The sequence below is a fragment of the Electrophorus electricus genome, chromosome 15 (assembly GCF_041902795.1).
Source record: "Electrophorus electricus isolate QZ-2024a chromosome 15, ASM4190279v1, whole genome shotgun sequence".
In the NCBI taxonomy this organism is placed as follows: Eukaryota; Metazoa; Chordata; class Actinopteri; order Gymnotiformes; family Gymnotidae; genus Electrophorus; species Electrophorus electricus.
Window position 1 is genome coordinate 16620992 of NC_137511.1, and position 65721 is coordinate 16686712.

At 39.5% G+C, this 65721-nt stretch overlaps 1 protein-coding gene, 1 long non-coding RNA gene and 1 pseudogene across 3 annotated transcripts; 2 read left to right on the plus strand and 1 right to left on the minus strand.

Moving 5' to 3' along the window:
• Positions 1-8899: 8899 nt before the first annotated feature.
• LOC145651355 (histone-lysine N-methyltransferase PRDM9-like) lies at positions 8900-11125 on the plus strand (annotated as a pseudogene).
• On the minus strand, positions 9687-32330 carry LOC113568826 (integrin alpha-X-like). Of its 2 annotated transcripts, XM_081698271.1 has the most exons (30): positions 31356-32329; positions 30513-30621; positions 30129-30229; positions 29922-29992; positions 29107-29221; positions 28868-29001; positions 25702-25835; positions 25344-25497; positions 22392-22542; positions 22193-22266; positions 21658-21775; positions 20941-21074; positions 20685-20831; positions 20320-20526; positions 20040-20173; positions 19778-19920; positions 19329-19477; positions 18484-18615; positions 18175-18248; positions 17237-17378; positions 16753-16851; positions 14334-14413; positions 13774-13860; positions 13411-13489; positions 13145-13240; positions 12918-12998; positions 12645-12755; positions 12364-12477; positions 11495-11605; positions 9687-11364 (listed from the first exon to the last, which is right to left on the minus strand). In XM_081698271.1, exons 1-30 carry the CDS (start codon positions 31393-31395, stop codon positions 11293-11295), a joined length of 3393 nt encoding a protein of 1130 aa, XP_081554397.1. In that variant the 5' UTR covers positions 31396-32329; the 3' UTR covers positions 9687-11292. The 2 variants fall into 2 exon arrangements, with proteins under 2 accessions (XP_081554397.1, XP_081554398.1); XM_081698272.1 differs by lacking the exons at positions 14334-14413; positions 17237-17378 and having other exon boundaries at positions 31356-32330.
• A 25221-nt stretch (positions 32331-57551) lies between these two features.
• On the plus strand, positions 57552-59840 carry LOC145651268 (uncharacterized). Its single transcript, XR_014117111.1, has 4 exons — positions 57552-57607; positions 57987-58073; positions 59347-59457; positions 59590-59840. It is a non-coding gene; the product is annotated as an uncharacterized LOC145651268 (long non-coding RNA).
• Positions 59841-65721: the final 5881 nt, after the last annotated feature.

Below are 65721 nucleotides of genomic sequence, written 5' to 3' on the forward strand. Positions count from 1 at the left end.
ATTTGGTCTGAATGCAGTCATGAGAAAATATCCTATCCACTGCCGTTGGTTCCAGTAGCACTAGAACAATAACATGGAGAATCCTGCATAGGCTATATTATGCAGTAGATGGAAGCAGTCACTCAGTGGCCAATCCCTACATCTGTTGTATCACATCTACGTATCTACATCTGAGTCATGGTGGATTTAGTCACTGATCTCCCTTCTTCCCAGCAGTTTATGACAATACTTACAGTGGTGCACAGATTCTCCCAGAGGGTCAGGTTTATTCTAGTCAAAGGAATGCCAGCCTCCTTCCAAACTTATGTTTTCTGTTTCTTTGGAATACTCCAGGATATTGTATCAGATCACAGACCCCAGTTTACCTCACAATCCTGGTGAGCCTTCCTGGAATCTATTGGCCACTGCAAGTGCAACCAGGATTTGGGGGAATTTTTGAGAATATTCTGTCAAAATAATCAGTCTGATTAGAGCCATTTCCTTCTTTGGACTGAATTGGCTCAAAACTCATTGCCTCAGTCTCTGGCTTAACTCCATTTGAGTCCTGTTGTGGTTACCAATCTTCTCTTATGCTGTGGACTGCCAGCAGTTGATGCATGGATGCAAAGAAGCTGGGATAGCTGAGAGAAAACTCACCAACATATCAACAGGGCTATTTGGCCTCAAAAGAGATATGCAGACTGACATCGACAAGAGACTCCCACATATAAAACAAGGGACTGGGTTTGGTTATCTACAAAAGACTTCAGATTTGCCAAAGACAGTAAGAATTTAACCCAACTACATTGGATCTTTTTAAATCAAAAAGCAAATCAACCAAGTAACGCATCAATTAGACCTACCCATAAATTTCCACATGTCTAATTATTCCATGTCTCCTTCTCAAACCCCCTCTGGACGAGGTCGATGGTGCCCCGGTTTATGCCGTCCATTGGACAATGGACTCGAGGTGAAGGGCTGGTCAACTAAAATTCCTTATGGACTAATTCCTTGTGGGATATGGCCCTGAAAAAAGATACTGGATGAGACATAATGGACCTGGGATTGGTGGCAGATTATCATCAGATCCATCCAGACAGAACCACACCTCTCTCCAGAAGTCACCCTATAAGGCAGTCTGAAAACTCTCGTGCAGTACATGTAAGGAATTGTTCTTGTTCAAGTTCATCCATCCAGCACCGTGGCTGTGTGAGCATCTTCAGGGAGCATCTGTGGTGATCATTGTTCCGCAGCCATCCCTGACCCGTTGGGGGGAGAGTACTGTCATACTGACGCTTTCATCGATTTTACGGCATTTAACTCATGCAATTACTGAAAAAAACTTGCTATTAAAATTAAATAAAACTTGAGGATTAGGGCCTTGCTCAAGGGCCCAAAAGTTAAAAGTTCAATGTTTGTCACATGCATAGTCGTACACAGTACTACTTGCAGTGAAATGCTTTTGATGACTGCTCTGCACAAAAACAAAGGGGGGGATAAAAATCTATAAATAAAAGAAATATAAAATTGAATCAAAATAAAATTCTAAAAATGTATTATTTAAAAGGAAGAAGAGAAAAAGTACAAGATTAAAAAAATGAATATGGATGAATAAATGTCCAGATAAATGAATATAAAATAACTGAATAAATGCAAATGATATACAAATACCCAGCAAGGGTGTAAATATGCAAAATGGCATAATACAGCTAACAGAAATATGGATGTGTAAAAATGTATAATGGTATAGTAAGCAATGGTGCAGTCCAGGTTGGGGGGGGGGGGGGGGGGTCCAGTGAATGGAAAGTAGTCCTATTAGTTGTCCTGGCTCAGAGTCCAATTGACCTGCGGAAAGAAACTCTTCCTCAACATTTCTGTGTTCATTCTTAGGGAGTGAAAATGCTTCCCTGACCTCAGAGAGAAGAGCCTATTGTTGGGATGGGAGGGGTCCTTCACCATCATCCTGGTCTTGGTCTGGCACTAGTTGTTGTAGATGGGCTGCAGGTCAGGAAGCTCTGTCTGAGTGATGCACACTGCTGAACGCATCACCCTTTGGAGTGCTTGTCTGTCCTGCTTGGTGTTGTTCCCAAACCAGACTGTGATGTTCCCCATGAGGATGGTCTCAATAGTGCAGGTGTAGAAGTTCTGTATCACCTTGGAGGGCAGTCTGAGGTCTCTTAGGTGCTTGAGGTGTTAAAGATGCTGATGAGCCATCTTGAGTTGGTGAGGCAGGACCAAGATAGGTCTACTATCTACTCTTTCCACCATGGTTCCGTTGATCTGAACAGGTACACGACACCGCTCCTGCTTTTTTCTGCAATCCACAATCAGCTCCTTTGTCTTGCTGTCGTTGTGGACGTTGTGTCATCTTTGTCCGAGATCAGGCCTATAACTATGGTATCGTCAGCAAACGTGACGATGGTGGTAGAGGTAGAAGTGGTCATGCAGCCATAAGTGTACAATGAGTAAAGCAGGGGCTCAGGACATAACCCTGGGGGGGGGGGGGGGGGGGGGACTCTAGTACTGAGGAGGAAGGTGGGTGAAACAAAATTGCCCACCTGTACAAGGAGGGATGCAGTCCCAGATCCTCCATCTTGATAGTAAGTCTGGAGGGGATAATGGTGTTAAATGCTGAACTGTAATCACCGAACAGGATTTTAATACAATTACCCCTCCCTTTGTCCAGGTGGGTCAGTGTGGTGTGGAGCAGATGTGCAATTGCATCTTCAGTGGTGTGATTGTGATGGTATGCAAACTGCAATGGGTCAGTGGAGGCTGACATTGTAGAGGGGATAAAGTCTCATCAGCTTTTCAAAGCACTTCATCGCGAACAATGTAAGGGCAACAGGTCAGTAGTCAATGAGGCAGTTAGGCCGTGTTTTCGTTGGGACAGGGACGATGACAGTTTGTTTGAAGCATGATGGGATGATACTGTGCATCAGGGAGAGGTTAAAGATGTCAGTAAATGATATATAAATACCATAGTGCTATTAGTGTTGTTGCAGCTTTAAAGCAAACCTAGAATGTATTTAGCTCATTCACCAGAGACCCATCCACACTCAAACTGTGGGGTGGGCTTTTGTAGTCTGTGATTGTCAGTGGTCCTTGCCACAGGATTCTAGAACCACTCTGCTGTAACTGAGTCTGTAACTGCTGCAACCACTTCACCTCTCACCGGCCTGCGCACTCTCATGCCACAAACTTGTACTCATCCATCTTCCCACTGATGATCCGCATGTTGTAGGCAGCGGTGCAAGATTTCAGAGCTTTGTAGATGGTTCTGTCCAACCATGACTTCTGGTTGAGAAACATCTTGATGGTGGCTCTTGGGATTGTATCATCCACCAGTTTCCCAATAAACCCTACTACTGCTTCTGTAAACTTGACATCACCAGTGCTGTTCCAGAACATGTTCCAGTCTGCATCATCCAGGGCATCCTGCAGAGAGGCCACCGATTGGAATTTGCCAACCGAAATTTCCCCATTTCATCCTTTGTTTATATTTTGGTATTAGGACAATGGCAGCGTGGGCCGACTTACCCAGCAGTGATGAACTTGTGCCTTATAGCTGTCTTTGTAATGGGTGTAACAGTGGTCTAGTATTCTATTTCACCTGGTGGGGCAGGTTATGTGCTGATAAAAGTTGGGCACTGCATGCTTGAGGTTAGTGCTGTTAAAATCCCCAACCACAACAAGTGAAGTGTCCCGGTGATGTACCTGAAACTGTGTGAGAGCCTCATGGAGTTCGCACAGTGCAAAGCCCGTGTTAGCTTGAGGTGGAATTTACACAGTATTTATGATGATTGAAGTGATCTCACAAGGAAGGTAAAAAGGATGAAACTTGAGGGTGAGCAGCTCCAGTTTGGGTGAACAAGTGGGCAAGAGTAACTTTGTGTGCCTGAGCCCTCAGCCTGTTACTGATGTCTGCTTGTTTTCCTCGAGGTCGTTTCCTCACGTCGCATGTGGTGGAAGATCAGGTTGGCTGTCTCCAAAGTGGTGAGTAGAGCCATCAAGGGTATGAATCTGACCATCTTCAAAAAGTGGTCTGCGGTCACAATGATGGTGCTTCTTTTGGAGACAGGCAGGTCAGTAATGAAGTCAACTGATGTTGGACCAGGGGCATAGAGGAGTAGGTAAGAGTAGCAGCTTACCTGTAGGCGGGGTACATGGTGTCATGCTGCACGCAGATTTTGCACAGGAGGCTACATGTTTAACCATGTTCTTATGCATGGCTGGCCACCAGTAGCATGCACTCAACAGTTGTGATGTGCACGTTGATCCCGGATGCCCCGTCTCCACCGAGGTGTGTACCCACATAAGGGCTTTACGGTGTCTGGGTGGAACTTGGAGCCGATTCAGTGAGCAGTGAGGATGGGGTTGTCTGCCTCGATGCTGCGGTCTAATTCCCATCTTACCAAGAAGTTTGAGGGTGAGACTTGGCTTTTGGTTTGTGGATTGCGCTGCACCGTTGTACTGCCTGGAGAGCATGTCTGCCCGCACATTCTTCTCTCCTGGTCTGCAGGTGATGTGAAAAAGCATAACCCCCAAGCCTGTCTGGTATTCAACCTCTTGGTGGTTTGGAGGTACTCTAGGTTCTTAATGATCAGTTATAACGGTAAAGGGGTGCCACGCTCCTTCCAGCCAGTGCCTCAAATCCTCAAATTCGAGTTACATAGCAAGGAGCTCTCAATCTCCAACCCCATAGTAGAGGGATTTAGCTTCTGAGAAAAGGCTATGGGCCTTAACTTTCCCTCCTTCCTCGTGTTGGGACAGAACTGCTCTGACTCCCATGTACAAGGCATCCACCTCAACCATGAAGGGCTTCTCTGAGTCAAGTTGCTGCAACACTGGAGCAGTAGAGAAGGTAGCTTTTAGGTCCCCGAACGCCCTCTCTGCCTCAGAACTCCATTTTAGCCATTTGGCTTGTCCCTGAAGCAGGTCCGTGAGGGGCCTGGCCAGGGTGCTGAAGGACTTGATAAACTTCTGGTAGAAGTTTGCAAACCCAGCATGCAGCTCGCAGTGTGTCTGAGTACTCAGCTAGACTGTCACTGCCCCTACTTTACAGGGTTGCATGTGTACATTGCCTTCCCAAATAATGTACAGAAAACTGCACGTACATCACGCACATGTTGCTCAAAGGAAGATGACTAGATCAGGATGTTGTTGATATAAGCCACAACAGATCTACCCAGAAACTCGCTTAAGACCTCATCAGTGTATGCTTGGAATATGGAGGGGTCTGAGGCTAGACCATACAGCAGAACCAAGTACTCATAGCACCCCGAGGATGTGTTGAAGGCTGTCTTCCATTTGTCGCCCCCATTTATTTGTATAAGGTTGTATGCACTGCATAGGTCTAGCTTTGTAAAATACTGAGCTCCCCTCAGCTGCTCAAGCATGGCTGGAACAAGGGGGAGAGGATATGAATATTTTACCAGTAGATCATTCAACCTTTGGTAATCCATGCAAGGTCCTCAGCCCCCCCCCCCCATCCTCCCTCTTTTAAAAAACAAAACAAAACAAAACAAACATGTTGGCCAAGGCAGGAGAGGTGGAGGGGGGAATGCCACTCTGAGCCAGTCCCTCCTTGATGTATTGTTCCATTGTCCAATCCTCCTCTTGGGAGAGTGGACAGTTCTTGCACCAAAGAAGAACAGCCCCATCCCTTAGCAAAATGGTGCAGTTCCATTCGTGATGGGGCAGAGGACCATGGCCTTAACAGGGCTAAATACTTCAGCTATACCTCTGGTGTTAGTATTTCCTGGTATTTCCCGTCAGCCTTGGGACTTTCTACCGACACTGACTGGAGACAAACAGCTTGGTTGGGGAAGCACTGCCTGTTGCAGGAGGGTGCCCACTTGAGGATGCAATTCCCAGGGTTGTGCAAACGTAACCAGGGGAGACCTAATGTGAGGGGATGACAGAGGGAAGAAAGCAAGTAAAATGACAAGTGCTCTATGTACTCACCATTTACTAGGACATGAGGAGTGATGTGTGAAACCCTGAACCCACAGGTCCTCCATCAAGTGCGTGCACATGTAGGATAGAGGGCAGGGAAATGGGCTTTATCCCATGCTTCTTCAAAGTGCTCCAATCCATTAAATTCCCCGTCACCCCAGAGTCCATCCACGCTCTGGCAAAGGAAGAGCAACCCTTGTGCTATACTTTTATGAGGATTTGGAACATTTAGAGAGCTGGGGAATAACTCACCGATCACCCTCTTTCCACTGCTACATTAACTTCCGTCGTACCCTGACTACGCCCAGCTGCACGGGTTCTTTGGAAGTCTCGGCTTGTCGAGCTGGTGATGTGATCTCTCTGTACGGAGACCGTCGGTGGAAGTAGCGATGTTGCGGTCATACATGATGGCCAGATGCAACACCTCATTTAACATTGCTGCCTCCCGTTTACAGGCTAGTTCAGCCTGCAACTCTCCCTGCAAACCTCTGAGAAATGTATCCATTAGCACTGGTTTATTCCAGTGGGTTCTGGCTGCCAGTGCCCTGGCATAATCCACTGCTGATCGCACACCCTAAATAAAATGCAGCAGGCCTTGACCACAGATTCTACCCTGGTGGGGCTGGTGGAAAAAACCTTGAGTTCTTTGATGAATCCATGGTACTCGTTGAGCTGCGGGGACGAGTTAGTCACCAGTGCAGCTTGCCAGGCACAAGCTTTCCCCGTGAGTCAGGAGAGCACAAAGGAATGCGGTCAGGCAGAAGGAGCTGGTTACCAAAAAACAACCCACATTAAACTACAAATGCCTTACAGCTATCAGGATCTCCTCCATAAACCTTGGGGGTGGCGATTAAACACTTTACCACTTGATATGGTTGTAGGTGCTTAGGTATAAGATACATGCATAAACACAAGGTCCAATAAATTTATTAGGTAACTGCTAGGTTTACTTTGGTGAGAAAAATAATTAAATTATATATATATATATATATATATATATATATATATATATATATATATATATATATATTTTAGTTACAACCCCGTCTAGGAGGTGAGGTTGCAACAGAACTGTGAAAAGACTGGTAGGTGGAATCACTGGACTGAATTGATAGATGAGGTGATTTTTTTTTGTATTTAAATGGTGTGTACACACACACACACACACACACACACACACACACACACACACTTCAGGAGTGGCTAATTGCCAACATAAAATCCACACTACCAAAAGAAACACCACAACAAACTACACTTTACCAAACAAAAATAAGATATAATCCTACATTCACTCCCTGACAATAAACAGACAATAACCCCAACCCCAACCCCAACCCCAACCCCAAACAAGCAGGCACCACTCCCTACAGTCAGTACTTATACATATAATCATCTCTCCCAGGGATCACAATCAGAAACAAAACCAGCAAATGCTCACATACAGATTTAAACATACACAAGCTAAATAGGGATATAGGTAAGCACAGCAAAGATTACAAATTCACAAATCATACCACAAAACACCAACTCCAAAATGAACTTGGACAAGCCACTCTCTTCTTCCAGCAGGGTCCTTGTATAAGCCACAGCAATCACTCAACTAGGGGTGGGGCCAGCAACATGGTGACAGCCCCAAATCCCGAACTGGACCAGGAGCACACTGCAGCACACCAGGAGTGTATATATATATATATATAGTGAATCCGGAAATCTGCGCTTCAGCTTTTTTTCACTTTTACAGCCTTATTCCAAAATGGATTAAATTAATTTTTCCCTCAAAATTCTACACATAATACCCCATAATGACAAAGTGATAAAAGTTTGTTTTTAATTTTTGCAAATGTATTAAAAATAAAAAACCCAAAAAATCACATGTACATAACTATTAGCAGCCTTTGCCATGACACTCAAAATTAAGCTCGGGTACATCCTGTTTCCACTGATCATACTTCAGTTGTTTCGACAAATTGACTGGAGTCCAGCTGTGATAAATCCAGTTGATTGGACAAGAGTTGGAAAGGCACACACCTATCTATATAAGCTCCCATAGTTGACAGTACATGTCAGAGCACAAACCAAGCCATGATGTTCAAGGAATTGTCCGTAGACCTCCAAAAGAGGATTGTAATGAGGCACAGATTTAGGGGCGGGTACAGAAAAATTTCAGCAGCATTAAAGGTCCCAATGAGCACAGTGAAAAATAAGAGACCAATACAAAATGATCAATTTCTCTAGTTTTACAATTGATGGGCATCTGTTTGACCAGGCTGAGCAGTTTTATTTTTTCCTAAAACTACTGTCAACATTTTTTCCAAATTCCAGATAAAAATATTGTATTTTAGAGCATGTTTTTTTAATGAAAATGACTAATGGTTAAAACAGTTACAGAAATTTCAGACCACAAATAATGCAAAAAAAACAAGCTCATATTCATTTATAAACAACACAGTACTAATATTTCAATTTAGGATGAGTCAAGAAATCAATATTTGGTGGAGTAACCCTGATTTTTAATCACAGCTTTCAAAAGTTTTTGTAGTACCTTTTAAAACTGGTGAGCAAGGAGAGTGTAAAGAAAATACAGTAATGGTCTGAGAGTCCTAAATCAGGTGAGTTTTACACCTTGGTCTCTACACCTAAATATGGCCCCATTTTTGTGTGCGACTGATTACATATTGCATGATGAATTTAACAGCATGATAAAACAAGTAGTAAAATCTGTAGACTTGCCCCTATTTTAATAACAAGATATTCAAATGTGCTTTTGTTGTGAAGGCTTTGTTAGCTGAAGACTTCACATTACAAACCACAGCATTTAACACACAATGCCTGTTTGATTGCTCACAGGACCATAAATAGTGCTCTTTTGGATCTTTGTGTCACCAATTGTTGCACAGTACCAGAATGGGAAACTGTGGTGTAGCATGGTTTCTAACACATCCGTCCTCTCACTCCTTAGATGGTAGTGTATCGCAGTACTGTGGACTTCCTGGTGAAGAGGAGTAGGTGTGAATGTAGCGGTCCCAAACAGACTGAAGTGTATTCATCCAGTTTAAAAAGCTCACCATGCTCCCAAAAGATGTTAAAACAAGTCATTTATGATGCTGAATTTGATCATGAGAGCTTCACATCTGCAGCTCTTCTGCTCATTTAATGCAGCCTAGATTGACATGTGCTATGTAGCCTTTGAATTACAGCCAAAATAGGTTATCTTAGAAGTGTCTCATGTTATGATTTGCCTTATGGTATATATGTTAGTTTGTAACCTCTCCTCCAACTGAGATATTTTTGTTATCTCAGTGGTGTGTCTATTTTGCCCAGTAGTGTTGCTTAACTAGTCAGCTGCATCCTGAATGAAATTTATTTATTGTACATGAGTTGAGTTGGTTTGATTTATGAAGTTATATTTTTTGCATGTTGCATTCTGCAAAATTGCAATGTCTAGCTATAACTTTTACTCATGATTTCACTTTAGACTCTAAGGACCGGCTAACGGCACATACACTTTAGTGCATACATAGTGTGTATAGGATGGGAAATGGCTATGTTGTGTTCACACATGTGTAGTTTGCTGGAATGCCACCAAGTTTTGCTTTTCACTCTGAGAGCAGAGTGAGCATTCTGTTCCACTGCTGCCGTCCCATCCATCCTGGGCAGGATCTCAGAATGTGGTATGCAGAGGAATATGCCCAGGGCATCAGCACCACCTGGGATAAGATCTGAGACAGGAAGTGCACACCAATAGGTACCCAGAATGTATTTTCCATTTATTCTGTGATCTGTCAAATACATTCTCACGTTGGCACTTTAGATGTACCTATTATACATAAAAGTATTTTAATTTGAAGTGAATTAAGTACAGAAAAGCTAAGAACACTTTTTATTTTTTGCCAGGAAGAAGCAAAGAGGATTAAAAATTTGTCCTCAATGCTAGTACTCTTTCCTAGCTGCTTTTTACCTGCATGGTCATGTCAGACGCTCACACCCAGATGAGCATCCACATCTCCTGGAAGCCCAGGCTACTGAACCCCGTGACCAGATGCCAGTAACGAACTCAGACCAGTGCCTACTTGCATCTGACGCACTGCCTCCCTTTAAAATGCAGCTGATCTCACAGTCTTTTCAGAGCCAGTTTCCAAATCTCAGTGGCCAGACAGAAAAATCAGGTCAAGCAGAATTGTTACACTGACACAGCAATAGTTTGGACAACACCATGGAACAAATTGACAGCAGTGTAACGGAGGTGTCAGGGAACAAATGCGATGAGTTTGGAAGAGCATTCTTGTGGTTCTGCAACTTAAAAAGAAAACCACGCACAATCCATTGAAAGGAGAAGCCTTATTGCTGAATCCACTGCAGGAAGTGCTTTAGTCAGGCAACAGGACTGAAGAGACACCAGCAGACCCACCAGGGTAAAAAGGAACCAACAACAGACACACAGCAGTCAGAACTCCATCCAATGTTTACCCTTGTACTTCTCCTTTGTAGCAAAACTCTCAAACATCTTCACAAATGGCACCACCATGGGGAGTACCTCAAAGTATTAGAAAATGTCTTTCACCGCTGAGGAAACATGGCAAACCGAGAACCTCTCAGGCAAACATGACCCTCCATATGAACCCCTGACAAGGCTAAGGAGATCTGCGCAGCATGCTAACCAGGCCAGGGACCACCCTAGGAAAGCAGCTGCTGGACAACCTCGATGCCAAACACCTAAAACCAAAAGAAAAGCCACTCAGAAGGCAGCCAAGGACAGAGCTGAGGAAGAGAGTTTGAATGATTGTGCTGAGCCTTGCTCGATCACGGCTGACTTTGAGAATTAAGCAGACCTCCAGCCCCAACAACCGCCCACCTCCTCACACGTGTGCGGCAAGTGCCTTAGAACTTTGAGCCACCTGCATTTCCTGAAAAGCCATGAGTGCATTCAGCAGGGTGAGAGTCCCCACTGCTGCTCCCACTGCGGCCTGTACTTCAACCTCCTGTGCAACCTGCACCATCATGAGCGTACCATCTATGCCAAAGAAAGTCCATACTGCTGGACACTGTGTCATCTGGTCTGAAACGCCACCAGGAGTGCCACATGCATCGCACAATAAAACATAAAATTGCCATTTCAACTCTGAATAACTGTTTTCTTTATAAATACCAAAAAGCCCATTACAAAGCAAATTTATCAGAGACATGAATCTGATATGATGTACAGATGAATTTGACATGCATTTTAAACAGCACAGTAGCATATGTGAACTTTACAGCTGTCACTGTAATCTCACAAACATAGACTGACAAGTCCATGTTGGAATTTAAGCAGAGCAGTGCAGCACATGAGTCTTCTCTAGCTGCCGCCACCTCCTAATCAGTCCCATCAGCCCCAGAGCCTGCATCCTCCAACATCTGCTTATAGCGACTTTTGAAGAACCCAGCCTGGAATTATATACAGGAATAAAGCAGTCAAATACAGAGTCAAATAAATCACCCATTAAATGTTTATACAGCATTGGACACAGGAATTCTGGAAGTGACAATAGCAAATGGTAACAAGAGCAGAAATGACCTTGTAGAGGCCAGCAGTGATGAGAGCCAAAATCAGCAGCCCTGCTACTGTTCCTCCAATTATCTCCTTAACGATGTTTTTCTCCTCATACACCTCCACCTGGGTATTAATCTACACACACACACACGCAATTTACCATTAAACAAATCAATTTATGGCAAAGGATTCAGGATCTTGGAGAACTGTTAACATCAGATTGATTCTACTGTATCGACACTGTCAATGTCAGGGGATCTTGTAACTAAAACTGAGGTGTAATTTATTGATACATCAACATGCAGCACTATATTGTCTAAAGCAATGTTTCACATCCTCGACCTGGAGAAAATATTTCTGTCATTATATGTCTGATATTTGAAAATCTTCAGATTTTCAGATGCTAAATTTTATTTTGTAATCATATGGGTGTTACAATAGTGCCTGTCTGATTGCAAATACAATATTTCAATTAACATTAATGTTTAGTGAAGTAATTAAAAGAAACCTATGTGCTTACATAAACATGCATGCCACATTATGACATGAGACCTTTATGTTTGTATAAGTGATTACATATAGGTGAATAATGGATAATCATGAGAAACAATGATTACAAGCTGGTAGACTCTTCACTGGTACTGTAACAGTGTACTGATCGTAGTAAAATTAGATATATTTTAGCTTTGTATACACAAACAAATTTAAGTCTTTTTTAACAGGTAAATTAAATAACATTGACTCTGCATTCATATGATTCTGACTACAGATGTTTATATTATGAATACACTGAAAATGTTTTGGATGTTCTGTAATGTACTTCAATGCTTAGGTGGACACACAATAGACAGAAGGAAGTTGTGACATCTTCAGATAAAAAGTAATTTATTTACCAGGCCTGTGGGTGCAGTATGTAGAGAATCAGAGGAAAAGTAGACATATTTATTTTTGTCATATTCCAGAGTTGCTGTACTGACCAGCTCAAAAACTGCTGATCGGAGTCCAGTCTGAGAGAGAGGCAATACATGAACAATAAAGAGTAAAAAAAAAACTGTAAAACTAATAACACTCTGTACTGGTAAAAGTATCAATGTTGCCATATAATATGTTAACAGTTAACTTGTAAAAAATATGATGTAATATAAATATACCTTTAATATAAATATACGTTTACCTGTTCAATCCACCCAGAACTAACATGACCAGAGATGTTGTAGAATTTTGACTCCCTTCTCATCAGATTTGCATTACACCTAAAAAGTCTGCACACAGCCACAGAACAGTTCTAAAACACAAAGAGAGTTTCCATTGGTTATGTTTACACTGAGTACACGCAATCATGAAATGATTTATTATATTACATAGAGAAAGCTTTACTAAGACAATTTGTGTAATTCTCTGTTAAAGAAATGCTGTGTTGGGAAACAAAGCCATAACAGTTACTCACCACTTTGTGGTGATTTTTTAGTGCTGCCACAAAATCAGGGACTGTGGGTTGCTCATCTCTGTCTACAATACAATCTTGAATCTAAAGAAAAAAACAATTACCATAAGATTCTCTTCTTGTAAACTCTATAGGCCATTTTGCAGGATATGAATTGCATCTACTCTAGGATTTAATTGTCGTGCTGATTCATCAATGCTTAAAATGTTTGCATTGATATATTAGCATACCTGCAAATCCTTAGTGGTCCAAATGTCCTTATCTCCTAATGTTATTGGGACTTTGATTAAAATAGTGAGTGTTAAGTCCCTTAGGTCATTCTGGACCTGATAGATAAAGAGATAGAGGGTGAGAGAGACAGACAGAGACAGATAAATGGATAGATGGATATATAGAGAGAGGGAGAGAGAGAGAGAACATGATTAAATGATTCTCTGCTGCATTATAACTATTCTGTTATATAGTCCAATGACAAAGGTGTAATTTATCTTCATACTTTGAGGATTTGGCTGACTGGTTTCTCAAGGTTGTTCTTTCCTGCAGTGAAGTTAATGTGGATGCTGGACTTCTCATATCTTCAAATAAAAGCAGTAACAGGATATTACTAAAAGATCACTGAAACAGATATCAAGACGGCTGAATGGTGCAGGTAGAAACCACACAGTGTTCTCATCTGAGCACACAGAGCCAACCTACAATGCTAGTAGTGTGGGTTTCATATGAATCAGAGAAGGTGTGTATCACCTTCTTTATTAGAGTTCTAAACATACTGGGAACTGACACTGAATAAATAAATATAAAACAAAACCACATTTAAGGAAAAGCATCAAGATATGTAAAGAGGAAGGGGATAACTAACCTGATCAGTGAGATGTAGATGCCATATTTGACACCAATGGTTCTGTTTTTGAACAGTTCGCTGTAATCTGAGTGTTTGTCATTGCCGCTGTAAGGACACTTGGGTCAGTGTAGTACAACACAACTTTTACAATACAGAACTAAACATTTGGTTGCAGTTTGTTCGATTCATGCTCTGAATGCAATGGACCAATATTTTGGGATAGATTAACAATAAGCAAACATTTTTTAAGCCTTTTATGTCTATAGCTTTGTGATATTGTACTTGTGACTACTATTAACATTTGTGTAAAAGATGTCTTGTTGGGTAACAAAGCGCTTTGTAAGTTCCTCTGGATAAGAGCATCTGCTAAATGCCGTAAATGTAAATGTGTTGGATACCCCTTTGAAACAAAAGGCATGAATGTTATCCACAGAATGTTATCCTTCTACAAGAAGGATTTTAAATGCTGTTGGTCTTTGAAAAATGTCAGAATCTCAAAAGATGTCATTAAATTACCCACAGATGCAGACATTAGAATATGAATTGTGTTTGTCAGGGAAAAAAAAATCAGGACATACCTGGAAGCAGTAGCAGTGAACATCATCGTTTTATCAAAGTTAACGTCTTTGTTTATGTTATATGTAATGTCAAAAATGGCCTAATGGGAAGATGGAAATCAGGCTATGAACAGCTTTTCATTTACAGGATGTCACGGAATGCTCCCCTTCCCACTGATCATGTGGTATGGCCCGCCAAGTGCAGTGGGAGTTCCTCGTTGACTGAGATTTGTGCTATTTGTAACTGTAGAGAGAATCTGTATGTCCTGCTCCTTGATCTGTGGCACTCTGGCTGTTACAAAGGACTATTCCTGAACTAAAGAACATGCTTTTTCAGCATTCACTATCTGACTTCTCTTTTGTTTGATTAAAAATTGTTTTTCCCTTAAAGTTAATGTCTCTTTTCACCCTCTGGGGGGACTGTCAGGATACAATCAACAAGATAACACTGTTGCAATCCTGTTTGCAATTTACGCCATTAACAGGATGAACTCTGAGATTTGAAATTTATTAGTTTCCAGTTTTAGTTTATTTATTTATTTTCAGCTAGGTGTAGATCATTTAAGGGCCTGTAAATAATTTTAATTTTGGTAAACCGCTGTATATTTTAGTTTTTATTCATTCTTGTTTTTGTTTAGTTTTAAATATTTATTATGCAAGCTGTAATGACAAGCAGTATCAGATAAGGTTATAATGAATTTAAAATGTATTTTATATAAACCTTGAAAGGATTTAATTTCACCAACAGTTCTTGACTTGTATGACCAAGCGGCAAGGCTTTTGTAGGCTTTGCTTAGTGCATTTCTCTGCATAGCTATCTAATGCTACATATAAATGTCAGGCAAACTGATTCATGGCAGACATGTTGATGTCCATGAACTACCGGTTCTTCAGTAAATTAATCAGGAGTTCGCCTACATAATCGTCAAAAGGGTCAAGCTCGGAGACAACCAAAAGTCCATTCCTTCCTTTGACTGCAGGTCGTGGCAGTATAATTCCAGGCTCGAAGCTAAAAAGATGGCTAAGTCAGCCAACGCAATCCAACTGTGGCCCAGTCCAAATATGGACGAATGGCATGTTTGATCTAATGGATCAACTGAAATAAGGTAAGACAACTCCTTTTATGTGTGCAGTGGTTGACACCAATCAAGTAACTGTTGCTTGTGTTTTGTTGTTGCAAGGAAAGCTTGAACCCAGGTCAGCTAGGTGATAACTCTGACAGCCTACTGGGTGAGCAACCATGTGCAAACAATGGGTCCATGTGCAGAACAGTTAGACTGTGAAACAAGTAAACAAGAAACGTAAATAACCAAAAGGTGAATTGAACCCCAACCATTTTGTTACAAGGCAGACAAAGACCCACTAGACCACAGCAGCTATAAAGCTACCTGTGCGTATAACGCCCTTCAGAGGAATGGAGGATGACAAAACTAGAAGGAAAAAATACTAAATACCAGGAAGAAACTGTAATGGCTAAGGGGAGCCTTGGAGAGAGACAGATTTGAGAGTGAAAACTGGAGAGGGGAGGGAATGTGTAAAAACACAGAGACCCTGGCAGCACAGAAGTGAGGTGTAAGCACAAGGGCTCATAGAGCTCCATACCTGAAGCTGCCAGCTAGGAGCATGGCTCAGAACTTTGGCAAAAACCCAGCAATGGGTCACTGGGCTTATATAGGCCTAGCCCAGCTGTTGGGCATTAAACCTGATTAGTGGTGTGCCTGACTCGAGGCCCCCCTCTTGTGGCCGGGCCTTGGCCTGGCATGGACCCTTACAGTTCTAGCACTATATAAGTGAATTAAATTCCTGGGGTTATTAGCATCTCCCTTACTTTTTTTATGCATTCATACTCTATTACTGCTATTACTCAATAAACAACCTATTAGTTGTAAAGCCTGTAGTTCATGGGTGGTGTTTCTAATTTCTTTGTGGGTATATCAATCACTGTATTAAATAAATGATATGAGTTGAGATTGAATTAACAAATTAATTGTAATTAAAGACTGATTCATTAATCACAACCTATTTTAATTTCATCAAGGTTCATCAAAGTGTTCATGTCACTACATAACTAAATACAAGTATTTGACAAACTGTCAAAACATTTAAAATTATCCTCAATACTGAAAATGTTTTTAAGGTTTTTGCTGGAATATACCTTAAACAGATTATTTGTAGTGATTGTGCTGAATATTGTGCAATTATGTATTCACAAAATTTTCCTAATTGTAATGCTAACCTAGACACTAGAGTTATTTAATTTAGCCCTGTGTTAACATTTAACAGAAATCTAATGCCCTGTTTTCTTTCCAAAACCTAACTCTAATATTATTTTTATCTAACTTCTTAGCATCACAAGTTTCAAAAATATTTTCACGGAATATTTTATAAACCGTGTAACTAAGCATGAGGGTATAGGAACTAAACAAATATTTTGACTTACCAATCCATTCTCCCTGAAGATGGGCTTGCTAATATGACAGGTGGAGGTCCCCAGTGAACCTTTGTCATCACTGTCCAGAGATATGCATTCCACTCTGCTCTGCTCACATACAGGAAATATAGAAAATATAGAAATATTCAGGTGGAATATGAGGCCAATCTAATAAAGGTGAGTTTAAATAGTATGAAATCAAGAGTCTGCTGAGACCAGTGACTTGTATAAGCCATATTAAGATACAACACACATTAAATGATAAGTCAACAAACTGTACTTCCACAGTGATCAATTTGATTTGCACAGGCAGTAGATGGTGGATGTGTGAACAGCTTATTACCATGGAGCTTAATGACCCAATGAAAAAAGAATTATTATTATTATTATTATTATTATAAAACCTGGTACATCTCACAAATTTAATGGCTTTCTACACTAAACTGTATATTATTTCTGCTGAACCATACAAATGAGGGAGTACTGCTCTTGCCTGTTTAGTGGTGAATCTCCTGAAGGACAGTCCAAAGGGATAACTGAGAGTTATGAGACTGTTGTAGGAGTTTTCTCCTCTGTTCTCCACAAACATTGTCACATTCATATCCTGCATGATTCCAACTTTTATATCTGATGATCTAGTATATGAAAGCACATGAACTCAACACATAAAATGTTTTCAATAAATTAATAGAAAAAAAACCAATAGGACCTCCATTATCTTGGCAATATTAGTATAAGGTGGGTTTGAACCCAGGTCAGCAAGGTGATAACACCAAAAGCCTACTGGGCAACCACACTCTAACAAGAGTAAGTCTGTGTGCAGAACAGTTAGAGCTTGGATCAAGTAAAACAAAAGGAAAAAACTAAACACCATGCTAAGCGTGGAAAAAGGGAGAACAAAGGACTCCACGGGAAGAAATGGCAAACCTGATGCACTGGGGGAAACTCAAATTAAAACTTCCCAAACGAAAACTGGAAGGAACCTGAATGGCTAAGGGAAGTTTTGCGAGAGAGACAAACTCAAGAAGGGAGGGGATGTGTAAAAACACAGACACCTTCGCAGAGCAGAAAAGAGGCATAGCACAAGGGTTCACAGACCACAATACCCAACGTTACCTGCTAGGCACTAGGCTCAAAACTTTAGCAAAGACCCAGCACTGAATGATTGGGTCACTGGGCTTATATAAGGTCTAGACTAGCTGTTCGCTGTTAAGCCTGATTAGTGGTGTGCCTGACCCGAGGCCTACCTCTGGTGGTGGGAGAGGGCCTTGGCCTGGCACCAGCCCTTACAATTAGTGATTTTATGATAATGTGGTAAAGTGTTGAGACATTTTATACTTAAGTATCATTTACATTTTGTGTATATAATGTATGCGTGACAAACTGAATCATCATGGAAACATCATGTGTTTTTAACATTAATGTACTTACCCAGAGAAGTTGAAATCCATTTTGAGATTGTCAGTGCAGATCTTATCATCTCCACAGTTCATTTCAAAATCCAGCTATGAAATGAATTTATAGTGTTAATAAAACTTACTACCATTGCTAGGTCTCAAGTGTATTATTCTTTACAAATAGCAAGTGTTTTATGTGATTTCATCTGGGTATATGGATAACCTAGTAAAGTCACAGTGTTTGTTTTTCCACTGAATAAATATTCTTGAGGTCTTTAGTAGCAGCAGAACTATTTTGTTGGTACTATTGCTCTAAGATGAAAGGTTCACCTTGTACTCTTACATTATGATCTGAGGTGGTTTTTATTCCCGGGTGAAGGATGGGCTGTAACCCTTCCACTGTGCCAACTGGGAGTCCCTCAAATGTTAACGTTAACTGATTGGACAGTGGATTTAATGCATCCTCATTGCAAGCCTGTGTGAAAAGAGAAATCAATAATATTAATAATAATAATAATAATAATAATAATAATAATAATAATAATAATCACAAGATGAGAATCAACAGAACTGAGCATTATTTGACTTTACTGGGATTTTTACTGAACATTGAAATTCCTGCTTTTTTCACAGACTATGGACACAGTGCTATGGAACAACATGGACTGAGCCAAATGTCATATGTTAATGTGCTGATGCATGTCATATAAAATATAGAGAATATGTGATCTTGCAGGGCTCTTTTCCCTGGGATCCTAGAACATCTGGTAACATGAACCTCTATGAACCCCTAGAACATCTGGTAACATGAACCTTTATGCTTGTTAGCGGGATTCACTTTATTGCTTATTACCCCACTGGATTTGTTTGCCTATCATGTGTTTACTGGTTCTTGACTTGTGTCTGTTTTTTTGACCACACCTTTGGATTACCTCTGTATATCATTAAACTCTGTCATACTAAATTCTTCTCTGCTCATCCTGACACTCGTGTTCATACTAATTGAGGGTGCTATTAAATATGGTTGTTCCTATGTATTTTTAATAGCACATAATGCAAGCTTTTTTACTGAAATATGTGAGGAAAATAGGATGAAGACAAAAGAAACCAAAATGAAAAACACATGGTTCAGGTGTCAGAGAAAGTCTGACCATAGAGGGAGCAACCATGAGGAAGCATTGATCTTACCTCTATAAAAAAATTATGCTCTTTGCACACCTCATCCAATGTAACAGTCATACTGTCTGACACTGCAGGATTTTTGACTGAAAAGAATGCTCGATAGTTTTGTCGCTTTCCATCAAGCTTTAAAGTATATTTAATATTTGCAGATAAGTCTAAATAAATAGAAAGGAAATACACAATTGACAAAAAAGCAGTGTTATTTAAATTTTTCCAAAATAAAGGTTTTGTTTTATGTACCCACATTTATGGCATTTAGCTGATGATTTTTACCCAAAGCAATTTACAATAATGATTGAGTACAACTTGAGGGTTAAGGGCTTACTCAGGGGCCCAACAGTGGCACATTGGGGCTTGAATCAGCAACCTTCCAATTACAAGTCAAGTACCTTAACCACTGAGCTACCACTGCCCTATACACATATACTCTATGTATGAGTAAAAGAGAGAGAAACCTTCTGGGTAAGTGTGTTTATCCTTCATAGTGAAACACAAACGCAAGATGTTTTCTAAAGGCTTTTCACAGTCTGTGTCTTTAGTGGGGATTTTTGATGGGCTATAGGTTACTTTGGTCACCAAGGATACAATAGGTCTGGACCTGAAGACACAAGATACACATGCATATGAATAACCATTTGGTATTTAAACATAATGTTTATCTCTCACTTTATGCTACAATGTACAGAGGTCTGCTTCTCCATGAACATTTGTCCAAACCTGAGCAATGTGACTGCTCCTTTGCTTCCAACAGCAATATCTGGCAGACCATCTCCACTGTGGTCCAGAGCAAACTCACTCAAAGATAAACCAAAGAACCGTAGACCTACATGCACAGATGAACCACTGATTCTCTGTCGTTACAAAACAGTGAAAAGGGATGGAGTATTTTAGGAAAGGAGAATAGCAAAAGTAAATAGGTTTTGTTAGGATGAAGGTGATCATTTTACAGTAAAATACATCAGTGTTTATCTATCTTCTCTTTGTCTCGCTCTCTCACCTGTGAGTAGGTGGGGTTGATGTCTGCTGTTCTTCCATTAAAAATGTAGATGCTGCCCTGTCCATCATCCTCCAGTGGAGCACCTACCACTACATCTGCAAAATGATCCCCATTTAGATCTCCTGGGCTGGATAATGGAGAGCCAAACCTTCCTTTTTGTCCCATCATTCCTTCTAATGTCTGTGTTGATTGTTCCTGTAATTGTGACTGTCAAAAATAATATAAAATAATGAACTCAAAAACATTACCACACATGTATGACTAGTGGTGTCATTGCTACATACATAGATATTTGAAGATAGCTTGAAGCTCTTGCTATATGAGAAAAGCTGTTGACTGGGCAGTGTATTAAATGTTCTGTTTACCTGCTGTGAAAAGGAGTAAACAAAGATTTTTCCTTCCTGATTCTCTTCCATATACAGCGGAGCAGAAACTAGTAGAAGGTCCATGTAGGAGTCAGCATTCAAGTCTACCACACACACTTCAGCTCCATAGTAGGCACCAATCTGTGGCTGAGGGGAAAAGGGAGTAATTTAGAGAATTTGAAAGCTTTATGATCCATGGCCCACTTTTTAAATTTCATTGTAGTCTGTTTTTAATACAAACTGCAACATGTACAACCTCTGGAGGATCCAGCAGCAACTGTGTCACTTTGTTCAGTGATGATATGGTCACCCTTCCCTTGTGTGCATGTCTTGGAGCTCCCAGAATAACATATTTATCATACCTCATTCTTCCTACTGCCATAGAGTAACCTGGTAATGGGAACACCCAAAATTTTCTGTCCCTTTAACTTCAAATTATGTCCTACCCTTATGAGTAAACAGATTGATAAAACGTTCTTTATTAATCCTTTTCTTAAAAATGTGTTGTTGTTTTTTTTTAAATATAGGTTTAAGTCAAATTTCAAAGTCAAATTTATTTATATTGAACTTTTTACAAAACATGTTGTCACAAAGCACCTTTACAAATCTATGGTGCAGATCCCTAATTAGCAAGATGGAGGTGACAGTGGCAAGAAAAAAAAACTCTCTGGGTGGAATTGAGGTAAAAACCTTGAGAGGTTTACATCAGTGTTAAAGCAGTGGTCCTCTTGTCAGACACTGTGAATGGCCGCAAATGGGCCAACATGTATATTAGAGATCTGTACCTAATAAAGTGCCAATGAGTGTATATATAAGGGAGGTGTTTCTGTTGTATTGGTGGGAGAATATATACAGACATGTTAGCTTTATGGTGTGCTTTATCTCTGATATTCATTTTATCTTAAGAATAGACAGCAAATTTTGGAATAATTAGTTACAGTAGCTGATATATTAGATATAAGAGGCTTCTTACCTAAATAACTGTCATGTTCACTGCCTGTGTAAAAGGAGATGTTTTCTTGATGTGAATTATACTCCTGGTATCCTCCTTTCCACTGGAAAGCTCCAACTATACTCATTATGATGTTTCCCTAAACATGCAAAACATTATATGTTAAACATGATTAAAAATTTACTTTTTGAATGGTGTGACTACATATTTTTCACTGATGTCATTCATATGCATGTTGGAAAGCAACTTTTAATATAAAATCAACCATAAAGAAAGTTTTGTATGTATTTGAGGATGTGAAATCAACGTTAAAGTACTGATCATTTGTATCCAATAGTTCCATTTGTTGGCTCAGTGGTTATCATATACAGACAAGTACAGGTTATTTTTTGACACCAGAAAAGAACCTGCATAACACTCTAGAACAAAAGGGCTTTCCTGATCACAGGCTGCTGTGCACTACTGTGTTACTTGTTTGGTAACCTAGGCAACCTTTCTCTTACATAATGACCACAGATGCTTACTGTTAAAAGAAAAGTCTAAGAAGAACATTTACATTTGTATTAAATGCTGCATTGAACCCATCCTGTGCAAACTCCATTCTGCTGGAGTCTCCTGACGTCTGGGTTCCTACAAAGAAACAAATACAACAACAACAACAACAACAACAACAACAAAAATAAATTATTATATAATATCTAGAACAGCAATCTTGAAACTTTAATGTTTACGAAAGATAAACATCACTGACATACCCTCAATAGCGATGATCTGCTCCTCCAAAGTTCCACGGATTTTGTCCAACAAGTCATAGTTATCAACCTTGAATATATGCTCATTGTGTGGCTGAGACGCAATGATTCTTAACTCCTTCTGAGCAGATTGACTTTGAAAAGCTATGCCAACCTTCGAATGTGAGCCACAAAGCAAAAAATGTTTGGTCTCCTTCACACAATATCTGAATGTGTGTTAACATTTATTGCATTAGTCAATGGAGTGTTCGAGGCCAACATGGATAAGTCCAAGGCAAAAGTATGATTTTAACGGAATGTAAATGGTGGGGGTTTCCTCTGGTTGTTTACAGCTCAGGAGAATTCCTTAGTAACAAAGTGGGAAGTTCAGCATTTATGTATTCCATTTGACCACTGAGCTTATACAGTCCTCTTTTTTGTGGATGCTTGGCTTTGTTCCTGGCCTTTTGAACATTTACTCAGAGTATTGGATGCAATGCGATGAAGAGTTATGTTTTGGTTTTATTTCTGTTCCCATTATTTTGAGTATTTTGTCATTTAGCCACATTAGCCAACATGTCAATGAGTACTGGTTCTCGGCAGGGATGTTTTAGAGCCCCGTCAAGTGGTGGTCTTTTTATTAACAACGAATTTTTTTAAATTAGTGATATTAGTTGTAGAGTTATTTTTCATGGAGTCTCCTGGAAATTTATATTCCGAATGCTTCCTTTTCTGAATAGATATGTCACGGTTTGTTCCCTCCTAGCGTCCCTGTCTCATGCTGCTGTTTCACTTTCTCCATTCCCGTTCCAGTCCTTGTTTTGGTTTTTGCTGTTTTCATGATTCGCACCTGTGTCTTGTTTAGTGTTTATTAGTTCATGTATTTAAACCCTGTCTTGTTCCCTGTGTCTTGGCTGTTCATTGTAAGTAGAGCCATTGTTTTGTAAGTGTAGCTGCTGTTTTGTGAATCAACGCATGTTTGTGATTCTATCCTTCTGTATTTCTAGCTGTTTGTTTATCTATGTTTGTTACACCCTAGCGCTTGTTTAATATTGTGTACTTTTCTTTAGTTTATTATGTATTCCTGAACTTTACATGTTGGTAATTTGACCTTGGACTGTCACAATGACTAGGACTCTGGATTTGCCCCTAATAAATCTCTCTCTTCTCCGCACGTGCATCCACCTCCTTAGCGCTCACCGTTACAAGATACTTGATACTATATTTTTGTACAACCACATTTTGTTTGTGTAGCCACATGGGTGGTACTATATAGATAGACAGACAGATAGAGGGAGCAAGATATCCAAAATTGTAGTAAAGTACACAGTTTCCAGAGTAGGAGGAGGGAGTTTGTATATGAAAAAGTAGATGTTTAAATCATAATATTCATTCCATGGGGTTCTAACAGTTTGTAGATCAAGATTGTAGATCAGTTATTTTCCTTTGAGCTTCCTAATTTCAATGCTGATATAGCAACAACTGGCAAATCAAACAGATATGTCATTACTGCAGTGTCCATTAACATGCCTTGCCACTGGCAATAACAAATCCTTATGCGGATGGTCTGAAGGTGTTTAACAATCCGATCAGCATGAGTTGCTTAACTGAGTCACCATCTATGGTGGAGAAGTCACAATCTGTGCAGCTATTTTTGCAAACTACAGCTTGAAACCCACAAAATTAAAACATTTAGATATGGTCAGCTCTCAGGAGAAATGAAAGACCCTTTAGCATGGAAATGGAGTGAATTGAATTCAGAAAACTGTGCTAGCTACAAGCTCTACAAATGTCATATGAGGCAGCATGCCATATTTAAAAGGAAAAAAAGTCATTTTTGATAGCTGCTGGAAGAACAAGGATCTCCTATCAACATACATAGGGCAATGCTAATGACAGTGCTGCTGAAAAGATGAAAACAATACAGCAGTCTGACACTGCGGTAGCTTGGCAAGCAGCAGATCTGTTAGAAAATGTCTAGAAACAATTTGTTACTCATATACATGCATCCACATTTACAATCCAGATGGATGAGACTACAGGCATGGCAAATAATTCCTGATCAATCACCTATATGATGTAAATTTTAATTATACCAAAGATTTATTATTCTGCAAATCATTAGAGAGCATGCTGCTGGAGCCTATTTGTTTGATATCGTCAGTGATTGCTTTGCGATCAGTGTCTGCGTACATGGAAGTTTATTGTTATTTCTGGCTCTTTATTTTAGTTTAGCTTTCATTTCACCCTCACCCTTGTTCTTCATCATGGTAACATTTTCCAAGGCTATATATTGAACATGCATGAGAAAGAAACAAGCAAGATGAAACATGTTTCTTCCTAAAGGATGGGAATAGAATTTAGGCTATGTATGGACCCAAGTATGAGCAGAAAAAGTCACTTAGAGCAGGTGTAATGCTCATATGTGCAGAATATGTGCTTTTATTGTTATGTGCAGGATTTTAATTTGTTTTATTGGCCTGTTAGTAATGATGATTATAAGTGATTGGCTCGCTAATAAACTGATCAGTGATGCACAATGAGACCAATGAGATGATCTGACCTGATTTCTTTATACATACACTGCAGTTGAGGGCAGGCCCAAAGTTCCCAAAATACTGGCAAGGGGTCTCTAGAGGAAAATGTTTGAATACCTCTGCAGTAATGTCATTATATACCCATTAGTTTTACAGGTACTTATAGTATATTGTTCAAATGTAGCTTTTCTCTAAGAAATAATTAGGTGTTGTCACCTTTTAGTGTTCTCTTACCACCCCATGTATCAAATCCTGGACACACCACCGATTTTGTGTTCTGAATACAGACCATTGTTCCCCATTACTTCCATTACAAACCAGCCCTGAAGTACATGTGACATATATGCATGTGGCCTTTAAATAATTTTATCATTTTAGAATTTTATTCTAAAATTGTTTATGTGCTATTGAAACATGTCAAAGTAGCATGTTTTCTTACCCCTATAGCATATCGAGTAATTTTTTTCTTTTCTGCATTTTCAATCGCTACCATCAGTTGATTGCCATCATCATTTGATTTACCATCAGTGATGATGAGTAAGACTCTGTTAGCATTTGGTCTGGCTCCTGCACTGCTGGTGAATAACTCATTCCTGTGCAAAACCAGTACAGAATTCAGATGAAACTGAGGGTCAGTATATGATCCAGTAATATGTTCATTTGAAACTATTGATGTTGAAATAAATAATGTGTCCATTTAGCTATATGTATGTATGTGTTATTTTCAATTAATTCAATAATTAACATATATAATGTTAATAGGGGACTGGACATTTTCACACGAAAGGAATACTTACACAAGTTTATTGATAGCCTTTCCAGTGTAGGTCCTTCCACGTTGTTGTTTTATATTATCTATCTCACTGATGTCTCTAAAGTTATTGAATGGAATGGATATTTTACAATAAGTAGAAAACTCTGCAACTGCAAACTGTAAGAAGGGGGAAAAAAAATCAATTATTAAATACATTTTCTAACCACATTATTTCTAGGTTTGTATTATGTTGTAATCTATTTTTAACATGTGAGTTTGTCTAAAAATATATTTTGTAGTTCCTTTGATTACATATGTAGTAACTTTGATTACACATGGTTCCATATGTAAATTTTACATATGTAATTACATATGGTTCCATTCTTTGGAAACCTTTACACTACAGTTATAACCTGGAGCCATGTTCTACATAAATTGACTATATATTTATATATTTATATTTATTTATTTTTAACATACAAAATTTGTCCAACTTCACATATTCCTTCTTGGATGTTTCCAGCACTTGAGATTGCCATGTCTATTACCACTGCTGTTTTCTGCATTCTGTATTTACCACCACAATGTCTGGTTTGTTCAACACGACTTGTTTTTTGTATGGATTTGGACATCCCACATGATCTTAATCTTCATGTTCTTCACAACTCTCTGTAGTTGCTCCTGTTTTGATTTGGGGGTGTCTTGGTCATATGCTCAATCACATGCAAAGCATATGATTCAACATATGATCTCTGCCAAATTTTCCTGGGTGCAGAATCGTCTCAAAGGATGCACATTGTGCACCTTGGGTCTTGTCTGGTATGACACACCACTGCTTCTATCAACCTAGTGCTTAGTGCTTGAACTTTTGCTGCCATGATGCCTCTGTGCTGTCCTTCATCCCATCAGTTTTAATCTTTTCATCATCAGCTGACCACATAACAGTCATATGCGCTTGGTGTGGATCCTGTTCAGGTGGATCAGGAAGTCCCTTTACATCTTGCATGCAGTTTGATGTCCCCCCTGTACAGGAGGTGGGTAATGGTAGTTCCACTCCCAAATCTGTATTTATGCCCACTCTTATTGATGATGATTGAGAGGATTCAGGTCTATGCAGAACAGCAGTGGTGATACTGCTTCTCCTTGACATATATTGCACTTATGGCCACCTGTCTTTGGGTTGGCTTCTAGTGTTGTACTAGTTCTGGATGAAGGCTCTTATGGTCTTACTAACTTTACACAGATCTAGCCATTCAAGTATCCAGGTGTGTGCAGAACCAGAATGTCACATCAAGTCAAATTTATTTCTATATTGCTATTTGTAACATAAGTTGTCACAAAGCAGCTTTACAAATATAAGGGTCCAGGTCCCTTATGACAAATCCAGGGATGACAGTGGCATGAAAAACTACCTGGGTGAAATTAAAGAAAAAAAACCTTAGGAGGGCCAAACTTGAGACAGAACCCATGCTCCTTGAATGCAGTATGATTTAGGTAAGAACTTGGCAAAAACCAAAATAAAGCAAAAGCAGAATACAAAAGGTGCTTATAACAGCAAGACTACTGCAAAGGTAAAGCACAGTGTAAGATTAGCCAACAAGACATGAAGACAAGAGGTATATCGACAAAGCCAAACTAGAGGAAACAAAACACAGGTGAACAGAATGAAGGGAGGGGATATTCACTACATGAAACCAGGGTAGAGACTAAAACAAAACAAAAACAAAACCACATGGTGTTAAATGCTATGGGCAACAGGCTGTTGAAGGGAACAAATCGTGATGGTGGTACTGAGTTATACTTTCTTTAGTTGATCCAGGCAACACTTAAGTTGGACTGCCTGATATTGAAGTCCTGATGATGAATATTATTTAAAATATGGGTTTACTTCCATCAAAGGTGGTGGGGAAGAATGGCCATAATCTGTGCAGCTACTCTTGCTAACTGAAACAAAAAAATAAAAATAAAAAAAACAAACAAATTATATATATATATATATATATACACACAAAGAGAAAGAGGCTGGTATCTACCACATATATCCAGAGAGAGAGAGAGAGAGAGAGAGAGAGAGAGAGAGAGAGAGAGAGAGAGAGGCTGGGATCTACCACACTAGGCAGGACCCCAGATGCAGGCTGTGCAAAATTGCCCCTGAGACAATCCAGCACATATCAGCAAGATGAAAGATGCTAGTACATAGAATGCCATAACCAAGTGGCTGGTATAGTGTATAGAAAAAAAAAAAACTTTGTTGAGTACAGGTTAGAAGTTCCGAGATCTAAGTGGGATACAACCCCAAAGGTAGTGGAAAATGACTGTGCTAAGATCGTGTGGGACTTCCAGATACAGACTGACCAAATGGTCATAGCTAACCAAACAGACATTGCAGTGGTTGATAAACAAACAAAGAGGGCTGCACTGATAGATTCCAATTCCAAGTAATAGTAACATTAGGAACAAGGAACACAAAAAGCTCAAGAAATACCAAGGGCTGAGAGAAGAGCTAGAAAAGATGTGGAAGGTGAAGGTAGCAGAGGTTTCTGTGGCAATCGGAGTACTGAGGGCGGTAACCCCCAAACTGGGAGAGTGGCTCCAGCGGATCCCAGGAATAACATCTGAGATCTCCATCTAGAAGTAGTCCTGGGAACAGCTAAAATACTACAGGACACTCAAGGAGGACCCAAGCTTGAAGGATTGAAGGAAAAAGACTGCCCGGAGGGGAGTTTGAGTGCAGAATCTCTTGATTTTATGTATTCACCACAAAGTAAAACCAGCACAGCTTCCTAATAAAGCTATCAGACCTTGTCTTGTATTTATCCTCTGTGTTTATGCTTATGCCAAATGCTGTAAATGTAAACACAAATGTAATGCTTAAGCACATATTTTATACCTAAGCACATACCACCATATCAAGTGGTATTCTTTCCTTTCTGTTTTACATTAGTTGCCAGGAATAAATAAAATAAAAACTAGAAAATATAGAGTTTGATATAGAGAACTATCAATCTTTTGATATAGAGAAGAATTGTCTATTTAATCTTTTTCAAAACATTTGCTTGCTTCATGCAAAGGGAGACAGTGGACATGTAAAGGAAGTGTTTGCATACGGTATGTCTTTCACCCTAAGCAAAATATCGGTACATTATGTTGGGTTGGGTATATTCACACAATGCATTTACTTAATACACACATTTCTACACATGCTGTACCTTAATATTTTGTGTTTGTAAGCCTTGGATCAGCTTTTTAACAAAACCCTTCATTTTAGAAAAGTCCACGTCATTTACACTCCCTGAACCATCCAACAAAAAAGCAATATCTGTTGGTGCAGGAGGTGGGCACTCTGAGAATAAAGAACAAAGGAACACATGCAGAAATAGAACATATTAAAATAAAGAAGAGAAAATGTGATGCTTGTTTAATTAGGGTATCTTCCTATATGAATTACCTCTTAAAGTGCTTGGTATAGGCCCTGTGACAGTGTTTCTCTCCTCAATGGTAAAGCACATGCCATTGTAGGTTGTAGTTGCTTCACAAGCCTTGGGGATGGTTGGGCCACACACCTGAAAAGGTTTTTGCTTTCATCTAAACTGTTACCTTGTGATTTATTTTGTCAGTGTATTCATTACTTTTTTCATCAACCAAGTAATATTATACCATCATCCTAAACCAAAAATAGTATGAGGTATTAAAACATATTTTATAAATTCTCAGTTTATATTCATGCTGAAATAAAATAGCTTAGTGAATATGTTTCCATACCCACATTTTTGAAGTATGAATCCATATCCGTATAAAGAGGGGAAGTGTAGACCTATGTCATCTGCTAGTTACATAGTATTTTTAGGATCTACATTCATTTTGCCACTGATTCAGTATGGTAAATTTTAAAAAATCCACATTAAACTGAGTACTGAGAACCAGACATTTTATAACAGTTCAAATACAGTAACTAAATATGTGATATAGAAACATAATATTATACTGATTCATATAACTGTGACAATTAAGATGCAATTGAATTACAATTGTTTTGTAGTACTTTTGTGAAAATGTTTTCCCTTTTACTATTAAATACACATTTCGATATTTTACAACTGTAACTGAAAATAGGGGTGACGTGTACTGCAGTGATCCTCACCTCCAAATCTTTAACACATTAGTATCTTTTAAAATCAAACAGCAGGCTGTGAACTGTTGTCTTTCCTTCCTTATACCGTGTGGACAAGTAAAATACTGTGAGTCTTGAGAGTGATGACTTACCGATATCATTGAGGACTGAGGATCTTTAGTCATTGAAAGCCCAAGAGACATATTAACAGCCTCCGGGGGAACTATAGGAAAACACAAAGGAGCAAAAACTGTATGTTTGAACCACACATCCAAAGAAACATAGCAAATCAGTGATGAATATTTTACACTACTGAAAATAAACAGCTTCTTATTAAGAACACTACAGTGGATACATACCATTAATTTTTAAAGGTGAGCAGTCTTTTGAGTTTGTCCTACATAGGTATATGTTTCCTCTTTTATTTTGATTTTGTAATAAAGGATCACTCACAATCACACTGAGAAGAAAGAGAAGGTTTTGTCTGCTAAATATAAGTTGAATTTTGATATATATCATCAAGGTATATTTTGACAAAATATTTACATTCTCTTTGACTACATTATTTATTAGAGTAATAATAATCATCAATACAGATACACTTTAAATCCAAAAGTAGGAACTCCAAAAACATAATTGTAATGGTCTGGTGGAAAAGAGTGGAGGGGAGCTCCATCACAAGAATTCTGCAAAAAAATTGGGAAAATGTCTTTGGTGTACTATGCCAATTATGCGTCTCTCACCTGGACTGATTTTTCTGTATCACTTTGTAGCCAAAGGCTGTGTCCTGGTTTTGGGTGAAGTACCTCCAAGGATTTGCTTCAATGTTGAAAGCCAACACAGACTGAGATACTGTAGAGCAAAACACAAATAAATACTATTTATGATACACATTTGAAGTACTTCTATAATGTATAATAATGCATCTTATCATGCCAAGCAAATGTAATTTGTGTAAAGCTGATTGTTTAGAAAGTCAGATAATCTCAGGTAAATTGGTAAAATGAAAGAGAGAGAGTGTGTGGGTATGAATGAGAGAGATCAGTACATTTTAAGAAACTGCCAGTTTATACTTCCTCATTTACAATAATACCATAAAAGGATGTCCTGATTAAGTGTTGTATCATCATTGCCATTGGAAATCAATGATCTGTTATTATATCAGTATATCACAATATATCAGTCAATGTTATATCAATATATCAGAACATAAAAATCTTCAAATCAGAAGTAGATTTCCTTGTTAGAGAAGCTAATTTCCTAAATTCTTCTTGACAAATAAAAATGTTTACTTGCTCTGACTAACCTTCTGTTTTCAAAGTGAGTGATGACTATGGACAATATATAAGAGATATATAAGTGCTATTAGATATTATACAGGACAATCTCTAATTAACACCAGTTAACCATTCAATGTTTTATATCAATAAATTAGGATTTGTCTTTGAATTAGTTCTTCAGATATAATTGGCACAGCATATTTCCATTTTGTTAACATAGGACAAAATAATTTGAATAAATTAACATTGAATGAATATTAAGTAAAAAAACAAAAGGCATCTCAATGACAGTTAGTGTAGTCTTACCATAAAACACAAAAAAGTAGACTTGAAAATTCCAGAGCATTTTTAAATCAGAAAAAGAGAAATGTGAAGTTAAACAGCATGATCTGTGGAGGAAGCAGATGTGGGAGTTGTTTTTAGCGCATTGACATGTTCGTTGTTACTTTGCCTCTGTCCCTTCCCCCTTTATAGAGGAAACCATCACCCTGCTGAACTTGTCACCAAGGTGCTTTTTATTGAGTAGAAATTCTTTGTTGAACATATGATAATATGGAGATCTCGTTCCCTCATTACATCCTGACTGGTCACTGGCCAGCAGATTTGACATGTTCTCAAAAATTTATAAGAAAAAAGTCAAAGCTGTTTAAAGCAAATAGCTGTTTTGCAGTCAGAAACCTGATGTCTTCTGTGGTGGAAATTTGAATAAACAGCAAGTCAGACGTGATTAAAAGAGTAATTTAATAAAGAAAATAGAACATACAAAACACAGCTGTGTGAGAACTAATGCTCTGGAGCAAAAGCTCTAAAGGGGTAGACTGACTCTGTTCCTTATATCTAAACTTCACATCCAAGAGGGGATTTTTTGTCATCCTGTTTACCCATTTCTTGCTCCTTATCGCGATAAACACTCTTGCACATACCGGGATACTTTGTTCCACCAGGACGGACACAGTTTGCTAGTTCCTCTCTATCAGGCGGAGCACACCACCGGAGTCAAGCGGGACATCACTCCCTAGTTAGGTACTTTCCCGTATTCTTGTGGGTTTCCCTCTTTCTCCAGCTCAGTCGAGAAATTCTCTCTGAGGAGCGTCCTCGAAGTTTAGTCAGCGCTGCTCCGCGTGGTGCCTCTCGCTGATCCTGCCGACTACGTCAATTTCTGTAGTGGAAATTTGAATAAACAGCAAGTCGGATGTGATTAAAAGAGTAATTTAATAAAGAAAATAGAACATACAAAACACAGCTGAGTGAGAACTAATGCTCTGAAGCAAAAGCTCTAAAGGGGTAGACTGACTCTGTTCCTTATATCTAAACTTCACATCCAAGAGCGGATGTTCTGTTATCCTGTTTACCCATTTCCTGCTCCTTATCGCGATAAACACTCTTGCACATACCGGGATGCTTTGTTCCACCAGGACGGACACAGTTTGCTAGTTCCTCTCTATTAGCATTTTACAACATATGCAAGATCACGAAGCAGCTGATTCAGCAGTTGTTTTGTTCAAACAACATATAGAGACAGAGTGTGCAGACTAAACTATTCATATAGGATTATATAGAGAAAGGATTAACATGATTATATATGAATTACATGATAATACATGATCAAATAATATTTTCCATCACACTTCAATAGGCCAAACCTGATATAGGCCTATAAAGTAGCCTGTGTGGTTTCAAAAAGAAAAAAGCAACAAAACTTAAATAAGGCATAACTGCTAACCAAGAAACATTTTAAAGTTTTAAATGAACTTTAAATCTATACACTATCCAGAAGTAAAAGTTGCTTTTCTTGTGAAAATATAATGTACACATTAAATACTCACTAAATAGTAGTTTTAATGATGATGGATATGCCCTGGTGATAGTCTGTGATACACTTAGGGTAAACTATCAAACCATAATCTGTCTTCATTAATAGGTAGTAGTAGTTTAGTTTATTGCCAGTGAGTCTTGGTTCCTCTTAAGGTTTCTTCCTCATGCTCTATAAAGTTTTTCTTTGCCACTGCCACTGTCGCCCTTGCTTTGCTCACTGGGGGCTTGGACTTGGTCATGTGTAAAGTTGCTTTGTGACAACAGCTAGAAATAAATTCGACTTTGACATTCTTGTTCTAGATTTAATAGACTTATGTTGACTTCTTGAGCGTAAGAGAACAAAAATCTAATTTGCATGATGATTGTGATCCCCTACAATCTTTAGTTGTTAGTTACATTTATATAGCACCTTTCCCAAACCCAAGGATGGTTTACAGTTAGCACTCAGCCTTTAGATCCAATCAGTACACACACACATACCTGTGAGATACAGCAGCCAATCACACACAGTGTACTCTGAGCTGGAAACCACAGCACCCTGGGGTACTGCACTGGGCATAGGGAAGGTTAGGGAGGACAACACCCAGAACAGAGCACCATCCACCACTGGGCATACAGACATACAGTCATTTATACACATTCATAGAAAGACAATTTAGAGTATCCGATTGACCTAATCTAATGTTTTTGAGGAAAACGGAGACAGAGGAGGAAACCCACACATACACAGGAGAACATGGAAACTCCACCCAGATAGGGACTCAACCCCTAGTGCTAACAGGACATATCTGGGAGCTGGCACTTTAGAGAACATTACTTCAAAATGTATTACAGTTTCTTAAACTGATGCAACATATCAGTCAAAAGACCGAATGACAGGAAGAATAATAGCGCTAAGAGTACAATAGCTTTACAAGTGCCTAAGTCACCACACACACTTATATGTTTTCATTCTATAATTTTATGGTCACATCTAAAATGTGCCAAACACATTTAACGTGTATTAGTTCTGCTGATGATTTTCATCAGTTCCTGGAGTTTTGCACTTCTAACCTTTAGTACATGATGTAGAAACATTATTTGTTATATATATATATATATATATATATATATATATATATATATATATATATATATATATATATATATCTATATATATATATATATATACATTATTTGTTTTATTTATATATATATATATATATATATATATATATATATATATATATATATATATATATATATATATATATATATAATTGCAATGACGTACACAAGATTTCCACAGAAAAGGGAAGTTTCAAACAGAAGTTATGCACTTTGCTTACACAGAAAAGTGAAGGGTCAATGTCCAAAATAAACTTTGTGTACTTAACTGCAGTTATGAACATCTCTACATCTACATATGTGTGTGTATATATATATATATATATATATATATATATATATATATATATATATATATATATATATATATATATATATATATATATATATATTAGGATATTCTATGAGTAAATGACAAAGCACTTTTGTAAGTCGCTCTGGATAAGAGCATCTGCTACAGTATTCTACAGTATTCTAAAAATGATCCCCAATCTCCCTTCAGCGGCCTTTTTCCTTTAAGATCTGGCCCTCTACCAGAGGCCTGGAAGGATGAGAGTCCTGCATAGTAAACTAGCTGTTCTCAGCAATGCACTCTGGACAGAAATCTCGGTTGTTATTCTTGCAATCTACTGGAGCCACTCTCCCAGCTCAGGGGTCACAGCCTCTAGTGCTCAGATTACCATGGTAAACACAGTTATATGTATTTTATTGTTTCCTGTATTTATTGTATCATACTTATAAATTATCTTCAAGATCTGTAAGTAAATTATACTGTGGGAGCAATATTCTTAATAAATAAATTTACTATTGTTCTTTAAATCTGCCATAGATTCTGCATATTTCAAACCATGTATGCATTACCTGGGAGCTGCATCAATAAATGACTGATAGTGACAATCATTCAAACAGAACAACAGAAGTATACTCAGCTGTTTCACTGTTTCACTGTGCAGTTAGCCGGTCCTTAGAGTCTAAAGTGAAATCATAAGTAAAAGTTATAGCTAGACATTGCAATTTTGCAGAATGCAACATGCAAAAAATATAACTTCATAAATCAAACCAACTCAACTCATGTACAATAAATAAATTTCATTTAGGATGCAGCTTAGTAGTTAAGAAACACTACTGGGCAAAAATAGACACACCACAGAGATAAAAAAAAAATATCTCAGTTGGAGGAGAGGTTACAAACTAACATATATACCATAAGGCAAATCATAACACGAGGCTCTTCTAAGATAACCTATTTTGGCTGTAATTCAAAGGCTACATAGCACATGTCAATGTAGGCTGCATTAAATGAGCAGAAGAGCTGCAGATGTGAAGCTCTCATGATCAAAATCAGCTTCATAAATGACTTGTTTTAACATCTTTTGGGAGTGTGGTGAACTTTTTAAACTGGATGAATACATCTCAATCTGTTTGGGACTGCTACATTCACACCTACTCCTCCTCATCAGGAAGTCCACAGTACTACGTTACACCACCGTCTAAAGAGTGAGAGGACGGATGTGTTAGAAACCATGCTACACCACAGTTTCCCATTCTGGTACTGTGCAACAATTGGTGACACAATTGTAAGATCCAAAAGAGCACTATTTATGGTCCTGTGAGCAATCAAACAGGCATTGTGTGTTAAATGCTGTGGTTTGTAATGTGAGGTCTTCAGCTAACAAAGCCTTTACAACAAAAGCACATTTGAATATCTGGTTATTAAAATAGGGGCAAGTCTACAGATTTTACTACTTGTTTGATCATGCTGTTAAATTCATCATGCAATATGTAATCAGTCCCACACAAAAATGGGGCCATATTTACCATGTTAAACACAGTTATATGTATTTTATTGTTTCCTGTATTTATTGTATCATACTTATAAATTATCTTCAAGATCTGTCAGTAAATTATACTCTGGGAGCAATATTCTTAATAAATAAATTTACTTTTGTTCTTTAAATCTGCCATAGATTCTGCATATTTCAAACCATGTATGCATAGCTGCATCAATAAATGACTGATAGTGACAATCATTCAAACAGAACAACAGAAGTATACTCAGCTGTTTCACTCTGTAAATGTATGACCAATTACGCCTGTTCCAATAACAGACCAATGCAGCACTTAAAAGGATTTGCCCGAGTGCTTCTGCTCATGTCTCCTCAGGTCGCCCAACTGCCTGAAGCTCTTGCCGCACTCAGTGCAAAGGAAAGGCTTTTTGCCCATGTGTGTGCGCACGTGAATGTTCAGTTGGCCTGAGTACACAAAAGTCTCCTCGTACAATGAGTATGTGTAGGGTTTCACGCTCATGTGTATCCACTGGTGCTGCTTCAGACTGTTGCCGCAGTCAGGGCACAGGTACAGCTGGTCGCCCTGCCTGAAGCAGCCGTGGTTCTTGAAACCCTGTATCGTACGGAAAGAATTGGAGCACTGCGTGCAGCTGTGTGCCTTGGAAGTCACATCACGCATGGTGCAGCTCACATTCTTTGTGGTCACCCGTTGGTGATGGCACCGGATGTGCTTGTACGCCCCATGTACCTCACAGGTAAGTCCTGTGTAAGTCACCTCTCATGTAAAACTGCTCACCAGTTTTAAAAAGTACTACAAAAACTGTTACAGAATGGTACTTTACAGATGATTCGGTAATAGACATGTTTTTCTAATGTTTTTAAGATCACTCCCTCCTATTGAGGCCTTAACTCGTTTCAGTCTGGTGAACAGCTTTATTTTAAAACCTGATCTATTAATAACATAACACCTCTAACAACCAACCAGAGGCATAACATTATGAATCATTGAAAATTCAACCTCATTAATTAGGTTACAGAGAGACTGCAGGAAAGCAGAATGAAAATAGAGTGAGACTAAACTCACTGCCCACCACTACATTTTTAAAAATCTGCAAACTCGCCTCAACACACAGACCAGCATGGCGAGGACAGCCTACTTTTCAAGCCTGATTCATAGCCACCAAAATAATCCTTAATTCCTGTTTACTCAGATCTCATTACAACTTTTTAATGATAAGTGTGGTAATGAAATCTTCCAACCTTGAAACATCTACAAAAGTGATCTTACTCTGTGTGTGTTTATCCTAGCCTTTGTGCTTCTTAGCCACGAGTATTTCCTAATCTGTTATAGACTGCTTCGCCTGTTTGCCTTCATTTATCCTAGCCCTTTTCTTCTAATCATGTGTCCCCATACTCTCCATGTCAGCTCTTTGTGTGTGTGTGTGTGTGTGTGTGTGTGTGTGTGTGGTAGGTAGTGTGGGTTTTGTTTATGTTGGCAATTAGCCACTCCTGAAGTTATTGTGTGTGTGTGTGTAGGGGGGGTGATGTTTCTTTTGGTAGTGTGGGTTTTGTTTATGTTGGCAATTAGCTACTCCTGAAGTTATTGTGTGTGTGTGTGTGTGTGTGTGTGTGTGTGTGTGTGTGTGTGTGTGTGTGTGTGTGTGTGTGTGTGTGTTCACCATTTAATCTCAGGTAAAATGAAAGAGAGTGTGTATATGAATGAGAGACGTTTTCCAGTTTATACTTCCTCATTTACAATAACATTATAAAAGGATGTCCTGATTGAGTGTTGTATCATGATTGCCATGGGAAATCAATGATCTGTTATTATATCAGAAGATATCAATTAATATTATATTGGTATATTAAAATATAAAAATATCAGAAGTAGATTGTTAGAGAAGCTAATTTCCTAATTTTTTCTTCACAAATAAAAATAAAGTAAAAATGTTCCCTTGCTGTGATTAACCTATTTTCAAAGAGATTGGTGACTATGGACAACATATAAGATATATATCGGCTATTTGATATTATAAAGGAAAATCTGTAATTAACACTAGCCAATCAATCAATGCTTTATATCAATAAACTAGGATTTGTCTTCAAATATGTTCTCCAGCAACAAATGTCATGGCATATTTCCATTTTGTATGGACAGGCCAAAAAGAGCCTGAAATTGAATAAATTAACACTGAATGAATAGGAAGTAAAAAAGCAATGCAAAGAAAAGGCATCTCAAATAACAGTTTTTGTAGTCTTACCACAAAACATGAACAATTTGACAAAAATCTAAATTCCAGTCAATTTTTAATTCAGACGCCTACAGAGAGGTTGGCCTACATATGAAGATGTCAGCTGGACATTGGTATGATTCCACAATTTCATTCAAATGTTTGTCTTTCAAATGGTTTTGGCTGTGTGACGACCTGACAAACCTATTTTTAAGAATGGTGCAATTGCATCTGTAATGCCAACCCCAAACCTAGAATGGGGGGGGGGGGGGGGGACAAGCTTCCCAAGAGAGTGATAATGTCAGTATTAAATTTTACAAGCATTCAATGGCACTAGATATCATTCTTTCAACACTAAAATGTTTCACTTATCCATTTTACAGTGGCTAACACACTTGTGAGTGTTCCTTAGAACCTTGCTGTCTGCCATCTACAGAGATATGCCTACATATGAGGATGTTAGCTGGACATATGTTTGGCTAGCACACTTGTGGGTGCCCCTATGAAGTTTGTTGTATGCCACCTACAAAGAGGTTAGTCTGCATATGAGAATGTCAGTTGGTATGATTTCCTAGATTAAATCAAGTTATTGTCTTTCAAATGGTTTTGGATATGTGACAACCTGACGTCTTTACTTTTAAGAACAGTTCAATTGTTTCTCAGAACTGTACAGTTTTGGTAGCTGTAGTGCTAGGGCAGTGATAGCTCAGTGGTAAAACTGCTTGACGTTTACTCAGAAGGTTGCCAGTTTAAACCTCACCACTGCCAAGTTTCTTATCTTTTAAAGTACTTTTCTTTTTACCGTGATACACATTTCTTATGATAGAAACATTCTTGTTTCTATTGGGTTACAAAATACTCACAATAAACCGGTTCTAATCTTAGACTTAAGTTGGCCAAGTGAGATCCTGAAGAACAAAGAATGTGACATAAGGAAATGGCCTCAAGGAAAGCGAGCCGGCATCAGGAACAGGCTGAGGGCTCAGGCACACCGAGTTCCCTTACTTAGCATCCTGCTAGCCAATGTCCAATATCTGGATAACAAGCTCGACGACCTCTGGGTCAGGATAAAGTTCTAGAAGTACATTCGGGACTGCTACCTCCTCTGCCTCTCCGAGTTATGGCTGAACCCAGCGGTATCAAGCCATGCCATCCAGCCAGCCAAGTTCTTCTCAGTACGCTGCATGGATAGAACGGTAGAATTGGGGAAGTCTAAAGGGCTGGGGTGTACATGACAGTAAACAATGGCTGGTGTGACAATGCTAATGTTGTTACTCTTGCCTGCTCTTGTTCACCCAACCTGGAGCTGCTTGCTCTCAACTTTCGTTCTTTTTACCTTCCTTGTGAGATCACTTCAGTCATCGTCAATACTGTGTACATTCCACCTCAGGCTAACATGGGCATTGCACTGTGTGAACTCCATGAGGCTCTCACACAGTTTCAGTTACATCCCCAGGACACTTCACTTATTGTGGTTGGGGATTTTAACCACGCTAACCTCAAGCATGCAGTGCCCAACTTTTATCAGCACATAACCTGCCTCACCAGGGACAATAGGATACTAGACCACTGTTACACCCCATACAAAGACAGTTATAAGGCACAAGTTCATCACCATTTGGTAAGTCAGCCGACTCCCTAATACCAAAATATAAACAAAGGCTGAAATGGGAAATTCCGATTCAGAGGGAGGTCGCACACTGGACAAACCAATCAGTGGCTGCTCTGCAGGATGCCGTGGATGAAGCAGACTAGGACATGTTCTGGCACAGCACTGATGCTGTCAATAAGTTTACAGAAGTGGTAGTAGGGTTTATTGGGAAACTGGTGGATGGTACAATCCCAAGAGCCTTCATCAAGATGATTCCCAACCAGAAACTGTGGGGGGACAGAACCATCCACAAAGCTCTGAACTTTCGCACCACTACCTACAACATGGGGATCATCAGTGGGAAGATGGACGAGTACATGTTTGTGGCATGCGGAGTGCGCAGGGCGGTGAGAGAGGTGAAGTGGCATTATGGTGAGAAGCTAGAGTCACAGTTACAGCAGAGTGATTCTAGAACACTGTGGCAGGGACTACGGACAATCACAGACTTCAAAAGTCAACCCCACAGACTGATGAGTGCGGATGAGTCTCTGGCAAATTAACTAAATACATTCTATGCTCACTTTGAGGCTGCAACTAGTAGCGCTAATGCTAACAGCACTAGTGCTAATGCTAACAGCATTAGCATTAGCACTAATAGCGTGAGGATATTTGTATATCATTTACTGACATCTTTAACTTCTCCCTGAGGAACAGTATCATCCCATCATGCTTCAAACTCTATCATCATCCCTGTCCCAAAGAAACCTCAGCCTAACTGCCTCAATGACTACCACCCTGTTGCCCTCATATCGGTCATGATGAAGTGATTTGAAAAGCTGGTGAGAGACTTTATCCCCTCTACACTGTCAACCTCCATTGACCCATTGCAGTTTACATACCATCACAACTGCTCCACTGATGATGCAATTGCACATCTGCTCCACACCACACTGATCCACCTGGACAAAGGGAGGGGTAATTATGTTAAAATGTTGTTTGTCGATTACAGTTCAGCATTTAACAACATTATCCCCTCCAGCTGGAGAATCTGGGACTGCATCCATCCTTGTAGAGGTGGACAATTGTGTTTCAACCCACCCTCATCCTCAGCACTGGAGTCCCTCAGGGTTGTGTCCTGAGCCCTCTGATTTACTCATTGTACACTTATGACTGCGTGGCCACTTCTAGGTCTATCACCATCGTCAAGTTTGCTGATGATACCGTAGTTATAGGCCTGATCTCGGTCAAGGATGAGAGGGCTCCTCAATGTCTTCTCATCATCCTAAATGACAGCAAGACAAAGCGGCTGATTGTGGACTGCAGCAAAAAGCAGGAGCAGCCTTATTAACCTGTTCAGATTGACGGAACCATGGTGGAAAGAATACAGTACAGAGTGCAGAGCAGTCATCAAAAGAATTTCAATGCCAGTTATACTGTGCACGACTGTGACAAATAAACTTTTAAATGAACCTTTAACCTTTGGGCCCTTGGGCCCTTAATACTCAAGTTGTATTTAATCTTAAGAGCAAGTTTTTTTTCAGTAAATGCATCAGCTAAATGCTGTAAAAGCAATAAAAGCATCAGTATGACAGTAACTTCCCCCCAACGGGTCAGGGATGGCTGCGGAACAATGATCACCACCCATGCTCCCTGAAGAGGCTTGCAGAGACATGGTGCTGGATGGGTGAACTTGAACAAGAACAATTCCTTGCATGTACTGCACGAGAGTTTTCAGACAACCTTATAGAGTTACTTCTGGAGTGAGTCATGGTTCTGTCTGAATGGAGGTGATGATAATCCCCCACCAATCCCAGGTCCATGATATCTCACCCAGCAACTTTTTTCAGGACCATATCAAAGAATTAGTCCATAAGGAATTGTAGTTGACCAGCCTTTTGGCTTGACTCCAGCGTCCAATGGACGGCATAGACCAGGGCACCATCAACCTCATCCAGAGGGGGTTTGAGAAGGAGACATGGAATAATTAGACATGTGGAAATTTATGGGTAGGTTTCATTGATACATTACTGGGTTGATTTGCTTTTTGATTTTAAAAGATCCAATGTACTTGCGTTAAAATTTCTTAATGCCTTTGGCAAATCTGAAGTCTTTTGTAGATAACCAAACCCAATCCCTTGTTTCATATGTGGGAGTCTCTTGTCGATGTCAGTCTGTATGTCTCTTATGATGCCAAATAGCCCTGTTGATATGTTGGTGGGTTCTTTCTCAGCCACCCCAGCTTCTTTGCATCCATTCATCATCTGCAGGCAGTTCACAGCATAAGAGAAGATTGGTAACCACAACAGGAATCAAATGGAGTTAAGCCAGAGACTGAGGCAATGAGTTTTGAGCCAATTCAGTCCAAGGAAGGAAATGGCTCTAATCAGACTGATTATTTTGTCAGAATATTCTCAAAAATTCCCCCAACTCCTGGTTGCACTTGCACTGGCCAATAGATTCCAGGAAGGCTCACCAGGATTGTGATGTAAACTGGGGTCTGTGATCTGATACAATATCCTGAAGTATTCCAAAGAAACAGAAGACATAATTGAATAGAAGGTGGTTGGCATTCCTTTAACTGGAATAAACCTGACCCTCTGGGAGAATCTGTCCACCACTGTAAGTATTGTAGTAAACTGCTGGGAAGGTGGGAGATCAGTGACAAAACCAACCATGACTCAGGTACGTAGATGTGATACAACAGATGTAGGGATTGGCCACTGAATGACTGCTTTGATCTTCCTGCATAATATAACCTAAGCAGGATGCTCCATGTTATTGTTCTAGTGCTACTGGAACCAATGGCAGTGGATAGGATATTTTCTCGTGACTGCATTCAGACCTCTGTAATTTTTGCCTGGTCTTAGTCCACCATCCTTTTTACTGACAATGAAAAATCCAGGCACAGCAGGTGATATGGAAGGTTGGATGAACCCCTGTGCTAATACTTCTTATGTGTGTCTCCGTAGCGTCATGCTTATCTTGTGTAAGTGGTTAAACACATAATCTAGGAAGCACAGCACCTTCAATGAGGTTGTTAGTACAGCTGAAAGGCCTATGTAGAGGAATGATAGTTGCCTTCTACCTTCTAGAAATCTAAGAATAGATTATTCACAGAGAAAGGTGATGCTGTTGGGTAGAGGGCTTGCAATGTTTGTGGAAAGGATTAATACAGAGGGGATTTTTAAATAGTTCTTGAAGCAGTAGAGTGGCCAGGAAACATTGTCTAGAATGGGCCATTAAATGTGAGGATTAAGTTTCAAGTTTGGTTTATTTGTCACATACATAGTCATATACAATATAACTCGCAGTGAAATGGTTGAGAGTGCTCTGTCCAAACTGAGGAAAAAGAAAACAGGGGTGCATAGAGAAATATATATTCTATATATGTACAAAAATATATTAACAATGTATGTACAAAATATGTATATTATGTTTATATACACAATGTACAATGTATATGGTTATATATATATGTATGTACACAATGTACAGTTCCATCTTGTAAATGACATATTTACAGTTTTACATGGTGGTGGTGGTCCCCACAGTTTATCCGTTCCCCTGATTCAGGGCCGGAATGGCCTGTGGGAAGAAGCTTTTCTTCATTCTCTCTGTCTTGCTCTTCAGGGAGCGAAAGCGCTGCCCTGACCTCAACAGAGAGAAGAGCCTATTGTTGGGATGGGTGGGGTCCTTCACAATCCTCCTGCCCTTGGTCTGGCACCGCTTGTAGTAGATGATCTGCAGGTCAGGAAGTTCCATGTAAGTGATGTGCTCTGCCGAACACACTACCCTTTGGAGTGCTTGTCTGTCCTGCTTGGTCCTGTTCCCAAACCAGACTGTGATGTTCCCCATGAGGATGCTCTCAATAGTGCAGGTGTAGAAGTTCCGCAGTATCTTGGAGGGCAGTCTGAAGTCTCTTAGGCGTCTGAGGTGGTAAAGATGCTGACGAGCCTTCTTTGCCAGGGAGTTGGTATGGCGGGACCAAGACAGGTCCTGTGAGATGTGAACACCAAGGTACCTGAAACTATCTACTCTCTCCACCGTGATTCCACTGATCATCACAGGTTGGTAGTGCCGCTCCTGCTTCTTGCTGCAATCCACAATCAGCTCCTTTGTCTTACTGACGTTTATGAGGAGATTATTTTCCTGGCACCAGTTTTCCAGGTGTTTAATCTCCTCCAGGTAGGCCCTCTCATCGTTGTCCGAGATCAGGCCCATGACAATGGTGTCGTCAGCAAACTTGACAATGATGGTGGAGCTGGAAGTGGCTGTGCAGTCGTAGGTGTACAGTGAGTAGAGCAGGGGGCTTAGGACACAACCCTGAGTAGCTCCAGTGCTGAGGGTGAGGGTGGATGAGGCACAGTTGCCCACCTGTACTGACTGTGGTCTGTCTGTTAGGAAGTTGGAGATCCAGTCGCACAGGGATGTGTGCAGTCGTAGATCCTCCAACTTAGTAGTGAGTAGGAAGGGGATGATGGTGTTAAATGCTGAACTGTAGTCGACAAACAGCATTTTAACATAATTACCCCTCCCTTTGTCCAGGTTAGTCAGTATGGTGTGTGAGTTCCGAGCCTCGTGGATGGTTTTGTCCACCCAGGGCTTCTAGTTGGGAAACTTCTTGATGGTTATTCTTGGAATCGTGTCATCCACCAGTTTCCCAATAAACCCTAGTACTGCCTCTGTAAACTTGCTGACATCATCAGTGCTGTGCTGGATCATGTCCCAGTCTGAGTCATCCAGAGCGTCCTGCAGAGCAGCCACCGATTGGTCTGTCCAGCGCGCGACCTCCCTCTGAACAGGAGCTTCCTGTTACAGCCTTTGTTGAGAAATATGCGGTGTGGTCCGACTTACCAAGTGGTGGATGAGCTAGTGCCTTGTAGCTGTCCTTGTATGAGGTGTAGCAGTGGTCAAGTGTCCTAATTCCCCTGGTGGGGAAGGTTATATGCTGGTAAAGGTTGGGCACTGCACGCTTGAGGTTAGCGCTGTTGAAATCCCCACCCATGATAAATGCAGCGTCCCGGTGCTGTGCCTGAAACTGTGTGAGAGCCTCATGAAGTTCACACAATGCAGTGTCCATGTTGGCCTGAGACAGGATGTACACGGTGTTGATCATGACCAAAGTGAACTCCCGGGGAAGGTAGAAAGGACGAAACTTGAGGGCGAGCAGCTCCAGGTTGGGTGAGCAGGAGCGGGCGAGAGTAACAACATTGGCATTGTTGCACCAGCTGTTGTTTACCATCACACACACTCCACCGCCTCTCGACTTCCCCAAATATGCCGTGCTTTCCATATGGTGAACTGAGAAGAACTCGGCCGGCTGGATGGCGTGGTTTGGTACCGCTGGGTTCAGCCACGGCTCGGTGAAGCAGAGGAGATTGCAGTCCCGAATGTCCCTCTGGAACTTTATCCTGGCCCGGAGGTCGTTGAGCTTGTTGTCCAGAGACTGGACATTCGCTAGCAGGATGCAGGGTAAGGGCGTTCGGTGTGCCCGAGCCCTCAGCCTGTTCCTGACGCCGGCTCACTTCCCTCGAGGCCTTTTCCTCGCGTCGCGTCCTTTGTTCTCCCTCAGGATCTCTGTCAGCCATCTTGGGTCCGGGGTTAGAGATGGCTTGAGGTGAGTGCTATGTATATTAAGAGAAATAAGAGCGTCTCTGCTGTATGAGATACGCGTTATGGTGTAGAGAGAAGAGCTGCGGAGAAATCAGGGGTAGCGGGAAGAGCGAAAAGAGTGAAAAAGATAACGAAAAGAGCGAAAAGAAGTGCCAGGTGTGGACAGAGCAGTCGTGACAGCAGCCGACCTCACCGGCGCCATCTTAAGGAGTTGGAGCCAGGAGAGCCCTAAAATCACCAAAGGTCCATAGAGTTAATAACAAAAATTGTGATGAGTTCTGAGTGGAGTGCACTAATGTCCATCCACACAGGCTTCATGAGACAGGAAATAACGCCCTCTCCTACTGGTCTACTGTTCAAAGTGGATAACTTCATGAGTGTGCTGAGGTTACCTAGAGAAATGTCATTAGGATAGGTCACTTGTGAGGCTAGTTCAATCCAGCCTCTACTGGCTGCCAAAGGTCGAAACTCTAAGTACAAAAAGTACGAAGTACGAAACTTATCTCCTGGGATCCAGGCAGCAGTTTGGGACATGCATAAGCACCTTCCTCCTCTAAGACCATGGTCACACCTCCCTGTGGACTTCATTACCGACCTACCGGTATTTGAGGGCAACACGGTAGTTCTGACTGTGGTTGACAAGTTCTCGAAGATGGTCCACTTTATCCCTTTGGCTGAAGCCCGTGATGCAAGGTCCTCTCGCTGTGGAGGACAGTTCCTCAACCAACCCGCCTCCACCCCTGGATACAGAGGGAAGCCTGGCATACAAGATGAGCGCCGTACTCAATTCCCAGAGGACAGGTAAGGGGTTACAATACCTCATAGACTGGGAGGGGTACGGCCCTGAGGAATTAGTTGGATTCCGGCTTCCCAGATTTTAGACCCTGGCCTCATCACCACCTTCCACCGACTGCACCCACAGAGGCCAAACTGCCACGCTCCAGGCGCCTGGCAGGGCCTTTTGGGGGGGGGGGGGGGGGTCTGTCACGGTTGGCCGGTTTACCAACAATAAGGACACGCCCATGTCAGAAGGGGGCAATACCGTTTATCTACCTCATTCCCAATTGCCTGATTACTGAGTAGAGACACCTGCTCCTCATCATTGTGTCTCCATATTTATGCACCCGCAGGTCCTGAGAAACAATGCTGCACATTAGTGGCCAAGGTTGCTAAGGAGATCTCTTGGTGTATTGCATCTCGGCTCTCAGAGCCTTAGCATTCCAGTGGATTACTTTACTACCTACCTTATGTAGCATGGAAAATAAAGAGCACGTTATCTTTGCCTCTCGCTTCTTCTGTGCCGCCACCATCACAGTTAAAAGATGAAAGTAGTAGATGAAAGTATAGATTAAAACTGTCAGTATTTTCAAAGGGTCAGAAGAAAAGATCTTTCAACTGAATCTCTATATGAGGGTTTCTCCAGGCACTCCTTGGGCCCTACAGATGAGCAACATTTTTGCTCTGCCCAGGTTCGCATCAGGAATTGAGTGTTTTTAATTGTTTTAATAGTTCAGAAATGTGTGCTATCTGGAGGTCAGATTTAAGAAACAGTAAAAGTATGTGCAACGTAAGAGAAATACAGATAAGTTAAAAGAATTCAGTAACAAATATAAATGTTAATGAACATTTTTATAGAATGCATATGTTGAAACAAGTCGAAGTACATATTTGCACTGACTACAGTTAAAGGAAAAAGGTTTTTAAAGTTTATGCTATACTAGCCACATACACACCCACCAACTGCCATCTACATAGATTTGACCACATTGTGCTTCTCAGTTTCAATTTTAATTTTATTTCCTCTTGGTGTTCCCCTGCTGTTTGTGACAAGAAAGAATGTGTTATAGTGTATATATATATATATATATATATATATATATATATATATATATATATATAGTGATTATGTACATTACAGTGTATGAAATAAAGTACATAACACCTGTTTAAATTGCAGGGATGTGAGAAGATACTTGTTAGGGAAAGAAGCTGTGGAGGTGGAGGTTTTCCAGATTTTTAGGGCTCTCACTCTTGATCTGCACTGATGGAAACTACTGGAAGAAAGAGTGACCTGGCTGTGAGTGGTCTCCCATGACCTTCACTGCCCTCTTCCTCGTTCTAACTGTGTAGGGGTCTTCGACAGTTTTTTGTGTGTTTAGCTACAGGCAGCATGACCCTAACTGTGTGACTTCCTCCCGATACATGGACATATTGATTCTCCCTTTCACCACATACTAGAGTTAGTGCATGTCATCTGTTTTCTCTGGGTGTGGGTTTTCCTGTTAGGGTATAACTTTGTCTCTTTTTTGGTCATGATTGGATAAATTGTTTTATTTTGGTAGAACAGGTTTTATTCATTATTTTGGCCTTGGCTGCTCCCAGAGACCTTGCACCAGATATGCATATGTTTGTAAGTCTGTTTCTTGATACACAGATTAACAGGTCAAGACTGGCTATTTTTGGCTGTACTTTGTCACTTCTGACAATTCCCACACTGTCTCACTTCTCACACTGCCACACTCTGCTACAAACTACAGCCTCCCTGCCTACACATGGTCATAATAAGAGGCTGCACTGTGTAGCAGATTGAATTTAGACTTGAAAGGAAGCGAGAAATATCCTGTCAGTGTGGGCCTCATTGTTGGTCATTGTTAGCGTCGGTGTCTAATGTTAGTATCAACAAGTGTGCAGCTACTATTAATGTAACCCAGCGTTTGTCATTTTATATTGTTGTTGTTACTGTTTATACTGTTGGTGTATTCCTGTCTATTAGTTTTATTATGTGTGAGTGCCATGAGTGTCCTTTATGCTTTATGTTATTAAATGTTTCACATCCTCATGGGAGTCTGTGCATCCTGCTCAATGCCCTGCGGCACTCGGGCTGTGACAGTTACCAATTTTAACAGTTTTGTTCAGTCCGGTGTATAATATTACACAGTGCAGAAAGTAAAATTAATTTCTGCATTACTGAAGTACACTTTTAAGATTTAAAAAACAAATGGATACTTTTACTTCAATACATTACTCAATCTTTTTACTTTTGCTACTGGAAAACAGAAGAAAAGATTTGCAGATGCAGCCCAAAACTTTGAATATTATTCACTGCCCACTAATGTAGGTTACCACAAATATAAAAAACTCTCCGCATGGAGGTTAAAAGGATGCCTACTGATTACTTTCAGGCATAAGTGTAGCAGGTGGACTGCTGTGGTTGAATTGTGAAGCAACTGATGGTTGTAAGTTAAGGGAATGTGCAGTGGTTGAGGGATTGTTTAAATAATTGAGATAATAATAATAATAATAATAATAATAATAATAATAAACAACAGGAGAAGTAGTGATAGATAAGGGAATCCCAAGTAATATCAACATCAGGAACAAGGAACACAAAAAGCCTGAGAAATTCCAAGTGGTGAAAGAAGAGTTATAAAATATGTAGAGGGTGAAAGCAACTGTGTTTACCATGGTAATCAAAGCAATAGAGGCTGTGACCCCCAAACTGAGAGAGTGGCTCCAGCAGATCGTAGGAACAACATCTGAGATCTCTGTACAGAGTGCAGTCCTGGGATCAGCTAGGTCACTATGCATGACTCTCAAGCTTCCAGGCCTCTGGTAGAGGACCAAAGCTTGAAGGAAAACACTGCCGAAGGGTGAGTGGGGATTATTTATTTTATATGCATAAAGTGAAGGGTCCATGTCCAGTTTCTCTAGAAACCAGGTGTACATAACTGCAGTTTTGAAAATCTCTACAGTACACCACCCTTACTAATTTGGAATCTTCTAATGGATTTCCAGATGGATAGGGAAGGTGGCTACAAGATGTGAAACATCCATAAATACATTTATCTGACACTTTTTTCCATAGCAACATATAATTGTGACCAAGTACAACTTGAGGGTTAATGGCCTTGCTCAGGGGCCTGCAGTGGCAACTTGGTAGGGTGGGAGCTTGAGCTAGCAACCTTCCAATAAGAAGTCAAGTACCTTAACCATTGAGCGACCACTACCCCAGTGAAGCCATCATCCCCAATGGTAAGATGATCAGGAAGGGACTCAGTCAGCTGCAGGATGTGCCGACCCTGGTAGCAGGGGAGTTGCCATGGCAGCACAAGCTCCTCCATGGCATGTACCACAAACAAATAAGAGCTGTGGCTATTAGACATAGAAGACAATACTACAAATGGCTGAAAAAGCAGGATTGAAGGACAGCACAGAGGCATCATGGCAGCACAAGATCATGCCCTAAGTATTAAGACACACAGCCACTAAGTCTCTGAGTGCTCATAGGAGAAACCAATGTGACATTTGAATGGCAGCTTGGTCTGTTAATAGCAATTTTAACCTAACAACTAATGTTTCAACATCATGTACTAAAGATTAGAAGTGCAAAGCTCCAGGACCTGAAGAAAACCATCAGCAGAACCAATAAACATTAAATGTGTTTGGTACTTTTTAGATGTGACCATAAAATGGAAGAATGAAAACATATAAGTGTGTCTGGTGACTTAGGCACTTGTAATGCAATTGTACTGTTTTAGATTTACTGAATCTAAATTGATGAGACAATATGTCTATGTAGTGGAATAACTTCTTATACACTGCCAGTTCCCAGATATGTCCTGTTAGCATTCTAAATGTGGCATGGGCACAGGGAAATGGGCATGCAAGTGACTTAAAACTATGTATGTGGACAAGACTTCACAACATGTACAGACAGTAGGGCATTGATCCTGTTGTTTGGCTCTAAAATTCAACATTCAAGTATCCTTACAGAATGTGTGCTGAATACACAGTCATCTGAGAATACAAAGATAATGTCTGTAGCAACATTATTGGGATTGCCTTTCTCATTTTTGATTCCCTATATAATGAAAGTTAGCATGTTTGCTTCTCAGCACTAGGATCTCGGGTTTGAGTCCCTATCTGGGTGGAGTTTCCATCTTCTCCCTGTGTCTCTGGTTTCCTTAAAAACATTAGATCGGGTAAATTGAATACTCTAAATTGTCTTGGTATGAATGTCTGTATGCTCCTTGGTGGATGGTGCTCTGTTCTGGGTGTTGTCCTCTCTAAGGTTCCCTATGTCCAGTGCAGTTCCCCAAGGGGCTGTGGTTTCCATCTGAGTGTGATTGGTTGCTGTTTCTCACCAGTGTGTGTGTGTGTGTGTGTGCTGATCTAAAGGCTGAGTGCTGACTGTAAACCATCCTTGGTTTTGTGAAATGTGCTATATAAATGGAACTAATAAATAAAGATTGTAGGGGATCACAGTCATCATGCAAATGAGATTTTTGTTCTCTTACAGTCAGGAAATCACTCTATGTCTATTAAATCTAGACCAAGAATGTCACCAAGTCAAATTTATTTATAGCCATTGTCACAAAAAAAAAGCAGCTTTACACATGTCTGAGTTCAAGCCCCTAGTGAGCAAACCAAGGGTGGCAGTGGTAAAGAAAAACTCCCTAGAGCATGAGGAAGAAACCTTAAGAGGAACCAAGACGCAAAGGGTGTGGTGCGGGGGTGATCCTCCTCTGTCCGTAATAGCTTCTAATCCTAGTGCAGTGAGCAATCGGCAACAAGATGATTAGTGGCTGATATATGGGCAAATCGGGATGTACCAAATCCTTTTCATAAGTTTTATGTGTATGTATATCATAGGTTATTATGATATATATACGGTTCCGTGTGTGTATGTGTGTAACGGTGAGCAGAGAGGAGGCGGACGCATGTGCGGAGAAGCGCGAGATTTATTATGGGCAAATCCAAAATGAGAGTCCTTGTAGTAGTCCAGAGTCATATTGCCAACACGGAGAGCACGGGGATACGAAAGCAAACAGGGGAATCGGGCTATAACAAAAGACTAGGAAACACGAACGCTAGGATAACAAAACAGGCTAACAAATGAAGGCTTTTAAACAGACGGGCTTTCAAACATCAAATAAACATAAACACACGGATTCAAAGTAACACAACCATTCGAATAAACAATGAACACCCGAGAGACAGGGCACACGATAGTGTTTAAACACATGAACTTAACGCAGTAGAAATGAGGGACAGGTGTGTAAAATCAAACGAGGGGCGGAGAAAATGAAACTGGCATGGAACTCAAATACACAAGACAGGGAAAACACGGAACACGGAAGCTGGAGGGACTAACTGTGCCAATGTGTGTGTGTGTGCGCGTGTTTGTTTGTGGGGCTACGCTCTCACCGTGTCTCACACCTGTTTCTTGTTCTCCGTTGTTACTGTGTGTCTATTTAAGGTCTTGTCTACTCATTAGTGTTATCGATGTTTAACCCCGATAGCCTGCGATCGATGTCGTCTTTTTGTGTGTTAATAAACGTATGTTTCAGTGTGACACAGCTCGTCCCCGCACCCTGCTCTACCTCCTCCACATTACACCAATAAACTAAACTACAACTACCTGCTAATGAGAACAAGCTAGGGTTTGCTAGTAGACATGAATTTAGTCCAAGTATAACACAGACTATCACCAGGGCATAACCAATATCGTTAAAGCTAGTATTCACTGAGAATTTATACATTAGATTTTCACAAGAAAAGAAAGTTTTACTTCTGGATAGTGTATTGATTTAAAGTTCATTTAAAACTTGAAGGAGTTCATTTACAATGTTACTGGGTTAGCAGTTATTCCTTATTTAAGTGGTGTTGCCTTTCAGAGACAAAGTGACAACGAACATGTCAATGCGCTAAAAATAACACATCTGCTTCCTCCACAGATCGTGCTGATTACCTTCACATTTCTGTCTTTCTGTATTAAAAATGGACTGGAATTTTCAGCGCCACTTTTTCATGTTTTGGAGTAAGACTACAATAACTGTTATATGAGATGTATTTTCTTTGTATTGTTTTTTCTTCTTCTATTCATTCAAGGTTAATTTATTCAAATTTACATTTCTATCCATCCAACCAAAAAAAAAGTTTTGATTTATTTATTTATTTATTTTATTATTTTATTTTATTTATTTTTTTTGTATAAAATACAAACCATAATTAACCAAGCATCTTATTTTTAAAATATGTTCTATTTCTGGATATGCTCCTTTCTTCTTCATTCTCAGACTGTCCACCTCCTGCACAAACAGATATTGCTTTTTTGTTGGATGGTTCATGGAGTTAAGAATTTTGTTAAAATGCTGATCCAAGGCTTATTGGATGAGATATGAGATATTAAGGGATATGAGATATTAAGGGACAGCATGTCTAGAAATGTGTGTAATATAAATGCAACCCCACCTTACATCCAAAAATATATATACATTTTGCTTAGGGTAAAAAACACTGTATGAAATCACCAGACTGCAGAACCAAGGTGCAGAATATTACCAGAGTGCTGGAAGCATATAAATGAAGGAATATGCAAAGTTATATAAATTACATATATTATTTATATACATGTAAATTATATATATGTAGAAAATGATTCCAGGTTGCAACTGCAGTGTAAAGGTTTCAAAAGAATGGAACCATATGTAGCCAAATATATGTAACCTTTACATATGGAACCATTTGGTTGCTATGTTCTTGCTATGTAGATGCTATGGATGCTCTGGTGGTTGCATGGGTGTTACCAAGTGGTTGCTAGGGTTTTACCAAGTTGTTGCTATGATCTTGCTATGTAGTTGCTATGGGTCCCAGGTGATTGCATGGGTTTAACAAAGTTGTTGCTATGGTCTTGGTTGCTGTGGTATGCCAGGTGACTGCTGTGCACTTGCTAAGAGGCTGTTATGGCATTCCAGGTGGTTGCTATAGTCTTGCTAGGTGGTTGCTGTGGAATATCCAGTGATTGCTGTTGTTGCTAGCACATTATGTGGTTGCTAGGGTGTTACCAAGATGTTATCAAACAGATTACATAACACAAATAAATATGGTTAAAAAAAAAATTAATAATTATGATTTTTCCTTTTCACAGTTCGCTGATGCAGAGTTTTCTACTAATTGTAAAATACCCATTACATTCAATAACTAAAGAGGCATCAGTGACATAGATAATATAAAACAATAACGTCAATGGAAGTAATAAGGAACAATGGTCTGTATTCAGAACACGAAATCAGTGGTGTGTAAGGATTTGATACATGGGGTAGCAATAGAACACTAAAAGGTGACAACACCTAATTATTTGTTAGGGCAAAGCTACATTTGAACAATATAAGTACCTTTAAATCTAATGGGTATATAATGACATTACTGCAGAGATGTTCAAACGTTTTCCTCTAGAGACCCTTTGCCAGTATTTTGGGAACTTTGGGCCTGCCCAACATGTTAATATATAAACTACTGCAGTGTAGGTATAAAGAAATCAGGTCAGATCGACTTATTTGTTCAAAATGTCTATTGGATATTACTAACAGTCCAATAAAACAAATTAAAATCCAGCACAACAATAAAAGCACATATTCTGCACATATGATCATAACACCTGCTCTAGGTGACTTTTTCTGGCCATGTTTGGGTCCATAAGTAGCCTAAATTCTATTTCCATTCTGTAGGAAGAAACATGTTTTATCTTGCTTGTTTCTTTCTCATGCATGTTCAGTGTAGGCCACATGCATATATGTCACATGTACTTCAGGGTTGGGTTGTAATGGAAGTAATAGGGATCAATGGTCTGTACAAAATCAATGGTGTGTGCAGGATTTGCTACATGGGGTGGTAAGACAACACTATGTTACTTTGATGAAGGTCAGGGGTGAGGGCAAGGTGAAGGCCAATCTAAACGAAAGAGCCAGAAGTAACATCTAACAATCTAATAACATCTGATTGCAAAGCAATCATTGTCGATATTAAACAAACAGGCTCTAGCAGCATGCTCTTCAATTGGTTTGCAGAATAAAAAATCTTCACTGACAAGTAAAATTACCTCACGTATTCTATTAATCAGGAATTATTTGTCATCCCTGTAGTCACATCCAACTGGATTGTAAATTTGGATGCTTGTATATGCAACAGTTTAATGAACACAAGATATGAGTGATCAAAATATGCTACAAAATTTTAGTAAAGAAGTTTCAAATATCACCCATCATGCCTAGTGCCTACCGTAAAAGCCTGTCGGGGCAGTGCTATGATCTGGGGTTGCTGCAGTTGGTCAGATCTAGGTTCAGCAACATTATGTGCCCAAAGAATGAGGTCAGCTGACTACCTGAACATACTGAATGAACATTTTATTCCATCAATGGATTTTTTTCATCCCTGATGGCACCGGTATATTCCAAGACGACAATGCCAGGATTCATCAGGCTCTAATTGTGAAAGAGTGGTTCCAGGAGCATGAGACATCATTCACACATGAATTGGCCACCACAGAGCCCAGACCTGAACCCTATTGAGAACGTTTGAGATGTGCTGGAGAAGACTTTGCGCAGTGGTCCAAATCTCCCATCATCAATACAAATCTTGGGGAAACATTAATGGAACTCTGAACAGAAATAAATGTTGTGACATTGCAGAAGCTTCTGGAAATGATGCCACAGTGAATGCATGCCGTAATCAAAGATAAAGGCGGTCCAATGAAATATTAGAGTGTGTGACCTTTTTTTGGCCAGGTAGTGTATTTCTGCTAAAGACCTCAATAATATTTATTCAGGGGGAAAAACAGAAACAGTGTGATTGTGTAGCAGGTTATCCATATACCCAGATGAGATAAAACAGTTGTTATTTTCACTGTTAGTATGTTTATTAACAGTGCAAATTAATGTCATAGCTGGATTTTGAAATTAACTGTGGAAATGATCAGAGCTGCACTGACAATCTAAAAATGGATTTCAACTTCTCTGGGTAGGAACATTAGCGGTAAAGTGTTTTTGTTAAGTATCTGTCATGTACTAATCAAGTACACAATATTTAAATGGTACTTAATCTTAAAATGCATCACCACAATGTAATAAAAACACTAATAAATGTCAGACCCTATTAATGGAGGTCATATTTTAAAATGTATTTATTGAAAACATTTCATGACTTGATTTCATATGCTTTCATATATTAGATCCTCAGATATAAAAGTTGTAATCATCCAGGATATGAATGTGACAGTGTTTCTGGAGAACAGAGGAGAACTCTCAGTTACCCATGTGGACTGTCCATCAGGAGATTCATCACTAAACAGGCAAGAGCAGTACTCCTACATTTTTATGGTCCAGCAGAAATAATATAGTTTATTGTAGAAAGCAAGAATTTGAAAACTATGTAAGAGACCATAGAAGAGGTTTATGGTTGTGGTGCAGTATATTGCAAAAGGAGGGTCATGTAATGGTTTACATCAGAGATCAGGTGAAAAGCTTTGCATGCGGTACATTTTGTCTTGGGTGCATTTAATTTGGCACTCAGATTTGTCTAAGATGTTACAGTGCTGATTACTCATTCTAAGATGTGTACATGGCTGTCACTTTGAATGTAAAACTTCCAAGCTTGAGACACTCATGTGACATGTGACATTTCTCTTGGGTTATTAAATTCCTTGGTAATAAGCTGTTCACACCTCCACCAGCTACTGCCTCAGCAAATCAGATTGATCATTGTGGAAGTACAGTTGACTTACAATTTAATGTGTTCTCAGTCAATGTGGACTGATAGACAGGTCTCATCAGACTCTTGATTTCATACTATTGTAATACTCCATTTACAATAATACAGATTTTCTGTATTTCCTGAATGTATTCTCTCTGAGCAGGGCAGATTGGAATACATGTCTGAAGACCGTGATAAAGGTTCACCGAGGACCACCATCTGTCATATTAGTAAATCTTTAGAGAGAAAGGCTCGGTAAGTCAAAAAATTTGTTCAGCCCCTATGCCATTCTTAGTTACAGTTTCTGAAATATTTTGTAAAAATATTTTTTGAAACTTGTGAAACTAGAAAGTTTGATAAAATAAGATTATAGTTTGGTTTGGGTTGGAAATGCAAATTAAATGTTAAAGATAAGGGTAAATTAAGTAAATGTAGTGTCCAGGTGACCATTTCAATTAGGGAAAGGTTATGGATACATACTTGCCCAATATTCAACACATACACTAAGAATAATTTGTTAAAGGAATATTCTAGCAATAACCTTTGAAACATTTTCAGTATTGAGGATAATTTAAAATATTTTTTGTCAAATGCATGGATTTAGAGTTATGATATGAAAACTGATGAACTGGCAATTAAAATTAGGTTGTGATTAATTGGGGCACCACCCTATTTTAGGCAGAAATTAATTGGTTAATTAACCTTTAATTAGAATTAATGTTAATTCAGTCTCAACTCATAAAAGTCACAAGTTCCATAATGTAGTCATTGATACATCCACCAAGAAATTAGAAACACCACTCCTGAATCACAAAATTTACAACTAATAGATTGTTTATTTAATAATCACAGGTAATAGAGTATGAATGCATTAAAAATTAAGGGAAATGCAATTAATGACCTGAGGCATTGGACTCACTAATAAAGAGCTATAACAAAACACGAACGACAGTTACTCAATCAGTGTCAACCACTGCACATATGAATGGAGTTATTATGTCTTATCTTATTTCTGTTGGGCCTTTAGTTCAAACTCTCCATCCGTCCACATTTGGACTGAGCCACAGTTGGATTGTGTTGGCTGACTAAGGCCACTTCTTAGCTTCAAGCCCGGAATTACACTGCAACACCCTGAAGTCGATGGAGGAGATGGAGTTTTGGCTGTCTCCGAGCTTGACCCTTTTGAGGATTTTGCAGGCGAACTCCTGAGGATTAATTTACCAAAGAACCATTAGTTCATGGACATCAGCATATGGCAGGAATCAGTTTGCTAGACATTTATATGCAACATTAGCTAGCTATGCCGAGCACAAGTATGCTGCTTGATCATACTACAAGTCAAGAACTGTTGGTGAAATTAAATCATTTCAAAGTTTACATAAAATACATTTTGAATTAATTATAATCTTATCTGATACCACTTGTCATTAGAGCTTGCATAATAAATATTAAAAACTAAGACTAAACAAAAATGAATACAAACTATAAAAAATAATGAATAAATAATAAAATATACAGAGGTCTGAAAATAAATAAATAAACTAAAACCAGAAAATAATGAAAATTTCAAATCTCAGAGTTCCTCCTGTTAATGATGTAAATTGCAGACAGGATCGCATCAGTGTTATCTTGTTGATTGTATCCTGATAGTCTCCTGATGGGAGACGTTACCTTTAAGGGAAGAACAATTTTTAATCAAGCAAAAGAAGTCAGCTATTGAATGCTGAAAGAGCATGTTCTTTAGTTCAGATATATTACTTTAAATAAAAAGCTTTTCATCTCCTGATTTCCGTTTTCCCATTTGGCCATTTTTGACATTACATATAACGTAAACAAAGACGCTGACTTTGATAAAACGATGATGTTCATTGCTACTGCTTCCAGGTACATCCTGATTTTTTTTCCTGATTAACATATTTCTCATGTTCTAATGTCTGCATCTGTGGGTAACTTAATGAAACCTTTTGAGATTCTAACATTTTTCTAAGACCAACTGCATTTAAAATTATGTTTTCATTCTTGAAGAAGGAAACATTCTGTAGATAACATTCATGCCTTTTGGTTCAAAGGGGCATCCAACACCCAACAAGACATAAATATTTTACACAAATGTTACTAGTAGTCACAAGCACAATATCACAAAGATATAGACACAAAAGGCTTTTAAAAATGTTTGCTCATTTTTAGTTCATCTATCCCAAAATATTGGGATATTGTATTGTAAAAAGTTTGGTGAACCACACTGACCCAAGTGTCCTTACAGCGGCAATGAGAAACACTCAGATAACAGCGAACTGTTCAAAAACAGAACCATTGGTGTCAAATATGGAATCTACATCTCACGGATCAGGTTAGTTATCCCCTTCCTCTTTACATATCTTGATGCTTTTCCTTAAATTTGGCTTTGTTTTCTACTTATTTATTCCGTGTCAGTTCCCAGTATGTTTAAAACTCTAATAAAGAAGGTGTTGCACACCTTCTCTGATGCATATGAAACCCAAACTACTAGCACTGTAGGCTGGCTTAGTGTACTCTGATGAGAACACTGTGTGGCTTCTACCTGCACCATTCAGCCCTCTTGGTATCTGTTCAAACAGCGTCAAACCCATATGCTAGACTATCTGCTAACAACACTGAAAAACTGGCAGTACACAGTGCGCAGACCTTTAAACACAAAAGGGATGACTAAATAAGTCAAGCGAGGGGTCTACGTTTTCGTCTAAACGTCCTCTATTTGATAAAATAGCTGCCAATCACGCCGCTTGCCCTGGAAACATTTGTGGAGTAACTGATAGTCACCCCGCCTCTTCTTCCTTCACTCATAGGTGAGTATTGCTGTCACTCCAAGACAATGGCGCTGCAATGACCAATAGAAATTCATGTAAAGTAGAAAAGGCGGGGGCGGGGGGTCTAATGCTCTATTCAGAAACACGTTTACGTCAGGAACGTGCATTTTGAGTTAACCAAAGGATTGCGTATTTTTTACGCAAAGAACTGAGCACGCAATTAAATAACTTTACTAACATTACGTGTACCGTTTAAACGCACAGTTGTTTTGATGGTAGTGGAATTTTCTATGACAAAATCTGAACTTATCTTTTAACGGAAGAATGTTTTAAAAGACCAATTGTTGCAATAATTCACGCATCCAGAGGAAAGATATTTCAGTACAAACCCCATATGCTTCCAAAATGATATTTGGAATCTGAAAATCTGAACAGTAGATTTGCTTTATATGTCAAATATCAGACATATAAAACAGGAAACATTTTTCTCTAGGTGTAGGATTTGAAACATTGTTTTAAACAATACAGTGTTGTATCAATAAATTGTAGTGCTGCATGTTGATGAATCAATAAATTGCACCTTAGTTTCTAGTGCCAAAATCCACTGATGGTATTGCACTGTATAAAAGACATTGACATAAGTCTGCATCACTGTTGATACAGTTGAATCAAGCTGATATTAACAGTTCTTTTAAAATCCTAAATTTCTTTGCCATAGACTGATTTGTTTAATGGTGTAATGGGGAATTGTGTGTGTGTGTGTGTGTGTGTGTGTGTGTGTGTGTGTGTGTGTGTGTGTGTGTGTGTGTGTGTGTGTGTGTGTGTGTGTGTTTGTAGATTAATACCTGGGTGGAGGTATATGAGGAGAAATGCGTCCTTAACGAGATAATTGTAGGAGCAGTAGCAGGGCTGCTGATTCTGGCTCTCATCACTGCTGACCTCTACAAGGTCAGTTCTGCTCTTGTTACCATTTGCTATTGTCACTTCCAGAATTCCTGTGTCCAATGCCGTATAAACATTTAATGGGTGATATTTGTTTGACTCTGTATTTGACTGCTTTATTCCTGTATATAACTCCAGGCTGGGTTCTTCAAAAGCCGCTATAAGCAGATGTTGGAGGATGCGAGCTCTGGTGCTGATGGGACTGAGGAGGAGGTGGAGGCAGCTGGAGAACACTCAGCTGCTGCACTGCTCTGCTTAAATTCCAACATGGATTTGTCAATCTGTACTTGGGAGATTACAATGGCAGCTGTAAAGTTCACAGATGCTACTGTGCTGCCTAAAATGTCAGATTCATCTGTATATCATGTCAGACTCGTGTATATGATACATTTGCTTTGTACTGGCCTTTTTGGTAGTTATAAAGAAAACGTACAGTTATTCAGAGTTGAAATGGCAATTTTGTCTTAATGTGTTTTATATATTTGTACTCATTCTTACTCCCTTACTCAATTACTCATCTTCGCTATTATTAAAAACCTTCCCATAAAGACTACCAAGGAAAATATTTATATGTGTATGGAGAGTTTATATGAGGCAGACATATGGATATTGAAAGGGAATTTGAAAACTGGAGAGAGGCAAAACATTTTGCAAAGTAAACAGGAGACTTGGATGCAAATGCTAGATTTATTAAAAGGTCAAAAACCGTAATGGCGTCCAAAAACCAGGGTAAACAGTCAGCTAAGCTGTCCAGTCAAAAAGGGGCAAATATGAAAGATCTAGTTAAAAAAAATTCATGCCCCCTAGTCTAGACCCTGTTTCCCAGCATCCACCTGATAACACATCTTCTGTCACTCAATCCAGATCCTCCAATAGTTACATGCTCACCAGATCTGCCTCTCCTGTTTACTGACTCATTCCCCATGCTCATCACCTTGACAATTCTCTAGATAACCTCAGCACACCAGTGAAGCTATCCGCTTTGAACATTAGACCAGTAAGAGTGGGGGTTATTTTCTCTCTCACTAAGCCTGTGCAGATGGACATTAGCGCACTCCACTCAGAACTTATCTTTTTTTTTTTTTATGAACTCTATGGACTATTTGGTGATTTTAGGTCTCTCCTGGCTCCACCTCCATAATCCACTCCTTTAATGGCCCACTCTAGACATTGCTTCCTGGTCACTCTACTGTTTCAAGAATTGCTTAAAAATCCCCTCTATATCTATCTTTTCCACATCCATCGAAAGCCCTCTACCCAACACCATCACCCTTCTCTGTGAATACTCTGATCTTAGAAGTCTTCAGTAAGTAGAATGCAACTAGCATTCCTCTACATAGGCATTACGGCTGTGTTATCGACCTCATCAACGGTGCTGTGCTTCCTTGATCACGTGTTTATCCCCTTATACAAGTTTGTAATGATCACATATGGTAAATAATGTGTACAAATGTGTCAACCTTTTTCCTTTTTGTTTTTTTTTACTTGTGTTTTCGGTTCAGCGCATACCCTCTAATGGGCGGGGGTGGGGGGGTGGTACATGAGTTCAGGGCTCATCCCTCACGGAGCAGATGACTGTAGTTGGGGTCGATCATCAAATGGAAAGGACAATCACAAATGCACTAGCAATGAAATAGGGAATACTAGGAACCAGAAAAGAGAGGGTTTTTTGAAAACACGGAAGCATCAGGTCATGGGACTTCACTTGGGGAGAGCTCGCATCTTTGCCCTCCAATTTCGTGCAGTGGATATACACCTGAAGGAATAGGTAAATTTTTCCTCTTACCTGGAGTAGTATTGACTGTGGACAGAATTTTCAGAGGGATTTATGAACTTCGCTTTCCTGTGTACCAAAGGGGACTAGTGGGGTGAGTTGTGAAGTGGTAAAGAGACCACTGAGTCCCCATCTTGTTTTGCCAAGTTCATTCCTTCCCTGTTATTAACATTTTTTTTACCAATGTCAAAGTGGCTGTTTTGGACGACCTGATGTGTGATTTTAAGTTGGGAATATTTGTATAATACTACTTGTAGAGTTGTTTCATACACATGTTGGGGAAGGGAAGTTATTAAACACCCTACTTTACAGCGTTACAGTGCTAGAATATTAGTCGCACCACCCCATCCTTGTTTGTGTTTGTGAAAGAGTCCTGAGGAAAACAGAGCAAACGTCACAAGCTGAGCATGAAGCTATGGAGACACATATAAGAAGCATTAGCACAGGGGTTCATCCAGCCTTCCATTTCACCTGCTGCGGTTGGATTTTTCTTTGTCAGTAAAAAGGATGGTGGACTAAGACCAGGCATAGATTACAGAGGTCTGAATGCACTCACAACAAAATATCCTATCCACTGCCTTTGTTCAGTAGCACTAGAACAATTATGTGAAGCATCCTACGTAGGTTATATTATACAGGAAGATCAAAGCAGTCACTCAGTGGCCAATCCCTGTGTCTGTTGTATAATGTCTACATATCTACATCTGTCTCACATCTGACTGTGGGTTTTGTCACTGATCTCCCTTCTTCCCAGCGGTTCATGACAATACTTACAGTGGTGGACAGATTCTCCCAGAGAGTCTGGTTCATTCCATTCAAACGACTGCCAACCACCTTCCAAACTGTGGAGGCTCTATTCAATTGTCTTCTGTTTCTTTGGAATCCTTGAGGATATTGTATCAGATCATGGACCCCAGTTTCCATCACGAACCTGGTCAGCCTTCCTGGAATCTAATGGCCAGTGCAAATAGTTAAACCATGAGATGGGGAACTTTTTGAGAATATTCTGTCAAAATAATCAGTCTGATTGAGTCATTTCCTTCCTTGTACTGAAATGGCTCAAAACTCACTCATTAGCTCAGTCACTGTCTTAACTCCATTAGAGTTCTGTCTTGGTTATCAGTCTCCACTCATGCTGTGGACTTCGTGCAGTTGATGAATGGAAGCAAAGAAGGATGTCTGAGAGAAAACCCACCAACATATAAACAGGGCTATTCAGCATCATAAGAGATATGCAGACCAACATCGACAAGAGACTTCCACGTATGCACCAAGGGATCAGATCTGGTTATCTACAAAAGACTTCAGATTTGCCAAAGGCAGTAAGAAAATTTAACGCATGTACATTGGACCTTTTAAAATCAAGCAAATCAACTAAGTAGTGTACTAATTAGACCTACGCATAAATTACCACATGTCTAATTCATTCCATGTCTCTCTCTTCAAACCTGTGATTCTAGGTCTGCTGGATGTGGTGCCACCCGATGCTGAGCCACCCCCTCTAGACGAAGTTGAGAGTGCTCTGGTCTGCGCTGTCCATTGGATGCTGGATACAAGGTGAAGGGCTGGCCAGTTACAATTTCTTGTAGACAAATTCTTTGTGGGTTATGGTCTTGAAAAAGATGCTGGGTGTTTGCACGAGACATCCTGGACTCAGGATTGGTGGAAGATTTATTTTAAGATCCATCCAGATGTAGGCCTTGCCCAAGAAGTCGCCCTAGAAGGCAGTCTGAAAACTGTCATGCAGTACATGAAGGGAATTGTTCTTGTTCAACATAATCCGTCCAGCACCGTGGCTGTGCGAGAATGGGTGGTGATCATTGTTCCACAGCCATCCCTGACCCTTTGGGGGGAGGTTATTGTCATACTGACGCTTTCATCGCATTTACGGCATTTAGCTGATGCATTTACTGCATTTAGCTGATGGTTTTATCGGAAAAAAACTCGCAATTAAGACTAAATACAACTTGAGCATTAAGGGCCTTGCTCAAGAGCAGAAAGGGAACCATTTGGCAGTGGAGAGGCTTGAACTGGCAACCTTCTGAGTAAAAGTCAAGTACCTTAACCACTGAGCTATCACTGCCCTATCACTAAAGCTACCACAACAGTACTGTTCTGAGACACATCTGTACTGTTCTTAAAAGTAAGGTCATCAGGTTGTCACATATTAAAAGCCATTTGAAAGACTATAATTTGATTTAATCTGTGGAATCCTACCAACTGACATTCTCATATGCAGGCTAACCTCTCTGTAGGTGGCATACAACAAACTTCAAAAGATGACCCTCAAGTGTTAGCCAAGCATATGTCTAGCTAACATCCTCATATGTTGGCATACCTCTGTAGGTGCCAGACAGCAAGGTTCTAGGGAACAGTCACAAGTGTGCCACTGTAAAATGATAAGTGAAACATTTTAGTGTTGACAGAATGATATCCAATGCCATTCAAATTTTAATTCTGAAATGAACCAGTAGGCTATTGGGAAGCCTGTTGTTTTCCCCATTCTAGGGTTAGGGTTGGCATTAGAGATACAATTGCACCATTCTTAAAAATAGGTTTGTCAGGTCATCACACAGCCAAAACCATTTGAAAGACAAACATTTGATTTAAATTGTGGAATCATACCAATGTCCAGCTGACATCCTCATATGTAAGCCAACCCCTCTCTAGGTGGCAGACAACAAACTTTATACTTTAGTCAGCAAGTATAAAATGATAATTGAAACATTGTATGATTGAGAGAATCCAGTGCCAGTGAATGCTTAAAAACATTAATTCTGACAAAATTCTAAATTCTTGTTTTTCCAGGGTTAGGGTTAGCATTAGAGATACTGTACTTCCTGACAGTAACTGTAATTTATTTTTATTACTATTATTATTATTATTATTTTGTGTGTGTGTGTCCATATGCGTGTGAGGGAGGATATACATTTTATATATAGATACATTTATATACATATATATATATATATATATATATATATACACATTCTCCATTTTGATTATTTGCTAAAGATGTAAAGATATTACTTCTTTAAGCATGGAAAAAACCCAACAACAGCATCCTTTTTTTTTAAAGAAATATAATCCCTGTTTCAGGCATATTTTTTCCTGATATAGTTTGAAGACTAGACTCATCAGATGATGAAAGGCCTTGCAATGTGTTCCACTGTCACTGATCTGTCATCTAGTGTGGAAACCACAACAACTTCAAAATTCCCAATGACAAGACGACAAGTTTTGTAGTGTCTACTACTGGAAACATAAATCATATTTCTGTTCCTTACCATTTAAAAACATTGTGTCATTCATGAAGCTGAAGTTCACTTTTAATTCATATTTTCCTTGCCAACTTAAATGGGAGAATGAAAAGACAAGAAAAAATTAGATTTAAGGTGAGAAAGAAAATCTGAAGAAAATGTCATAAAGATGGAAGGGAACATTCAAATAAGACTTCTAGAGCCTCATGATTTGTTCAGAAAGAAGATACAGAGTTGTCAGGCATTTGAAATTATTTCTATACATATGCATACCTAAAACCAAAAATGATTTGTTTTTAGTCAGTAATGGCAGGTTTTCAGTACACGCAAACATCCCAGATAGGCTGAGTATAGCCTCTCTGTCAGTATAGTATAATGTCCATCTGTGATGGAGTTAGCTGGCCTATCCCATCACCAGGCTATCAAAATCCCAGGACCCAATTAGGACTTTTATTTAATAGACAGTATACTTACTTGTTTCTTTATTAGTTACAAAGCTGTGGATCATACTAATTACACTGGATTGTCAGGTGATTCCATGGACAGAGAACAGGGAAGCAGCATAACCTGGTATATAGAGAGTAGAACTTAAACTGCAGCTGTAATAATTCTGACTTGCCTGTATAAATTATCTTGTGTTCACAGTTAGTCTAATGGTCTAGGTTAGACTAAAGAATATATATATAGTGTGTGTGTGTGTGTGTGTGTGTGTGTTTGTGCGCGCATGTGTGTAATTATGACATTGCTATACCTTTAGCAAAAAATGGTTTAGCTAATGGTAGGAAAAGCTAGAGGTAAATAAAAGGAAACAGGATTAGAGAGTATAGTTTGGTGCATCACGGGGGTTAATCTGTACAAACTGCTTAGCTCAATGCCAATTGCACATTGTAAGTTGAAATATTATATTGTGTGTTTGAATTATTTGTGTGATTGTGATTGTTTTGTTAAATTGCCAAAAACTCAAAATCTCCTGTCTTGTAAATATAGCACATCCACTACCATCAGAATGGCTGATAATGAGACATCCAGAACTTCTACTTATTTCCTCAGTCAAGCAAAAAAAAAAAAAAAAGTTTTTTAAATAATCACGGTATAGGTGCGTTTGTAATAAACTCAATTCACCTTATAAATTTATCGGTTTGATCGGTCTCCCCCTACTCCAAACCTAGTAAAGCTCAATTTGTTTCCAATGGGTGAGTAACTGCTACACAAGTATTTAATGAGTATATATATATA

Excerpts from the sequence above, each read along its gene's own strand:
- LOC113568826 (XM_081698271.1), bottom strand. The coding sequence starts at position 31,395 with ATGCTCTGGAATTTTCAAGTCTACTTTTTTGTGTTTTATG. Across the intron at positions 29,002-29,106 it reads TATACCAAGCACTTTAAGAG|AGTGCCCACCTCCTGCACCA; the intron begins GTAATTCATATA and ends CTTTATTCTCAG. Across the intron at positions 12,478-12,644 it reads GTTCTGGGTGGATTGAACAG|ACTGGACTCCGATCAGCAGT; the intron begins GTAAACGTATAT and ends CCTCTCTCTCAG.